Source organism: Pinus tabuliformis, chromosome 5_2 (assembly GCF_031772625.1).
Source record: "Pinus tabuliformis cultivar Carrire ecotype Pingquan chromosome 5_2, CPIR1, whole genome shotgun sequence".
In the NCBI taxonomy this organism is placed as follows: Eukaryota; Viridiplantae; Streptophyta; class Pinopsida; order Pinales; family Pinaceae; genus Pinus; species Pinus tabuliformis.
In genome coordinates, this window is record NC_142306.1 from 715,117,529 (window position 1) to 715,189,617 (window position 72,089).

Here is a 72,089-nt window from a genome sequence, read left to right on the forward strand (position 1 = left end):
GAATGATTGGTTATAAAAAAAATGTGTGCATTGCCTTTCTATATAATGTGGGAAAATATGGAAGTGTGGGAATAGATGCATTTTCAAACAACAAACTATGGACATCAATCAAACCAATATGTATATTGTTTCCCTCTAGAATGAGATTGGTCCATGGGTAGGTGAGGGCCCGAGGAGGTGCATCACAATGGTTGACATTTGGAGTTGATACTTGGTGGGGTTTTTCGACGGGGCCTCAAAAACAAATGTGGGAGTGGTGCAATTATTGTCATAAAACCCAGAAAATACTACCATTTCAATTGTTTCAGTGGGGTGGGAACCAACATGAGGGCGAAGATCATAGCACTCTGGCCATTTTATATTGTGTTAATTGGTTTGATTCCTTAATAAGGGTGATTGAAGCCCGTGCAAAGTGGTATGCGTCACGCCACCCGTTCTTTTGTAATTTAATACTTCACCATATGTCGGAATGGTAACAAGTAATTTCATGTTCTCTCACCATAGGGACTATGCACAATGGGAACAAGTTGAGGGGAACATGTCATTTCTATTAAGGTATTGGATGCTTATGGTGATTCAAAAGCGACCATTCAATGGGTTATAGATGAGGCAACATTAAATCCACACATGCTTTCTTTTTGGATGCTCAAGATTAAAAGTCTGATTGGTATTTTTGATAGGCTATCCTTTGCTCACATATTCCGGGAGCAAAATGGGATCTCAGATGCTTTATCAAAAACTAGGCTCCATCAACAACTTGGAGAGATCAACTAGGTGCATATATCAATGGCAGCTATCTGGAATCTGGGGAAATTTTCTACCATTGAGATAGTGTGGGCATTTCCTTTTATTTTGGTTTATTCTTAATAGATGTAACATGTATAATACAAAGTTGGGGTTTACATGTGGACGGTTTTATCTTTTTGCATATAGGTGATGTTTATGTAATAGAATTATATTTTTTAGGGGCCCTTTTTTGGATGTATGAACTAATCTGTTACAACATGGAAGATTGAAGGACGTCTTTCTCAAAAACATGTGAACAATTTTTTTATAATAGAAAATCTATTGTTTTTTTCCTATTGAAGGGAATATATATCTATATATATATATATATATATATATATATATATATATATATATGCACACCATGTAATATTATAAACAAATTCCAACTGGAAGGAGATGACATCTGTGGTGCGCTTGTTTATCCTATGGTCAAAAAACCACGGATACTTTTGTCTTTTCTCGCCTTAAAACTATCCTCGACAAACAGGTAAGGCATTCTGCCACAATTGGGTCTCGTTTTGGGTTTCTAGTGGACTATGAACCACACTCCTCAGATAGTGACTCCATCTGGAATGACTCGCCAGGTCAGATGGAAGGGATCTCAATTTGTCAACCAGCTGGTGTTATGTCTATGATCATGTCAATGCCAGAATTGGCGTGGAATTGTGGAGGTTTCCTTGGGCATTGGTTTTCTTACAGCAGTGGTTTCGTCTGTGGTTTTTCGGTCTTCGGCACCATGGTTCATGATCAATAGGTTTTGGACAAAACCCTTATCCTTTTGTCTCTTCGGTATCTACATCGACTTTGAGGCACAATTGTGAAGGACATTTGGAGGGTTTCAGGCATAGTTTTAAAATTCGGCCGAATCGAATCCGAAACGGCCGAGTTGATCCGAGTCATTGAAGAATTTTATGACTCGACAGAAAAACCAGTTCGGGAGGCCGAGTCAATCATGACTCGGTCAACCCGGCCGTTTCCACATCTACTCGGCCAAGTCATTAAATCTAGCCAGTCCCCACAAAAAACAACGATTTTTCTAATTTTTTTTAAACTTTTTAACATTTAGCTGATTGTTGGGGACTCCAAGGTGTTTTCTAAATTGGTTAAGTGCTATTTGGGGTCCATTCACCTCTCCTAGTATTGATATGTTACTCGAATTTCATGGTAATGTTAAATTCTTAAAGTAAAAGTGACATTCTCCTTAATCTTCATTTTCATCCTTTTACTTAAATTTTTAACATTACCATGAAATGACTAAGGATGTTTGAGAGTGGTTCCGACCTCATTGGATTTCATATGGAGAAAGTAGAATTTTAGATTTCATTCAAAATTCAGCAGACTTATCATATTTTCAGGATTTCAGGATTGGGGGATTGCAATGTTTCCATTGAATTTTGTCCTGTATTAGGGTATGGAACTCGTATTTAACCAAGAGCACCAATCCCTCTTTGTACCTTGATGTTAGTGACATTGGTTGTCGAACTTCTCCAGGATTCGCTCCCAAACCAGGAGCTTCTGAAAATGTCGCTCCAGCTCCCGTTTTCGCTCTTGCTCCCCACTTTCGCTCCCGCTCCCAAGTAACACTGAGCCAGATGATGTTGGCAACTCTAGCAGTAGCCAGTAGTACCGGTCATAGAGTTTTGTTGTAGAGGCCATTTATAGCCTCCTTGGTTATTTGTTTTTGTTTTGATCTCTATATCATCATCGTGTATGTATTGGACAATGCACTAGGTGCCATTTTGATATAATGGATATATTCATGAGCCTACTTTGATAATATGTTGTCTTCTATCTATATTCTAATGCTGTGTGTTTGGAAACATGAATGAAAATCTTTAAAATTATGTGTTTTTATAAATAAAAAAATATTTAATGTATTTTTTACAACGACCGAGTCATTGAAATCGAGCTGGCCGAGTCGATACCGAGTTGGAGTCGGAGTCGGAGTTTTAAAACATTGGTTTCAGGACACTGGATCAGACATATGTTGGGGTTTCAACACTCTATCAGTTTAAGAGACTAGAGGATTTGGTCCACAATTCTGGCATTTTCCAGCTGGAAACATGCAGACGGAAATAGATGAGGGTGTGGTGTCTGGTGCACAAGGGATAGAGTTGTCACAAATTGTATTTTTGCTCATTGGAGATAGCTTAATTGTATTTTTTTTCTCAATCGAGATAGCTTAATTGGTGATCACCATGTTATAAAGGTCTCAATTGATGATCACCATGTTACAAAGCATCACAATTTTGTGAGATTTTGATCCGAACTTAAACAAGAACGCAACAAATTACAGATATAACTATAAATACAAGAATGCAACAAAAATAACACTTCATTTCATTAATACTAGCAATTGCCCCAAAAGGTGCAAAGAGAGGCCGATAGAAATGTTAAATTGAAAGAATTATATTTTGGTTCAAAATAATAAATATTATAATAATTCAATCATTCAAACTAAAGGTAGTCAATAAATTGCCCAAAATAAAATAAATCCTTAATCAAAATTATACAAATTATTATTCTTTGTTTCTCTCAATTATTTATATAATAAAATCCAATCAATCATTCATAATAAATCAAATCAATAAATTTCCCAAATTAAATCCAAACTAATCAAAATTACTTGGGAATATATATGTATAACCCAAAAAACAAATTATATTTATATGTTACAAAAAAAAATAAGTAAAAAATTCTAATTGATTTAAATAAATCCGAAACCACCAAAATTGAAAATTATTGTTTATGATTAAGCGGTGGAAATTTTAACATAATAAGAACACATTTTTTTTCACTTACTTACCCTTGGAAATTAAAAAATTCACAACAACATTTTTTTATACAAACATGGATCTACGCTACCTTGTTTCCCTGTTTCCCTGAGTTGTGGACCAAACTGTGTAAAAGATTCTGCTAGGCATTTTGAATATCTTCGTAGCAATAAAATACAAAAAAACAGTGTCAGTCAACAAAATGTTTACCTCCGAGGGATGAATCCACATTGACAATCCCTTTTTCCTTGCCCTATGCACTCACTGTATACGAAGGTGTAATTACGCCGTTTACTCCATCTTTAACATCTCCACTTTACAGGAATTTCTCCTCCAGAAAAACGCTTCGATGCTAGCCATATTCAACAGTGACATTGGCAGGCCCGGTTTCTCTGGCTTTCTGTGCAACGAGGGATCTATGCTGCCGCCTCAGCATGGATGAAAAGGATCTAATTTAAAAAAACAAGAAACCACCTCTCAGCGTCGATGAAGAGGGTCTAATTCAGAGGAATTAATTTAAAAAGCCAAGAAACATGGATTGAGAGGATCTAATTTATTGTAAACCAAGAAACCGCCTCAGCATGGATGACCTTCCAGCATGAACACCACCTCTGTCATGGATGGCCTGGATGACCTTCAAGCATGAACACCACCTCTGTCATGGATGGCCTGTCCAGAGGATCAGGGGCTGTGCACAGAAGAGCCACTTTCACTGCCAGCAGAAACTCCTCCCACTCTGAAGATTCTGGATCCAGTTCCAGAAGGCTTGGATCAAACAGCTCTGAAATCTGCCCTGTTTGAAGCTGTCTCTTCACCCATTTCACTATATCTTCGTCCTGGGTGAACATGACCGGCCTCCTACCAGTAAGAAGTTCCAACAATACAATTCCAAAGCTGTAGACATCAGATTCTTTTGTCATCTGCCCTGTTAAATTTATTTCAGGAGAAACTTACCCCAGAGAGCCAGCAGGGGTGGGTGCAGATGAAGAGGGATCTGCTGGAATGGCTGCCAGTCTATCCAGGCCAAAATCTGAGAGATGGGCTTCAAAATCTGCGTCGAATATATATATGGCCCAAAGGAGTTTATCACCAAGAAAGGCAGACTTCCTGGTAATAGTGGTAGGGAGTAATTGCCCACACAGGATTGAAGTCCACTCCCAAGCTGAGCAAAAGGGTAAGACAAAAACAAAGGTTTAGCAATTTCTTCTTTATGACAAAAACGACACTTGGGTTAGGATACTCCCAAATATTGAGGTCATTGGGAAAAAGGAAGGCCAATCAATAACAAAGACCAAGAAAAAAAGCCTCTTATGCTGCTTTATATGCCTTCTAAATTGTTAGAAACCGAAACAGCAAGCTCATCTGCTTAAAGGTTATCTCCCAAACTTGGTTGAGCCGGACATTTAGAGAATATCTTCCAAACTTGGTTAAGCCGGACATTTAGAGGATATCTTCCAAACCTGGTTAAGCTCAACATTCAAAACAGGCTTTGTACTCAACCAGCGACAACCATCTGCTGGATGATATCCTTTGAAATCTTTGGAACAATTCCACCTACAACGCCACCACGATGCACTTGAGGTTCGCAAGCCAAGCTTATATCATATTTGATAGGAATAACAAATATCATGCATGTCTGTTGTTTATGAATAGCAATTTAATAAAAATAACAAAATAGACATAATTCCCTCAATCAAATGTTTTTTCCAGAAAGAAGATAGGCTTAGTGTATTTGGAAAACAATGTTTCTATTTTTGTGGTTTGAAAACATTTAGTAGCATGTCTCTCGAGATAACAGGAATGACAATTGAATGTTATTTCTAATTTAGACACAAAATTTCACACATTTACGAAAGGCGGACATGTTAGCAATTAATTACATCTATGTGTATCACAGGAAGCACACACACATACCTTGATGTTAAATAAAAGAAAGAAGAAATATTCCGAAAGCATAACTTAACACCAAAACTTTGAAACATTTCCACAACAACTAACAGTCAGCCTGAAATTTGAATAGCCATGTGTAAATACTAAATACAGAGCATTTTCATGCACAGGTGTACACAGATCCTAAGACCACAGGCACGTACACAGAGGATCAGAAATCTGTTTACCATCAACAAACTCAAGATGGTGACAGTACGAAAGAACCATCTAAAACCCAACAATGTCAAATGTGAAAATGTGTTCATAGATAAGATAAGGTACCTATATTAATATCCAAATGAATAACCAAAAAGATGGGTATATGGAACTGGAGGAAAAAGTACAATAAGCAATAAGCACCTGGAAGAGTACCTAAGAAAGCATAAACTAAGATAAACTAACAGATACATGAAAGGAACATGATCAAGTAATGTCTGAAGAACGAAAGAAGAGAAATAGGCGTTAGATATAACAGCGAGATCCTAGCTCAATATCACCATGATAGATGAAAATACAAGTAGGCAAGAAGGGAGGAGATGGGGGAACCCGTCACCATTAGTGGCCAAGAAGGGGCCGATTTTCCTGCAAAATATAGTTTTTTCAAGTTTGTTCCCTGTTAAGTTCAGACAATCCTTCTGACAAGTAACAGAAAACTCCAATCACCCACTATGGTTGGAATCCAAATGATATAACAAAGTTAGATATTTATGTCAGATTATTATCAGTATCCAACCAATGTCCCCGAGGGTATTTTCCTATAACTATTGCAACAACACAAATACAATGACCGAAAAAAAAAAAAAAAAAAAAAAAAAAAAAAAAAAAAAAAAAAAAAACAGCCATGAAACATGGGCTAGGAATGCCCATTATCATCCATATCCAGTGAACACTTGAAGCAGTTTTGTGACAGTTACCTAAAAACATGTCTTATATTAATCAATACTAAAAAAAATTAATTAAAATATCGAAAAGGAATAGTGAACGCCCTATGACACCCTTTGGGAAAGGAACTGCAGTGTGAAAACCCTATTATACCCTATATATATATATATATATATATATATATATATATATATAGCTTTTCTGATATACCCACTAACTATATATATATATATATAACAGAAAATGTATCATGAATCCCCTGAAAAACAAAAAACCAGAGAGACGTAGCACTGTAAGAGTAAGTAAACAAAATCAAACAGGATGGGAAAAAAAGCCATTTAGGAAGGGTTTCAGGTTTTCGTACCGCGGGAAGATGCTGACGCGATAATCTTCCTGTGGCTGGCTCTCCCCAGCCCTCCCATGTCACTTGAAAATTTTACCATTTTCAGGCCAAATAACTCCCCTGTTGTTGCCTTCTTGAACGAAATTAAACGATCTGAAACAAACGAAACTTGCATTGTAGTTGCCGCTGCCATGGCTCTGTATAGAACAACTGCGAGCCGAGATGAAGAAGTACTGATTATTCTGAAAGAAAGAAATAATGAAGTTGTCACAGTACTGAGAACAGCCGAAGAAGAGGAGAAGAAGATGAGGATGTCGATGTCATTAATTAGTCAATTCTAGTGGAAATACAAGTGAGCAGGATATCCTCTCAGGACTGTTAGATTCCTGTGCTTCACTTTTCCCAAAGCCTCTGCTTCTCGTCTGAAGACACTCTCCTCGATTGGTCCGTCTGCTAATCTCCTGATTGATAGCACTGTTCCATCCTGCAAACATGCCTTGAACATGATTCCATACCTGGTTCTGCTCAGTACATGTTCTTCATCAAAATGCCCTGTGGCTTCCAGAGCATTGGCGTAAGAAATTGGGTTGTAGAACATGATCAGTTTATTCTCTTGTTCACCACTGGTTTCTCTCAGTCGCCGTCTCTTGCGCTCCATTTTCACAAGACAAATCACCAGGCAGGCTGTGGCGCTGACAAGAAACAGTGCCCCGCATGCCACAGTTATGGCGATTAACAGTATAGCCCGCTTTCCATGCCGATGATGGTGATGCTCATAATGACGATGTTGGCAAGTGGTGTTGAGAGGCATGCCACAGAGCAAAGGATTGAAAGCAAATGAAGACGCATTGAAGAGTGTTGCGAGGGTTGCAACAGAAATCACAACAGATGCCCGCCGAATATGGAGGCCATGTGTCAACCTGAGAATGAAAAGGACGAAGAAAGTCTGTTTCAAAGGAAGGCCTATCGGCCTAATTAGAATATTGAAATATGCTTACAAACAAAATGGAAATAAACTAGCTCAGGCAATGATAACTTATCTCTGAGAAGAGGTGTGGCAGCTACATGCCTCTGAATTGTGTTACAATGTATTCTTTTGTAATATTGGTACATGTATTCTTTTTAATCACATTCTTTACTATTAATAGAAAGAGTTTTTTTTATTGGAAAAAAAACTTAGACTCCCAATCGCACGAAGGCTCGAGAGACGACAATTCTGATGAACAAGTTCACACCAATTTCTACTAACGGGACTTCAAAAAGGACATGGCTTTCTCAATTCTCCAGGTCAGAGCAGTTTCAGTTCTAGTAAGTTCGAACCCCAAATTCCACTATTAACAAAATTTACAACCTCAAAGCCTCCAACAAACTACACCAAGTACTCACTAAACCAGTGTATTTCGAACACACAACAACTCGTTGATCCAATTAGTTACCTTCTACTTCCACCTCCAATTCTAAATATTATGAATTGTGGACTTGTGGGTTCCAGCTAGAGCTATGGTCAAGGAAAAATCAATCTGGAATGTAGTAAAAAGGAAACAATAACACTTTAACACAATTTTGATCAAGCATCTAAGATACCAAAAACTTGGATGGTTGTTCCAATGACTTATGTCCTAGTGAGTTCAGTGCTGGTTCGAGGCGCAATAGCACCATCATGGAACAAAAAAGAGGTTGTGATGGATCTGAAGAGACGTATTGGGTAATCCACGTCGTGGGCTACGTTGTCACAAGAATCCAAATTCTTTTCACCTCACGCAACATTTATCGTTCTATCAAGATCAGATCCAGACAGGCAATGGTGGTTGGTATCCATCAGGCAACAGATTTGGAGTGAGGGACCTATAGCGATGGTATTATGTCCAGATCTAGCTTCCCTAATCTAAATGTGGGATCTAGTCTCTCGTATGGGTATTACTCATTGTCTTCACTACCAGATCTGGGCGTTGGATCTACAAAACAACAATTTTGCCTCCAAGTTTCGTTCCATTTTCGTGATATCCTGTTTTTTAAAGATGTCGGGCTTCTTGTTGAACTTTATTTTTTTTTTTTGGTTATGGGGATGCAGTATTCGTATGGTCGTGGGAGATGGGAGATGGGTATGATGCTTCCCTCAAACTCCAACACGAATTGCATGCAAGTGGAAAGAGCAGATCGGTTGAGACAAATAAACAGATGGATTTTGACGATCAATCCTCAAATCCGATTGAAGCAGGCCTGATTCAATGCATGATGTTCGAGAGTGCAGATGAGGTTTGTGGGTTTGTTGCGGATTTGTTATGCTATAGATCGACCATGGCTTCCATGCCTTCATTCAAGCAACGACTCAGGCCTGAGACAAAATTGATCTCTACAACAAACAAATATATGATCTACGAGGAAGTAGTAATGGATTCTTTCCTCACCAAGTTGCTCGATGCAACAAATTTACCCTCGAATCTTTCAGATGAGACCAATATGAGGACGGATTTGGGTTGCCAACCCCCAGATCTGATTGAAGGGGCTCCGATCCAAATTTTTATTAAAACACTGAGTGGTAAATTAGTGTGTATGAGGGTTTGGATCTAGGATCGGGTACAAGAACTGAAGCAAAAGATTCAAGAACAACTGGGTATTCCAGTAAGACTCCAGAATTTGATTTATGCAGGGAAATCTCTGCAAGAGGGATTCAAGTTGCAGGACTATGGAATTGTACCCGATTCAACCATCATCCTGAACATGTGACTTCTTGAGGTTGTGATAGATCTAGTTCTAAAGGCCCAACTTCCTTCAAGGATGCACTTAAAGGGAAGATAGATCCGAAAAAAATGCAGAACAATGTCCCAATCTTCCTAGTCCCTATATTATGGAGCAAATGAACCAGGTGTCGACATTAACAATCAACATGCCAGAGGTAAATGAACTATACTCTGATTTCCATGCAAGAGCAATTATCTATAGATTCAATGGATTCTGGCCCAAATCAAAGAGCTTACATCAATGGATTTTCTCTACGTGGGCAAAAAACTATGAAATTCACCTATGTTCTAAAGGTTTTTTTATTGTAAAGTTTAATACAACAACATTTATGGAATATGTATTAAACGAGGGACCATGGTTTTGGGCCAATGCGGGTCTCTTCTTGATACCTTGGTTCCCAGGATTTGATGCAAATACCATGGTGGTCTCCAAAATGCCAATATGGGTTCGATTACATAACCTCCCCCTGCATTTTTGGCATCACTTATTATTAGAAGGAATAGGGAATTCCTTGGGGAAGTTCCTAAAAGTGGATGCAGATAGAGTCTCAAAGGGAATTTTCACCTTTTCCAGAATCTGTGTAGAGGTAGACCTCAATAAAGGTTTACCTGATAGAATTATTTTGTTACACAACAATCTGCAATGGTCCCAGCCTCTTTATTATGAGAATACGACATTTCATTTTTGTACATGTTTACGAACTGGTCATCTTCAAAATGCGTGTCCACAAGCAAAAACAGATCCAAAAAGGAAAAAGTGATAAGCTCCAAAGCAAAAAGGTTGGTAGTTTTTAGGTTCCCATGAAGTGGAAGTAGAGGATGCAGAAATCCCAAAAAAAGCCTTAAACAACAATGTCCAGAAATGCCAGGAATCCATATAGAAGAGCGATGTTGAACATAATTCTTCAATAGTTCCAATGCCTTTCGTTTCGCAGCAACATATATAGAAAATCCCATCTAAAAAAGAAGTCAGTGGTACCAAAAGAATTCATGCATTAGAAAGTTCAGATTCTGATAAAGAAATTCATGTAAATGTAAAATAGATGCAAATGACTATTGTGTCTTCGACTCCCAACTCTAATGGTTGGAGGAAAGTCGAAAAAAAAGAAGGTTGAAGAGAGTATATTTGTATTAACTCTTTGATGAATTGTTATTGATCTTGGATACCAGGATCTGTTATTTTACGCATATGATTTCTAGCATTTGCAATATGTAATTTTGTTCATTATTAATCCAGATTTAAACAGGAACGCAACAAAGTACAGAAATAGCGATAAATACAGAGATGCAGTAGAAATAATACTTTCATTTAATTAATGTAAAATACAGAAATATGCTTACAAACAAAAATTGAAATAAACCAGCTAGGGCGATGGTAGCTTATTTCTAAGAAGAGATGTGGTTGCTACATGCCTCTGAACTATGTTACAATGAGGCTCGAAGGCCTATTTATTGTTGAAAAACAATGGAAAACCCTAAACCTCCAAAAACCTAACCCTAGGAGATGAAACGCAAAAACTGTGGGCCCCGTTAGGGTAAATTGGTACATCAACTTCCCAGGGTCGTAAATTTAGCATACGATCTTCGTTTGACGTGCACAATACCTCGTTAGAAAGATCTATCCGAGGACTACAATTTTTGAGTGAGCGACGTCATTTTATAAGCAATGTTGCTCTTAGTTTTCCCAAAAAACGTCATTTAGGGCCTCAAAACGGCTCTGGAAGTTTAGGACCCAAAAAACTGCTAAAAATAGTAAATTGTACTACAAATAAGGAAATTGAAAAAATGAAAGAAACAGTTGTGGGGGTCCAAGTGGGATAGGTGGGTGGCCACCAACATCCACTTGGATCAATTATGAATAAAATTACGATTTTTCCTTGGGAAAACAATTTAACACAAAATGATTTTGTGGGGTTCTATAAGAGATCCTTTTACCTCATTTTCCTTACTTGGTATATGTTAGACACACGATATTGGAAACCAAATACAAACATATATTAGTTGATCTCAATGAATGATGTACATTATGTACATATAAATACATAAAAGAAACCGTTGAATTAGTTTTCGGGTCTTCTTGGACTCGAATAACCAATCACCCTAACATCAACTTAATATTGAGGATTATTTGACTGACATTCCCCCCTTAATACGAAGGGATGTATCAAAGTCCAAGAATGAGAGCTCAAAATGAAAAAAATGCATCTCAACCAAGACTTAGTTGAATGTCTCTCAGAATGGTTTTTAAGGATAACCACAAACCGAACACGGTGGTTTTTAAGAGAAAACCAAAAATGATACCCACGTCTAGAACTTGCATAGAAGTTCTGAGATCAATCAAAATAACATGCCAAAAGCATGTAATCACACTCATTCTCATAGAGCATAATTCAAAATTTTGTCTACAACTTTGAATCTGAACTAGTAGCAACAAAATTACGATCTGTGTCTTAGGCTCGCTTGACAAATATTCGAACTTGTAGCAGACCATAACCAATTCCCCCCTTGTCGGATACAGGGCGAGAAGTTGTATTCATCACTGCAAGGCTGGTCAATACTCTCGAACATATCCTGCGGTATGACCTGTAAATCTTCTTGGTTATTTTTTACCAATCCCAAGAAGTGATCCATCCAAAATTTAGTTTCTCTCTTGCAGTAGTCTTCTTTCTAGAACATATGTTTGAATGGTGATTTCACTTTCCACAATGATCACATGGGAGAAGATCAAAATACTGATCTTTCACATGTCCAACTCTATTACACTATTAGCATCGATCAACTTGTTATGGAAAAACACCATCCAGAAATCCAGCGCTTCGAAATTGTATAGGTTTAGAAAAATCAGGCATGTGAAAAGATACATCCATGACATTATATCCCAAATTAGTTCTGTGTTTGTTGTGTACAAATTTCTCCCACGGTCTTCTAAAGGTTTGGGAACTGTAGGTTTCACATATGTATGCAAATGACTCTTGCATACACTTGTCTGAATATGACTTTCTGCAACATCCAAAGTTTCTCCTGAAATGGATTCATTACTTTTTGACTGTTATTGGGAATTAAGATCGTCACGATATACTTGAGACTCAATCTGGAGAAATTCAAATGTCTCCAACGCATCATGTAAACGGACTGTAATATCACCAAGACTTGCTTTGTTGATATTTACAGTTTCATCAGCAGTAGAATTGATGAAATTGTTTAAAATTTCTAATACATTCTTAATTTAAGTCATTTTACTCAATCTCAGGTGTCGGATTCGACTGAAAATGCACTCGTTTTACAAAATAATTTCAACTTTAACAACACAAATCATAACATGTAACAGACAACTGCAAAACTTCTTGGCCAAACTGTAACAATCTCTACTGAGTAACAAAACAATTGACGATCATACTTTAAGCAAAATCAAAAGATCATCGAAATTGGGATGTTATTTAATTAGTTCGTCGTCATCCAACAAAGGTTTTCTTGTAGCAAGGATTTATCGTCAATTGCAACTTCTTCATGGCACCTTAGACTTGTAGCATTAGAAACATTGACGACTTTCTATGACAGATTTCCGTAGTGAGAAAATTATTCAATTTCACTCCCCAGGTAGTAGTGACACTTCACAGTTCAATATGGGAGCAACAATACCAATGAGCCAACACAAATATCTGCACTATAATTTCTTTACTCCAACCCAAATCTTAATGCCAAATTTTTAATAATAAAAGTTTATAATTCCAACTCTGCCAAACATACTCGACCATAAAATTGCAATAAAATTAAAATTCCAATTTTATTGACCTTCATAACTTTTTGAAAATGCTAGCATACTCAAACTCACGTCATACCTTTTTCACTGTATATTTAATTTCATTGCGCCACGACGTTACTCTGTTCTTCATCATCCAAAACTGTCTCAGGGATCAATGCAGAGAATAGCTCTCACATCAATAATATGCACAACTTTATATCAAATATTATAAATGAAATTGTTGTTCGTCAATAGGTCAAAATCAAAGTCAGCACAATAGATCAAAGACGAGTAGGTACATAACAACATTGTGTGGTTCCATGTACTCGTAATGGTCAAACAAAATCGACAGTTCAGAGCAGTTCTCAATGTATCCAAAGGTTCCTGGCATCACGTTTCTTGCTGAACTTTAATGGGCGAGGTGGTCTCGGGAGGAGGTTTGTCAAAATTTCTCATCACTTAAATCAACGGTTCAAATTTCTTACGACATCACTTATTCCTTATGCTAGAAACCGCTCAAGTGCTCCCATGGAGTTGTTTATGGTTTTAAGGGAAACATGTGTTGTGTCAATGTGTGCTTGGAGACTGGCATTAACAAACTGAAGACATTTGACCATTTCATTCAGTACATAACTCATACATTTTCAACACACTGACAGTACCAGGAAATTCATGTTGTTAATAACACCATTCAATGGTAATACATTCTTTGCATCACAAAACTGAAATGTCGTACTAATTCATGAATGTAAAATTTTATTTAAATAATATGGCTCCCCAAAAATTTCAACCAGTGATTAGCTACCAAATCAAATAGCACATCACGGATATGAGATTTATTGAAATTCACATATACCTATTTTTGTTAAAAACAAATCAAACATGTGCAACACGATTCTAGTTTCATGGAACTATTTCCCATAATTGAAGATGAATCATGATCATTCAACACAACATTTTAACCAAACACAATCATGTTTCTATTGCGCGAACGATCCCATAAACTCAGATTATGTATCCAAGACTTCAAATAACAGTTCTCTGCTCTGAAAATGCTGGAGACACCTTTGCATTTCAAATTCCATCTTCGATGTTGTGCGAGACTAGGTACTGAAACGCAATACTCACTTTCTTTACTCTGTGTTGCTCGATCTCTGTCACAGAGAGGGTATATTACACCCAACTACCCAACTTCTTTCAACTGGTTCTTTGTTTCGCTTCCAATGCAGACGACTTTGACTGACAAAAAAAAAATTGAATTCCCAAAGTCATCCAGCGTCCGGGGATTGAATGGAGAATTACGACCGACCTTTAGCGGAACTGATCCACACGTAATTATACTTCCAACATTCACAGTCCACACCATATTTTAACTAGGCAGGATCCAAAATCATTGTGTGGCTTCACCTTTCTAGTCGTCAATGTTATCTGACCCATTCTTCCCTCAGACTCAACGCTTGGAGCGGTTCCGTCACAAATTTTTTGGACTTCCGATAGATGTACACTAGTGATATTTCTTCGATTTCTGCAACAACATATGCAATCAACAAACCACAGGTCATTTGACAGTGTGCAAAGTTCCAAACACAATATTTCAATAACGTGCAGGGAAAACACAGTCTTTCAATAAAGCGCAAACATCCATGGCCACAAAACTAGTGGCTCATCTCCTCAAACCAGTGCTCTAATACCATTGTAGTCTTTCAATAAAGCGCAAACATCCATGGCCACAAAACTAGTAGCTCATCTCCTCAAACCAGTGCTCTAATACCACTGTTAGAGACACGATATTGGAAACCAAATACAAACCTATATTAACTGATCTCAATGAATGATGTACGTGATGTACATATAAATACATGCAAGAAACCGTTGAATCAGTTTCTGGGTCTTCTTGGACTCTAATAACCAATCACCCTAACACCAACTTAATCCCGAGGATTAGTTGACTAACATTATAGACGAACCTATCCTATCAGATATGTTATGATTTTGTTCAAATGATATATGGAACAAGATCCAACAATATTTTGATTCTTATTTGTACAAAAAAAATTCTCATTCACCTCTTCTTCCTCTCTTAATACAAAAATTATGCTATTTTGTCTCTTCTGCCTCTAGTTACATCTCCATTTTCCACCCTTTCCTTGAAAATGTGTGTTAGAAATGTGTCAAAAATTCTGCTCTTTTGTCTCCTGCCTCTAGTTCCGTCTCCATTTCCTACCCTTTCCTTGAAAATGTGTGTTGAAAACATGTGTGGGTTGACAGAGAAAAAATTTACATATTTATAAAAAAATGAAAACACATGTTACTATCTTAAAGAGAACTGATACTACCTTTTGAACCCATTTTGAATCTCACCTTAAATAAAAATTGTATATTTCTTCCGCAACATAAACACAAGAATAGACATTCTTACATTCCAACACTTAAACCCCTTGGAATTCCTTACCAATAACCCATTCATACTGCTTGGAGTTGCAATTAACCTTTCATATAAATAAATAAATAAAAACAAAAAAAAAAAAAAACGTTTTACACAATCCGTTCTCCATGGAAACAGATTCAAACCCATTATAATATTCATAGAGACCAATAACCCTACAGGAAGAGACAAAGCTTTCTTCCACAACTCTTCAACTTTTTTATTAAGTTCCTTGAAAATGTGTTTGAGTCCTAAACATCCTTTAACAAAAAGGGCCAAGAGGCACATCCACCACATAGACTTTCTTAAAGCCCGATGAATAACAAACTTAGATCTCCCATCACCTGTAATTTTCTTTCTCAAGAAGGGTCCTCAAAGCAATAAATTCAACTCTATTGTTTTAGCCTCTACCAGGGAAATACCTGATACCAGCTTAGATCCATCTAACACTAGATCTATCATGTGCTGAGAGGGATCAAATCCCTCGATGTGCAAACCTTTCCTCAAGTTCTACACTCCAAAAAGAAGGTGTGCACCTCGAGGGATTTGATCCCTCTTAGTGCATGATAGATTCGGTGTTAGATGGATCTAAGCTAGTTCCAGTTGAGGGCAACAATGTCACAATTTTAGATCTTCATTATTATGTATATGTTTGTGATTAACTTCAAAATTCACATTGTGTTTTCTTTGCTTGGCATGACCATATCATTCTCTTCTTTAATTTAGTTTGTGTTGCTTTCCTTGAATGGTTTGTACATTTGTTTTTCGATGCTTTGAGTGGTTTGTGTGTTTACATGTTTGGATTTGGATGGTAGTGTTTGTGAATGTTACAATTGTTGTGTTATATTTTTATATGTGTATGTAATTATGTATTAATAATTAGTTGATGTTGAAGAAGAGAGATAATATTTTCAGTAGTTTGCAGGAAGATTGATACTACACATCTATTTCATTTAATTTTAGGTATCACAACTTCTAAAAAATAATTAATTCTTAATAGTGTCCCTCTAGGTATTACAACTTCTGACAAATAGTTAATTCTTAATAGTGTCCTGTTGATGCCTCGAAAATCGCTGCAACAACATTGGGGGATAACCACCCGGTCCGGACCTTAAAAGCAGCTCCTTTTCCGTTTGGTGTGGTGGCTCCGACTGTTCATCTAGGTCCAGTTACCTTCTCCCTATTGCTATTGGTTTATAATGTATCTTTAACTACCAATAGACAGGGACATCAGATCACTTCTCCTTGCTGATCAGGCAAGAGAATGACCCTTAAGCTGATTTGGGCTCAGCCAAGCCACAACTAAAATTTTGCATCTTTGAGGAGAGGACTTAAAAGAATGTAGAATTTATTCTAAATGCAAGATTATTCTATGATGCAAGCAAAAGAAACTAATCTAAATCCTATCTTAATTAGGCAGATATAGATCTAACCCAACTAAGAGCAAGATAATCAAAATATTGGGATTTAAACATGTCTTGCTTATAATGAATATCAAGTTAATGAAGTAGTTCAATTAACTGATATTATGGTTACTAAAACACGTCCTATTGAGACCTTAAAACTGAAATAATAAATCAACAACATTCAGGAAGTAGTTCTCAAAATGATATTGATTATCAAATCAATAAATCCAATAATTGAATAATGATATGTAGAAATAGTTCACACACATTATTATCCAATAAATCAGTTTCATAAGACAGATTTCAGAGTAAGTAGTTACTCTAAAATGAGAAATTAATCCATAAAAACAGAGATACATAATAACAAGATTGGGACAAATTACCCATATTGACAATAGTGCACAAACATGAATAAAATGACACATTCATATCACCATAAAAATAAAACTGATATTTGAAACAATAGTATTAGAAATACCAATTTATTGCATCCATTTCTCTGTTCTTGGTCTCCAACAGCCCTTTACATTGTTTGAACTTTTGCCTTCAAAACTAGAGCCACAATAGTGCAAGCTTTGTTCCTCATGCATAATTCAATATACAAAGGGAAAATCCTCAATAATCCCCAGATCTGAGATTTTTCACTCCTCCCTCCTACAACTCTAAATTCCAATTACAATAGTGCTTTTAGAAGTCTAAAATTGCAGAGGAGAGCAGCCCCTTTTACATTCTCTAATCTGTTATTTATAATCTTTGTAAAAGAATGTTTAGAGAGGAGAGTTTGTTCAAGAGAATTCTGCTAAATCCAATTTTACTTGCTCCTAATTCTGATCTTCAATTGCTGGAGCCTTCTCATTGATTGAGATTCTTTTTCCATATTTCTTCCACTGTTTTCCTGCAAAAGAAATCAAAATAAATTAAAATGCAATCAAAATATCATTTCTGGCAATTAAATCAAACCCAATCAAATTCTGTTTAAATAAATAATTAAAAACAAAATATAAGCTAAGTATTGATGCTTGGAATGATTTGATTGGAAAAGGATATCATTGGCCAATGGATCTGCAATTAGAAGAGGCTTTGGATAAATGAAATTTAAAACAATAACTCAGAAAATTGATTTTGTTTCCAAAATTCGGAGCCTGATCTTCTGCCTGATTTGTGGCCTAATAAATGATCAAATCTGTTGGTGAAACCTCCTTCAAAATGTTCTGCTTGATTTTCTCTTTCCAATGAGCTGTCCTGGGCCTCATTTGGCCAAGTAGAACTCAATTTATGAGCTTCCAAAGTTGATGGGTCAAATCTGATATAAACCTGGAAATTCTGTTGCTGGGCTAAAAATCAGAATTTGAATTAAAAATCTAATCCTAAATTAGTTTCTAATTTAATTGTTAATCATTAATCTAACTAACTAATATCTAATTAACTATTTATGAGCAAATTAAATCTAATTAAAAACTAATTAATATTAATCTAAATGATATTTAAATTTAAATTAATCAAATTAATTAACTGTTATAAATTAATTAATATGATTAGTTTAAAATTTATTAATTAAATAATACATATTAATTTAAATAATCTAATATATATTAGATATTATTAATTAATATAATATACTATATTTACATATTAATATATAAACTAACTTTTAATATATATTACCCTACCCTACTCATATATAAACTAATATATAAACTACACTAACCTACAGCATACGTTATTCCTTTATTAACTCCACTCATTTGAATATTTACTTTTTAAACTAAGGTTATAGTCCCCCTACGTTATTGCATAAGCCTTTTTCAAAACGAGGAATGGAGTTAAGGTAAGTATGGTATGCCTTTCGCGTCGGCAAATCGGGAGGAAGGGGATATCGGGGGTACACAAAAAATAATGCGAAATGCCGATATGTAAATGCTGCGAAATGCCGATGCGATATATCGCATCGGGGGGACTAATATGTTTTGTCGGGGTTCCTTAAAAATGGTTGCGAATGGAACTCCCGATGCGATCTTTTATTTATTTTTTTATATTTGTTTTTTGTTTGTTTTAAATTTTAATTTAATTAAATTAATTATATAATATATTAATTAATTTAATTAATTTAAAATTTAATTTTAAACTTAAATTTTTATTTTTTGTTTGTTTTGTTTTTATGAACATAAGTTTTTAAACTATGGCTAAAAATAAAACTACAGCCACTTGAATGTTTGGCTTTTCGAGATTAAGATTTGATTAGAAAATTGGAGTGGATTTCTTAAGTCCCGATGCTTTAATTATTTGGCTGCATGACTAAAAATAAAAATGTTAGTAAAAGCTTGCTACGGGTTAATATTTAAAATGAATGCCTTATTAAACTAATTTATTTACAAAATGCAATATTGTACATATTATACATTTTAACCCAGGCTAGCTAAATAATCAGATTTTCAAATGAGTGCCATTTTCAAACCAGTTGACCAAATGAGGCGAAACAAGCGTCAATGTGAAGCTTATAGAAAATCGATTCTAACAAAGCAATCAAAATAAGAATCCAAACAAAACTAAAAATTAATGAAAGCGTAGGGCAATTAACTAAAATAAAAATCCAAAAAGTCGCTTAGCCAAATTTTATAGAAAGGGTCCCCATTATTCGAAGCGGACGCATCAATAATGGGGGGTGTTGTATTTTTACCACAACAATTGGCGACACACGGGAGAAGAACCAGTTATCTCTGTTATGAATGAAATTTTCCTAAAATTAAAGCAAAAATAATTAAAGAAGAGAAGATTATGCTTGAAATGCTTGACTTAGTTCATTAGTCTGAATAAAAACCAGAATCATCTAACTGTAATTTTTCTTAAAATTCCTCATAAATTAAAATATTTCAAAACTCTATATCAGTCCTTAATTAGTTGTAGAGATAAAGCAGGGGTCACTTTACAGCTTAGCTTTTAAAATATACTCATTTGTCACAGGTAGAGCCACTGTTGCCAGCAAACATCTATAGTTTCGACAGGGTTACCTTTTAATCATAAATGATTCAGAATCCTATCTATTTAAGAATTATTGACCTAGAGATAAATCCATTTATATATGTATTTTTTTTTTATTTTTTTTTATTAAATCTTAAAAGCCATTGTCCTAGTATGGTAGCCAGATAGTTGACAATGCCATTCACTGGTTAAAATTGGACTGAACAAGCTGGCTCGTGATGAGACCCCTTGTCTTATAATAATTTGCAATCATAAGCCATTACCCTGGTTTGTTTAGCAGTGTTGGTAATGTCAGCCTATTTTTCCCCTATGATCATGGTAAGCAGGCTCACGATGAGACCTCTTATCTTCTAAGTTTAAATATATTTCAGGATTATCCTCTAGAAAAATAAGACTCTTTGGGACAGGGAGAATCATTGACTCCTTAAGAGTTAAGAATGACAATTTCAGAGTTAAATGTGCTTTGCTGTAAAGTGTCTTTACTTGGTTAAAAATAACTTTTCTTGACTGATAATAGAATTCTGAAAGATCCTAATGAAATTTTGAAATCTCAAAATGATTACAATTTGATGAAAAAGAAATTTTCAGATTTTATGATACTTTGCCAACTTCCCTTAATTGGTAATCTCTTCCTTAAGTATGTCTACCTTTATAATAAGAAAATCAAACTTTACTAAGAGATTTAAGAAAAAGCTAATAGGTGACTATTAACAATTTTCCTCCACGTATCCTGACCATTGTTAGGTAACAAATAGGCCTTCCATATAAATAATGACAAATTCACCAAAATCAAAATTGAAATCCAAAGGAAAAGAATTCTTATGCTAAAATGAGAAAAGAAATCAGCGAACAAAAATAAAAACAAAGAAATCTCTAAAAATGGAAAGGAAAATCCAAGTCTCGCAAGATAAACTCAAACAAGAATGTTTATACCAATGTCTCCAACAATATGAAGAAAAAGAAAATAAGCATGTAATCATTCCTTCTTATGTTGAGATTTAGAAAAAAAAAAAAAAAAACATACCTTGCAGAGTTGTGAATGCTTTAGGCTTTTAGATAACAGTGATCGTAAAATTCAGCCACAATGAATAATTTCTGTTTGATATGAATCTTCTTGTTCTCAAGCATCATCTTAATTGTTTTCCAATGAAAAGGAATGCTTAAAGAAACAGATTAAAGGTTCAGAAACTTCCTGGTGTAGCTGTTTCGATGAAGATTATCGCTGCTTCTTGAAATAAAGCCAGCAGAAGAGTATGGACTTTGAAAATCTGATTCGGCAGAAGATTGAAAATTTCAAATGGGGGAGCTGCAAAACAGAGTTTTATATCAGCATAATTTAAAAACAAAAATGAAACTAGAGTGATGAAATGGAAATTAATGAAAGTGGGCACATGAATCTTACCATTGGATCATTGCTTTTGATCTTACCTGAAAGGTATCAGTTTCTCCAAACCAGTTGACTTCTTATTTTAATTAACATTAAGAACATGAAGAAGTCACACTAACCAAAATCTTGTAACCCAAAATCATTATTTATTTTATTTACACTAAAGCAAGCCGTAAAACGTAAAAATGAAATGCCTGGTGTTCAAGGGAGTTGAAATTAAAGCAAATGCATCAAAAATGAGAATGAGAATTTGCAGCAATGACTGTTTCTCAAAATATCACAAGTTTCATATAAATTCCATGACTTTATAAATAGTTCGGAATCAAGACCAAATCTACGATAATAAAATTTAAATATGAAGATAGAGAGGTCTTGAATTCCATTTTTAATTATGGAATTATATATTTAAACTAAAATGTATGAGAAATTGAAATAATTTGGATATGCTGCAAATTGGTCATTAACTGCTTTCTTACCATAGTGGTTACCCAAGCTCGCTTTTAAAATAATACATTGCCGTATCGGATGATTCACATAACATGTTTCTTCACCATGCTTCAAATTTAATCTGCAGAACTTCACCTTTATTGCTATGCCATATATCGATTAAATGTTAATAGCTCAAAGGCATGCATTGGAAGCTATTGCATCGGAGATTGCAATGGCAAATTGCCGATAAGAACATGTGCAATGAAATGAAGCGATCGCATCATTAAAGAAATATTATATCGGGGATCAGAGAATAAATTGCATCGTGCTGAGGTGATGTGAGCGTAAGAATGTGATGAAATGATTGCAATATCGGCGATGCGATGGAAGTCGTAGCTAATCGGAAATCGGCAAATTTTGGTTACCCGATGTAACACAATATATTTTTTGCGATGCCGATATGCGATGAAGAGCGGACCCGATAACTTTTTATGATGGGATTTTAATAACATATCGGATCCGAGATATCGGCCATAAATAAAACTGCAAGGAAGCGCTTGCGATATCGGCGATGCGATGGATGACGTAAATCGGCGATCGGCAATCTTAAGCACCCGATGTAACACAATATGATTGTTGCGATGCCGATATGCGATGAATGACGTGGCTAATCGGCGATCGCGATCGACAATGTTATGCGCACGATTTAACAATTCTCAAAATGCCGATATGTGATGAAGAGTGGACCCGATAATTTTATGTTGAAAATTTGATAACATATCGGATCCGAAACATCGTCCTCCTTTAAAATTATACTCCTACCATTATTGCGATTGAACGGACGCGATATTTTATGAATTTGATTTGAATTTCATATCGGGTCCGGAATTATGTGTTTATCGCAATATCGGTAAAGTCGATTATCGGAGATCGGCGATTCATATTCATGGAAGTATACTTCACTTGGAAAGCTCCGATATGCGAAATGCAATATGGCATATGAGTATGATAATACATCGGAGGTCTTCGATGAACAATTTATCAAAAGAAATATTAAAAACTTCTTCCGATAGAATCTTATGATGTGAATGGTCTTATGATATTTCTTGAAATTTCAATTGGGTTTTCTAATGAATGAAAGCAAAACTAAAAAAATGCTTAAACTCTAATGAATCAGAATTGAATTTCCTTGAATCTTTTTGCAAATTTAAAATGAGTTTGTTGCTTACTTCAGATCTTGAAAAGAAATAAAAACCTGCAAATAAAACAGAACACAAATCAAAAATAAACTAAGGAAAAGAGAAACTAATAAGAGATGAGAACAAAGTTGTAAATGCGTACCTGGAAGGAATTTGTTTGTAAATCTTACCTGATAATCTTCAAATTCTTCCTTTGATTAAAATAATTTCATTATTTATTCTAAATCTAAGTGTGCAATCAGCCTAAATGAAATCAATCGTTCATGTTCATGGAATATAAAATTTACCAAAAATAAATATGAAACTATGCTTCCCTTTCGAAGTGAAGTAACAATTTATTACCTCTGCTCATTCCGAATTAATCTTGAGAAAAATCTGAATTGTTATAGTGACTTTTTAATAATGCCTTTAGTAAATAAACATGATGCATTTTACAGCATCAGATAATAAACTAAAGATTAGAATGAGATTAAGTCACTTAATTGTAGAAAAATATCAAAACAGATTTAAATGTGTGCACTTGGCAAAATGGGCATCCTTAAGATCAGCTTTTGGCAAATTCCGAGGAATATAATATGAACTTCATATGATTGCCGTGACAGGTTAGATTGACTGATAATGATTGAATTAGAATTAGGCTTATCATAGTCAATCATACATCTCATAGGATAATGGGATCATGAAGCTTTTATATCCTCAAATCCTTACCATATAAATTTCAAAAGAAAATCTTAGAAGGAAATCCCGAAATGAAGAAAAGTGGCTTTGAGGCAATCGATGCCAAGTGCAATTTTAATTGACTTTGATCAAGACATTATTCAAAATAGGCAGAGTAGAGAAATCACTATAAGAAATTTCAAAAAGGAAAGCAAGAATTAAAATTTTCTGATAAGGAGAAAATGTTTCAGTGAACATACATGAGAATGGCTGATTGCTTTGTTTTATTTTTAATCTACAGAGCTGTTGAAAATAAATTCACTACATAAAGCAAACTAACTAAATTAATTCTACTCCTATTCTAACCATATACATGAAAATGACTAGGTATAGTCATATTTCCAGTGTAGCCATTTTCTCATTTTTATTCCCGCATTTATGTACAGTTCAAATGTTAGTAATAAAAATACAAATCTAACTAAACTAAGAAAATTAAATATGAAATCAGAATGTACAATTAGTGTTAGCAAGTTGATTAAAATCTCCTTCTCTTGAAATTCCCTTTCCAATTGAATACCAATTGGATCATAGAAATGTGGATGGATTTCTATTAAAAATTGGGAAATATTCAAAGGAAGAGATAACAGGCCAGATTGTGAAGATGAACTTTTGGATTCTTTGACCTGAAAAAATTTGTTAGTGTTATGTACAAATGTTAAATCATTGACAATTTTACTTGAAGGAAAAATTTCCAAACAATTTTCAAATGAGTCAATGAAAAATGGATGGAATCCTTTCAAATAAAATGGCAATTTGTTAATTAAATTGGATTGCTGGCAGATTTCTAAAAATACATTTTCTTGTTGATATTTCCTTTGAGGAGATAGAAGCTTTTGATAAGTAATGAGCATCATTTGACATTGATATGTTAACAGCTCTTGATGTTCATGGTTATAATATGAAACTTCAATTTCCCAATAAGGCAATTCATCAATTGAGTGTTTGATAATAAAGTGTTTAATATGCCAGCGGAAAGTGTGAAAATTTTGCAAAATAAAATCAGAAAGTAAATCTAAATTTAAACAGAATAACTGTGAAAGAAAAACTAAAATGAAATCACTATCTGTACAACTAATGTTACAACACATTTGGGATTGTTTTGAAATGATTTCATTTTCACAAGGAATGGCCAGAATTATGGAATTTGAAAAATTTTGAATTCCAACTTGTGAATTAGAAAACGAATTATGATTATGAATGGGAATGGGAGTTTGATCCTCATATGAATCATAAATTGGAATGTTTTCTCGAATGGTGAAATCATGAAGATAATTTGCTGCTCTAAAATGAGGATTAGTTGAGATAATTCCTAAATTGAAGCGTTCTTCATCCTCAGATGTTATTTGAATTTTATTAAGAGGATTCTCTTGAGAAAAATTGAAATCAACATTCTCAATATCAGAGTAATCATCATAAATGACATCACAAGATTCTCTAGAATTCCCTTCAATCTCATCCAATATATCAAAACAAGGAGGGACAAGAATTTCATGTTCATCAGTGGCAAAAGAATGATCAATTATTGTTTCTTTATCTTGATAAAAACTTAATGGTAATTCATTTAGATCAGCCTCTTTAATTTCTGGAATATCATTAACATCAAGAGGAAAAATATTACCATTATTGAAAATATCAGGATAAAGGGAAAAGTGTGAACCTGAAACAATGCATTTAAAACTGTCTCTGTTTGAGAACTCTTGTGCATTATGCTCATTGTAGATTTCAGATCGCAGATCATTCCTTTGCATGCACATACTTTCTTGAAAAACGCTGCTTTGCTGCTCTGATTTTGGCATTTGCTCATTATGGAGAAATTCAGAAATTTGTACAGCAGTTTGCATTTTGATTGCTGCTTGTACTTGCTGATTTGCGATTTGATTTTCCGAATTTTCTTCACAGTAGCTTTCAGATTTCCAGGCTGTTTTTTCTCCAAGATTGTTGTTGTTGTCTTCTTGCATTTGAATGGAAATATTTTCCAAGCTTTGTGAAACCACTTTATCACAATTTATTTGCACATCCAAATTGGGATTCTCATTTGTATTGGAAGGGGATGGAACAAAGCTTGAATCAATTTCATATGGATTGGGAATGGTTGGAAGAGAACTAATATATTTAAACCAATCTAATGATTCTTCTTCCGTAGGTTTATCTTCGTCGCTAAATCTTAAACAATTCAAGTGAAATCGAATATGAAAATCATTAACAGATTCATGTTTAAACCTTCGTAGATATTCAATTTCTTGACATACCTGTTCATAATCGTAACCGTCAAATTTACAAATGAAAATTGAAACAAATTGATCCCAGCTATGGATTGAGGCAACTAGAAGAGTTTTGCACCAGTTTCTGGCTTTTGCCGCAAATGTGAGAATAAAAATTCTGCATAAAATGCCTTCATCAATTCCTTGAAAATCGTAATTTGAAACATTTTGAATAAATTGAAAGACATGGTTAAAAGCAGAAGAATTTCTCTTACCATTAAACTTTACCTGAGACAAGAGTCTTACCACTTTGGGTGGAGTATTGGAGGATGCTCGTCCATAGATACAACTCCAAATTGGAAGTTTGAGAGGAGCCATCACAATAAATAAAGAATTAAAATTGAAAAGACTCCAACAGACAAATTTCTCAGGCCCTCCTTCTAGCGCCAAAAATGTTGATGCCTCGAAAATCGCTGCAACAACATTGGGGGATAACCACCCGGTCCGGACCTTAAAAGCAGCTCCTTTTCCGTTTGGTGTGGTGGCTCCGACTGTTCATCTAGGTCCAGTTACCTTCTCCCTATTGCTATTGGTTTATAATGTATCTTTAACTACCAATAGACAGGGACATCAGATCACTTCTCCTTGCTGATCAGGCAAGAGAATGACCCTTAAGCTGATTTGGGCTCAGCCAAGCCACAACTAAAATTTTGCCTCTTTGAGGAGAGGACTTAAAAGAATGTAGAATTTATTCTAAATGCAAGATTATTCTATGATGCAAGCAAAAGAAACTAATCTAAATCCTATCTTAATTAGGCAGATATAGATCTAACCCAACTAAGAGCAAGATAATCAAAATATTGGGATTTAAACATGTCTTGCTTATAATGAATATCAAGTTAATGAAGTAGTTCAATTAACTGATATTATGGTTACTAAAACACGTCCTATTGAGACCTTAAAACTGAAATAATAAATCAACAACATTCAGGAAGTAGTTCTCAAAATGATATTGATTATCAAATCAATAAATCCAATAAATGAATAATGATATGTAGAAATAGTTCACACACATTATTATCCAATAAATCAGTTTCATAAGACAGATTTCAGAGTAAGTAGTTACTCTAAAATGAGAAATTAATCCATAAAAACAGAGATACATAATAACAAGATTGGGACAAATTACCCATATTGACAATAGTGCACAAACATGAATAAAATGACACATTCATATCACCATAAAAATAAAACTGATATTTGAAACAATAGTATTAGAAATACCAATTTATTGCATCCATTTCTCTGTTCTTAGTCTCCAACAGCCCTTTACATTGCTTGAACTTTTGCCTTCAAAACTAGAGCCACAATAGTGCAAGCTTTGTTCCTCATGCATAATTCAATATACAAAGGGAAAATCCTCAATAATCCCCAGATCTGAGATTTTTCACTCCTCCCTCCTACAACTCTAAATTCCAATTACAATAGTGCTTTTAGAAGTCTAGCATTGCAGAGGAGAGCAGCCCCTTTTACATTCTCTAATCTGTTATTTATAATCTTTGTAAAAGAATGTTTAGAGAGGAGAGTTTGTTCCAGAGAATTCTGCTAAATCCAATTTTACTTCTGCTAATTCTGCTCTTCAATTGCTGGAGCCTTCTCATTAATTGAGATTCTTTTTCCATATTTCTTCCACTGTTTTCTTGCAAAAGAAATCAAAATAAATTAAAATGCAATCAAAATATCATTTCTGGCAATTAAATCAAACCCAATCAAATTCTGTTTAAATAAATAATTAAAAACAAAATATAAGCTACGTATTGATGCTTGGAATGATTTGATTGGCAAAGGATATCATTGGCCAATGGATCTGCAATTAGAAGAGGCTTTGGATAAATGAAATTGAAAACAATAACTCAGAAAATTGATTTTGTTTCCAAAATTCGGAGCCTGATCTTCTGCCTGATTTGTGGCCTAATAAATGATCAAATCTGTTGGTGAAACCTCCTTCAAAATGTTCTGCTTGATTTTCTCTTTCCAATGAGCCGTCCTGGGCCTCATTTGGCCAAGTAGAACTCAATTTATGAGCTTCCAAAGTTGATGGGTCAAATCTGATATAAATCTGGAAATTCTGTTGCTGGGCTAAAAATCAGAATTTGAATTAAAAATCTAATCCTAAATTAGTTTCTAATTTAATTGTTAATCATTAATCTAACTAACTAATATCTAATTAACTATTTATGAGCAAATTAAATCTAATTAAAAACTAATTAATATTAATCTAAATGATATTTAAATTTAAATTAATCAAATTAATTAACTGTTATAAATTAATTAATATGATTAGTTTAAAATTTATTAATTAAATAATACATATTAATTTAAATAATCTAATATATATTAGATATTATTAATTAATATAATATATTATATTTACATATTAATATATAAACTAACTTTTAATATATATTACCCTACCCTACTCATATATAAACTAATATATAAACTACACTAACCTACAGCATACGTTATTCCTTTATTAACTCCACTCATTTGAATATTTACTTTTTAAACTAAGGTTATAGTCCCCCTACGTTATTGCATAAGCCTTTTTCAAAACGAGGAATGGAGTTAAGGTAAGTATGGTATGCCTTTCGCGTCGGCAAATCGGGAGGAAGGGGATATCGGGAGTACACAAAAAATAATGCGAAATGCCGATATGTAAATGGTACGAAATGCCGATGCGATATATCGCATCGGGGGGACTAATATGTTTTGTCGGGGTTCCTTAAAAATGGTTGCGAATGGAACTCCCGATGCGATCTTTTATTTATTTTTTTATATTTGTTTTTTGTTTGTTTTAAATTTTAATTTAATTAAATTAATTATATAATATATTAATTAATTTAAAATTTAATTTTAAACTTAAATTTTTATTTTTTGTTTGTTTTGTTTTTATGAACATAAGTTTTTAAACTATGGCTAAAAATAAAACTACAGCCACTTGAATGTTTGGTTTTTCGAGATTAAGATTTGATTAGAAAATTGGAGTGGATTTCTTAAGTCCCGATGCTTTAATTATTTCGCTGCATGACTAAAAATAAAAATGTTAGTAAAAGCTTGCTACGGGTTAATATTTAAAATGAATGCCTTATTAAACTAATTTATTTACAAAATGCAATATTGTACATTTTATACATTTTTAACCCAGGCTAGCTAAATAATCAGATTTTCAAATGAGTGCCATTTTCAAACCAGTTGACCAAATGAGGCGAAACAAGCGTCAATGTGAAGCTTATAGAAAATCGATTCTAACAAAGCAATCAAAATAAGAATCCAAACATAACTAAAAATTAATGAAAGCGTAGGGCAATTAACTAAAATAAAAATCCAAAAAGTCGCTTAGCCAAATTTTATAGAAAGGGTCCCCATTATTCGAAGCGGACGCATCAATAATGGGGGGTGTTGTATTTTTACCACAACATGTCCCTATAGAAATTACTAAATATATCGTGATGGGTAGTTTTAATAATTTACTACGTCAAGATAACTCTTGAAATAATTTATTTCTTTGCTAATGTTTGAAATAATTTATTTCTTTCAAGATTATTTTGATGATTTTTTTATCTATAATCTGTTTTGCAAAGTCAAGAAATAATGTATTTTTAAAATTTTTTAGTGAGTGGCCAGATTTATAAAATATTTACATCCAAACAATTATCATATCTCTTTCAAGAATATTTTGATTTGTTTTGAATGTTTATAAATATATCTTTTCCTCTTATAAATATTTTGAATACATTTTTGTACGCAATTATCTATTAGTAATTTTGAATATATGTAATTATCTATTAGTAATTAGTTGGCGATAGAAGAAGGGAGGCGATCTTGTCAACGATTAATTTTCACTTTGTAGGAGGATTGATTCTACACATCTATTTCATTTTAATTCTAGGTATCACAACTTTTGACAACTAATTAATTCTTAATAGTGTCCTTCTAGGTATTACTAAATATATCTTGAAAAATATATATTTTTAATAATATATAACCTCAAGATTAACATCTAATGCATCTAATGCAAGCAATCAAATAAGATTAGAAAACAACATCTACATTGAAATCAATGCATCTAATGCAAGAAATCAAATGAGATTAGAAATCAACATCTACACTGAAATCAATGCATCTAGTGCGGGCAATCAAATAGGATTAGAAATCCACATCTACACTGAAATCAATGCATCTAGTGCAAGCAATCAAATATGATTATAAATCAACATCTACACTGAAATCAATACATCTAGTGCAAGAAATCAAATATAATTAGAAATCAACATCTACATTAAAATCAATGCATCTAGTGCAAGCAATCAAATAGGATTAGAAATCACCATCTACACTGAAATAAATGCATCTAGTGCAAGAAATCTTCTTCCTTCTCCCCCCTCCATCTAATCTTGAAAGATATTTTTAATAATTTAAAGCCTCAAGATTAACAACATCTAATCCATCTAATGCAAGCAATCAAATAGGATTAAAAAACAACATCTACGCTGAAATCAAATAAGACTAGAAATCAACATCTACACTAAAATCCATGCATCTAGTGCAAGCAATCAAATATAATTAGAAATCAGCATCTATGTTGAAACTAATGCATCTAGTGCAAGCAATCTAATAGGATTATAAAACACCATCTATATTAAAATCAATGCATCTAGATACAGCAATCAAATAGGATTAGAAATCAACATATACACTGAAAATCAATGCATCTAGTGCAAGCAATCAAATATGATTAGAAATCATCATCTACAATGAAATCAATGCATCTAGTGCAAGATATCAAATAGAATTAGGAATCATCATCTATACTGAAATCAATGCATCTAGCGCAATAAATATTCTTTCCTCTCTCCCCCCTCCATCTATATATGTGTGTGTGTGTGTGTGTATATATATCTCCATCTCTCCTTCTTTGTCTATCTATCTCACCCCCCAAAACACACACACTCTCTCTCCATATCTATATATATCTGCCTCCCTCTCTCTCTTCTTCCCTCTCTTCACCTCTCATCTATATTTCTATCTCCCTCTATCTCTCCCTTGTCTCTCTATATCACCCCCAAAACATACACACTCTTTCACCATATCTATCTATCTCTCCCTCCTCTTTATCTCCCTCTCCCTCTCTCTTCCCATTCTCTACCTCTCTCCCCCTTCTATCTCTCTTCCCTCCCGCTCTCCTCTCTCCCTCTCTCTCTATCTCCCTTATCACTCCCTCTCTCTCTCTATGTCTTTCTTCTTACTGTAGGAATTTACAGGGTAAGTTCCTCAGAAATAATACCAAAAGGACACCGCTCACAACCAGATCACAGATCAATACACCAGTATTTTTGACATGGTTAAAACCCTCAAAGAGGGAAACATTCCACGGCCTGTCCCAACGTAGGTACTACAGGCAATTTATTAATCAAAGAATGAAAATTTACATAAGCTTCTCTCATGCACGGATTACCCGAACAATGACCCTCCATGCGCTTTAAATAGAACTCATGGACCAATCGGGTGTCAAGCCACGGATCAAGTGTCGGTAATACCGAGGAGAGAATGAACCGTCGGATCACTACATATCGTGACCGTCGGATTGTAAGTTACAAAATGTACAACGGTAAAGAAACACACTTTACCTAACTCTACCTAACTCTACACTAAACCAAGTTGAACTTAACTATATCCTATGTGTCGGAATATCCTAACATCCCCCCTTAAGAACAACTTGGGATAGGATTGAAGGATTTACAAATATGACACAATAGGAGAAGGAAGGAGGCACTAGAGCCTATCCCCCCTTAGTGACAACTTCCTGAACTCCAAGCATATATCGAAGTTTAGTGAACTTCGCCTCTGTGAGAGCCTTTATGAAGATGTCTGCAACCTGATCATCTGTTGGACAATATTGCACTTCAAGAACATGGTCATGAATGAGCTTTCTGATGAAGTGCATGTGTAGTTCAATGTGTTTGTTGCGCTGATGTTGGACTGGATCTTTGCATAGCTGAATGGCACTTTGATTATCACACCAAAGTGTGGTTGGATGCTGCTGCTCAAAGCCAAACTCTGATAGGATCTGACGAAGCCACAAGGCTTCCTTACTAGCTTCCACGGCACCACGATATTCTGCTTCTGCTGACGAAAGAGAAATGGCAGCCTGTTTCTTACAAGCCCATGTAATAGGTCCTAAACCAAGAGTGAAGACATAATCGGCAGTAGACTTCTGATCATCAGGGTCACCAGCCCAATCAGAATCAATGAAACCAACTAACAGAGGAGTTGCTTTGGCACTGTAATGAATCCCAAACTGTATTGTACCTCGAACATAACGAAGTATTCTTTTAGTTGCTTTCCAATGACTTTCACGGGGGTTTTGCATAAAACGAGCAACAAGGCCAACAGCAAAGGAAATATCAGGACGAGTATGGGTTAAATACAAGAGTTTTCCTACAAGTTGACGGTATAAGGTAGCATCAACTTCAGGAGAAGTACAAGAGACTGAAAGTTTGACTCCAGACTGAAAGGGAGAAGGGGCTGGCTTACAGTCTTCCATGTGAAAATGACGAAGAATATCACAAGCATACTTGGACTGGGAAAGGAAAATACCCTCCTTGGATTGCAAGACTTGAAGACCGAGAAAATAGTGTAAGTGTCCTAAGTCTGTCATTTCAAATTTCTTTTTAAGGCTGGACTTCACATGGTTTATAAGGTTGGGATCACTACCAGTAAGAATAAGATCATCAACATAAAGAACAAGGATGATAAGAGAGTTGCCCACTTTCTTGGTGTCGACAGTATTGTCAAAATGACACCTAGAAAAGCCAGATTCTAAAAGAAAGCTATCCATTTTGGCATACCAAGCCCGAGGAGCTTGCTTGAGGCCATAAAGGGATTTCTTAAGTCGACAAACAAGGCTGGAGTCTGTTTGTATGAAGCCAATGGGTTGTTCCATATAGATTTCTTCCTGCAAGTCCCCATGCAAGAAGGCAGATTTAACATCCATCTGATGGACTTCCCATTTTAAAGAGGCAGCAAGGGAAAGAACAAGGCGGATAGAGTTCATTTTGGCAACAGGGGAGAAGGTTTCAGTGTAGTCAATTCCTTCAACCTGTGAAAAGCCCTTAGCAACCAGACGAGCTTTATGTTTATCAACTTTCCCATCTGGTCCATACTTGGTTCTGTAAACCCATTTACATCTAACAAGTTTGCGTCCCTTTGGTAGAGGAACAAGATCCCATGTATCATTTGTCATTAATGAATGATATTCTTCATTCATAGCTGCTTCCCAATGTGGATGGCCTGAAGCTTCTGCAAAAGTGTCAGGATCATGATTTACTGGAGCTTGAGCCAGTAAAGAAGAGGCTCTTTCAAACTGAGAACGTGTACGTCGTTGATCTGTAGGATCACCGGCAAGATCACCTGCTGCATCCTGAGTAGCACGGACCCATCTTGGAAGTTGAGGATCCTGAGAAGGTGGGGGAGGATTATCATCCTCGCTTTCATCATCTGAAGAAGAAATGTTTTCAAAAGTAGAAGAGATAGGAAGAGGTGGCACATCCGCCGGACTAGGCTCGCAGGCCGATTTATTTTCATCAAATTTTATATCTCTTCTAAGGATAACATTTTTGGACTTAAATGGAACAAGTCTATAACCTTTTATATCTTCAGAATATCCAACAAAAGTACATTTCTCACTCTTAGGTTCTAAAGCTTTATGCTTTTCATCTGGAATATGGGCCCATGCTTCACTTCCAAACACACGAAAGTGACTTACATCTGGTTTAATGGAACTCCAAGCTTCTTCTGGAGTGATATTATCTAGAACCTTAGTAGGAGTGCGATTGATTATATAATTTGCACAATTAATTGCTTCGGCCCAAAAACTAAGACTGAGTCCTTTAGATTGCAGCATACAATTAGCCATTTCCTTTAAGGTGCGATTTTTCCTTTCAGCTACACCATTTTGTTGTGGAGTGTATGGAACAGTATGTTGCATTTGAATTCCATTTTCGGTGCAAAAGTTGATGAATGTGTTTTTAACATATTCTCCACCATTATCAGTTCTTAGCTTAAGAATTTGATGTCCAGATTTTTTTTCAACAAAGGCTTTGAAGGCCAAAAATGTGTTAAATACTTCGCTCTTGAGTTTTAAGAAGTATACCCAAGTGCGTCTGGAAAAATCATCAATGAAAGTTAAGAAGTACTTGCAGCCAGAGAATGAAGCAACAGGAAGAGGACCACATAAATCACTGTGCACAAGCTGTAAAGGGGCTGAGGCGTGCCAAGAGGCACGTTTGTCAAAACTGTCCCGATGATGTTTTCCGAGTACACATCCGGAACAAACACCATCTCTGCAAGATACCATAGGAAGACCTATCACCATATTTTCTTTACATAGATGCTGAAGGGAGCGATATTTTAAGTGACCAAATCGCTCATGCCAAAGTTTGCTCACTTCATCATTATGAGCAACAAATACTGAGGGAAGATTTGATGACCCAAAGTTGTGAAACTTATACAACCTTGTGGAATCATCAGCAAGACCAGTAGCTAGAATCTGTTTAGGATCTTTTAGATCCTTGATTACAACATCATGAGGTGAAAATTCAACAATTTTACCTTCACCTGAATGAGTTATCTGATAGACAGATAAAAGGTTGCAGGATAAGGTTGGAACACATAATACATCATTAAACTGACCATTGTCTAGATGAACAGTTCCGGTCCCTACAACATTAAGAGATCTATCATCACCAACATATATATTTTTGGTGTTACAATCATTTAAAGAAGAAAACATGGCTTGGTTTTTGGCCATGTGATAAGAGGCTCCAGAATCAATGAGCCACTCATGAGAATGAGAAGAAGAAGAAGATACATTTAATGCATAACCAGACTGAGATGATTGACAACGACATGCAGAAAGTGCCATTCCGGAAGTTGAAGTTGAAGTAGGCTCCATATGGATGTTATGTTTCTTCATTGCGGCTTCCAAGGCTTCCATCTTCTTGAAGCATTTAGATTCTAAGTGGCCATCTCGATTACAAAAGTTACAATGTCTATCAGTCTTCTTCCATTTTTTTTTATTGGTCTTATCATTTTGCTGAAATGATCTTTCATTTTGAGGCTGAGTTGGTTTAGGACCATTCTTTTGAGGATATGACTTCTTAGGATTCTTTGAATTTGGTTGTTGTTGGGCGGCTAACGCTTTCGTGGAAGAGTTTCCAAGATTAAGAAGACCAAGGTGTAAGAGTTTTTCTTGTTCTCTTATTAAGGAATCACAAAAGGAGTCAAAGGAAGGGGCCTTGTAGTCTTTTCCTTGACAAATGAAAGCTTCCCTTGTAGAATGGAAAGTGGAAACAAATACAGAGTAGGCTGGTCCCAACTTAGTAAGGATGGAATAAATAAGGTTACCATCTTCTTTCTTAACTTTAACACCTTCCAAGAGATATCTAAGGGTCTTGAATTTGGACAAGAAATCTTCAATGCAAGAAAAATTATTAGGATCCAAAGTAAGCAACTCATTTTCAAGTTGATGGGCTCTAATTTCATTTTTAATCCCAAAAACTTTAGCGAGTTTTTCTAATGCTTCATGAGGAGTCTCAAGTTCTGCAATGTGGAATCTAAGATCAGGAGAAATAGACATCCCTATCAAACCACGTGCTTGATCTTGTCTATTTTCCCATTTTGCAGCCTTGTCTTCATCTTTTGGTTTCTTCTCTTGGTCTGTGGCTATTCTGAAGAGACCTTTACTTCTAAGTAAATCTTCCATGTAGGCTACCCATTGGAAGTAGTTAGTGCTGTCAAAAATGACTCGGCATGGACTTTCCATTTTAAAAAAAAACTGAAGCTGAAGATGCTGAAAGTAAGTGTTCCAATGGATAGATCTCGAAAAAATAGGCGGTTTTAAAAAAAACGGCTCTGAAAAAGGCTTCCGGATGAAGAAGTTATGGCTTTTTGAAAAAATTGTTGACGTTGCCGGCAAAGTGCGCGAATGTGCGAGAATGAAAAAAATCCGCCCCCACAAAATGGAGACTTGAACCCAAGACCTCTACTCTCTTAAAATAGCTTTGAACCAATTGATCTATACAAAAAATTTGAGAGAAAGAGAGAGAGAGGGGGGGGCCTTGGTTTGCGTGCTTGCCTTGAGAAAGCTCTTTTTCCCTACAAAACACAAAACACAAAACCCAACACGAATATGCAAAGAAAAACGAACCTTGCGGCTCGAAGTTAGCTTTAGCCAAAAAACTAGAAATTTGGAAAAAAAAAAAAAAAAAAATCTCAAAGTTAGCTTTAGCCGAAAAACTAAATATTTTTCTCAATGTTTCTGATTTTCCGAGATCACACTAAGGTGCAGGGAAAAGAGCATACGCATGAGAAAAATCCTTCCTTTTTGTTTCTGATTTGCCCAGATCGCACAGAGTCGCAGGGCAAAGAGCATACGCAGAAATGAAAGGTATAGATCTGGTTAAAAAAAAGCTAAATAAACCGAAATCGAAATAAGCAGAGAGAAAATAACAGTAAACTGCAAAAAAAACTGTATACCTCCCGATCTGAAAAATGACGCAGCTAGGGCTACCGGAAACCTTTTCGCGTGAAACGAAAGGGGTTCCTCACTCGAACAGATGCTCCGAACGCAACAGAGCAGTCCTTTCGGCCCGAAAGCAGTCAGAAACAGCAGATCTAGGAAACGACAGCCGCATGCAGTTCTACCGGCTTCAGATTTGGATCACCAACGGATGCGGCCCTCAAATAGCTCTGATACCATGTAGGAATTTACAGGGTAAGTTCCTCAGAAAGAATACCAAAAGGACACCGCTCACAACCAGATCACAGATCAATACACCAGTATTTTTGACGTGGTTAAAACCCTCAAAGAGGGAAACAATCCACGGCCTGTCCCAATGTGGGTACTACAGGCAATTTATTAATCAAAGAATGAAAATTTACATAAGCTTCTCTCATGCACGGATTACCCAAACAATGACCCTCCATGCGCTTTAAATAGAACTCATGGACCAATCGGGTGTCAAGCCACGGATCAAGTGTCGGTAATACCGAGGAGAGAATGAACCGTCGGATCACTACATATCGTAACCATCGGATTGTAAGTTACAAAATGTACAACGGTAAAGAAACACACTTTACCTAACTCTATACCTAACTCTACACTAGACCAAGTTGAACTTAACTATATCCTATGTGTCGGAATATCCTAACACTTACCTCCCTCTCTCCTTCTCTCTCTCTTCCTTCATCTCTTTCCCTTTCTCTCCCACCTCCCTCTATCTCCCCCTCTCTCTCTCTCTCTCACTCTCTCTCTTCCCTCCAAATCAGTCACTATCTCCCTCCCTCTCTCCTTCTCTCCCCCGTTCCTTCCATCTCTCTTTCTTTGTCTTTCTATCTCACCCCAAAACATACACACTCTCTCTCCATCTCTCCCCTGTCACTCCCTTTCTCTCTCTCTCCACTTTTCTCTCTCTATGTATTTCTTCTTCACTCCCTCTCTCCCCCTCCAACTCCATTTTTTTGTCCCTCCCTCTAAAGTCCTCTCTCCCTTTCTCTCCTACCTCCTCCTCTCTCCCCCCATCTCTCTCTCTACCCTCCAACCTTGTCACTATCTCCCTCCCTCTCTCCTCTCTCTCCGCCTCCATATTTGTTTCTCTGTTTCTCTCTCTGACCCTTCTCCCTTGTCACTCACTCTATCTTCGCCTCTATCACTTTATGTATTTGTGCTTCCCTCTATATATATCTAGAGTTAATTATATATCGTGATATATTATTATATATTATAATATAACAAATTTAATATTGTATTAATCGAAAGATATTAATAATAATATTAATATTAATCTTTTAATATTATATTTAATGGTGTTTTTTACATAGCATGATAACAAAATTTATAATAAAACTACATCCAATTAATATATGTATATGAATGATTTTTCCTTTTAAAGATTCACTTTACAAATATTTAATTAAAAGATTATTTTTGTTAAATTAACCTTTTTCCTTTGATTTAATAAATTGTAGTGACTTGAATAAAGAATAAAGATGTTTAAAATTTTACTTAATTTGGAACTTTAATGTGGTAAATTTTTGTTAACCGTAAATTTATGATCCATTCAAATTCACTTATATGATAAATGAGCTATTAAACACATGAGATAAGTTATTATCCATTCAAAACATATATAATAATACATAGTTTTATTTTAATAATTATTTTTAGTCCATTAATAAAATTAAATATATAATCTAAATATTCAAGTTATATATAATTTAAAATTCTAATGAATGTTTTCGTTGACATTAGCAAAAGTTATTTTTATTATTTTTTGAGGACTTGACATACTTACACATCAAGGTTATACTGGGCTGTAGAATGAGCCTCTTTGCGCACTAATAAATTCAATTCCACTATTTTAACCTTTACCAAAAGATACTTGATATAAATATAATAATTCTAATTCAAAAAAATATGACTACCAAAAAAACCCTGATATGAATATGATGATTTTTATTTAAAAAAAATGCAACAAGAAAGTGGTTTCTTTTTTGGTGCCATCCAAAAAATCCGAAGGAATATCGAAGTCCAGACCAAAACCCTGGACTTTTCTTTGCCTTTTGATCAACCAAGAATTCTTTAGAAAAAATAATGATATGAATCTAAAACCCCGGTTTTTTTAAGCCTTTTGATCAACCAAAAATTCTTTAGAAAAATTAATGATATAAATCTAATGATTCTGATTTTAAAAAGTGCAGCTACCACCCCCAAATTGTGGGGTGGCTTTTTGTCATGTTATCAAAAAAAAACGTGTAGTCCAACGAGGCGGAGGAGTTGCCCGAAAAGTTATGGAAATTCTGGTTATATTTAGAGAAAATCCGGCAAAAATTTTTGTAAATCCAAATTATAGTTATGAAACTTCAAAATTTTACACTGCCTCTACAAGTTTTTTTGAAATTTTTTGACCCAGATTCTAGCCACTTTTGATGGTCCAGACCTCGTTAAACAATTCAAAAAAAAACCCGAAAAATATTGAAGTCCAAATTTTGGATAACCAAAACCGTTTTTGCCTTGATTTTAGCTTTTAATTAACCAAGAATTTTTTACAAACTTGATCATTTGACCCGCAATAATTTCGGGATATGGCAGCCCACCATAAAGACAAAAATGCCATAAAACCTTCAAATTACTTTACCAATTTTTCAAATTGATTTTCGAGAACTCCTCACGCAATCTTCAAACCTTAGTTACAAGGACGCCTTTTGATTGAACTCCAAATTCACCATCCCCAAAACTTGTACCGTACAGCATACTTGTATAAGAGCAGTAAGGTAAATAAGTGAGAAATGGATTCCGTATTAAGTTTGCACAAACATACACCTATTGGAGTAAGCCATCTCCTTTTCAAAGCGACACTCAAAACGACCTTTAAAGTAATTTTATTTTCAAAGTTCTATGAAACTTCGACCATAAAGCAATCTTACTTTTCAAAAGCCCATCCAAATTCAACCCTTCACTTTTCAAAACTAACCAAAAAAACAAAAAGGACTCGTCTATAATGCGATTTTTTTTCGAAAGATTTCAGTGACGGAATCCGGTGGAAGAAATTGAAGTTAAATCTTGATTTGTTGCAGTTAAAATGGTTTTTTAACTGCATATTTGGATTCAGCACCCTGAAAAACCCCTGGGACGCCTTGATTGTGCAGAAACAAGCTATCAAACTTGCGATTCCAATAAATTGCTGCCGGATTTTGACCGAAAAAACCCACCGAAAAACTTCCAAAAAATCTCATTATAAACAACTGCGAACAGAAATATCCACCATCCTTGTTTTACCACGACCAATGAAATAATTTTGATTTTCAAAGGCTCATGAAACTTCCAAAGGATGCTCCCACCAAGATTGTTTTACCCCAGAGAACTGCAACTCCATGCTAGAACCTATATTAGCCCAGTAAAAGTAACACATATGAGCCAACTCCATGCCAAGTAACACATATGAGCCAACTCTATGCCAAGTAAAAGTAACCCATATTAGACAAGTAAAAGTAAACGCATATTAGCCAACTAACCCAATTTTGCTGTGTAATCCTCTGATGATGCTGGGTCAATTTTGCTGTGTACTCCATTGATCCTGGGTTTTTCCACCAACAAAGGGCATCCTCCTCCAGTCTGTAGATAATTTCAGACTGACTTACAAAGCTTGAAGACATGCACTTTGCCCCCACACACAACTGTTCATTAATATAGCAAACTTTCCATTTTCCAGAACAGTGTATTAATATAGAAAAGCTTATCCTTTTGTATAAATGTTTATATAGAAATTCCATCACTTATATTTTAAAACAATGCCACCGCAACTAAAAAAATTTACATAGATAAATATTTTAAGTTAGATTCTTAAATTTAGGTAGACTCCTACTCCTACAACAAGTAGGACAGAGATGCAAACTATCAGTAGCAAACAACAGGTAATAGATGGGAGAACAAATATAATAGAAAAACAACAAATAACCAGTCTGCTCATGCAATATAAATAACTAGTCTGCTCATGGACTATAAATGCAAAACAACAAATAACGAGTCTGCTCATGGACTATAAATGCAGGCCAGTTGCCAAAATTCAACGGTCCACAATGCAAGACGGTGTAGAGGCCAATGGCAAATTACCTAAATCCAACTCCGCATATACAGCTCCGTGCATTTATGATCTCGGCCCATCCAAAAGTACAGTATCAGAAAGTAAAACCCAACCCAAAAAATATATACCACAAAATTTGTTTACAAGGTGCCTCTGTTTGATTATTCCATCAATCATATGACCATAGAATCGAAAGGAGAGCTTTCTTTGTGAATCATCTGCGTCCACAACCACTTTGTTGCATCTTTGAAGGTAGATTTGCCAGCAAAAGATCCTCCTTGCACAAACCATTGGAACCTGTTTTCCTCACACTACCAATCAACCATGATCTTAAAAGAAATACTAGCTACTTATCAGTGGAGACTGGACCAAATGAGAAAAAGATCAGAGTCATGGTACGAAGAAGCAAAAAACAACTCTGCAAAACTAATGAACCATGATCTTAATAACAAACACTAATTATTTATGAGTGGAAACCGGACCAAATGAGAAAAAGTTCAGGGTCATGGTACGAAGAACCGAACAAAGACAATTATTCATGAGTAGAAACTGGACCAAATGAGAAAAAGTTGAGGGTCATGGAACGAACAAGACAACAAAGACTCCAAACAAACAATCATCCAGCAACAGTAGTCACTCAGGATCTTACTTTTGGGGCTAACGAAAATTCATTCTTCAATGCATCTTCTTCCCAATCCAATTGCAGAATAAGAAGGATTCCAATGGTTTGTGTATGGAAGATCTTTTCTTTTACACCTTCATTCCCCAATTTGTTCATATTCTGGATCTGCCACTTCAGGACGCGTACTAATCCTCCCATGGAAAGTCTTGTGTGGCCATTGTGGGCAAATTGTTTCCAACCACGGCCACAGAGTTAATTCAACAAACATGAGGGAACTCTTCATAGTAACCAATAAATCATTTTTCACTTATTCATTCATACTTGGAAAGTATTGGCCATGGTCTTCATTTGCGCTTTCACGGCTGGCCTGCAATAACAAAAAGATCATGCATATCCTTCATAACGACTTATGAGTATCATACGCTTAGTGGGAAATGGTCAGTGGATTTCAGGAATTAATGAAAAGCACGTTGGCACCACTTGTCTTTTGTGCAATTTTGCCAACACCTCCGTCAGTAATGACAGGGCACATACACCCTTCTTTTCTCCGAAGGACATTGGGTGCCCTACATTGCGCCCAAATATACGGCGGCGTACAATATGATAACTCTTTGTTCACACTATTAAATTGTGGCCTGCACTATGATAACTCTTTATACAAGTAGTCACAATGGGTAGTTATTGGAAAATATAATTCTTGCTTGTCACGTTTATATGGATAGTGGGTATATTTTTTTTTTAATCTTGTTTGTAAACATGACTGTTAGATTTCGTTGATTCCAATGAAGACAAATAGTCATTAAAAAGGGATTTGGAAAATATAATTTATACTTGTCTTTGGTTCGCTAATCAATTTTAGAATGAGTTTGTTCCTATTAGTTAAGAGTTTGTTGAGGTCTACTTGATTGAGAGATTTTCTCCAAATAGTTAGCTTACTAGATGGTGTAGGTGAAATATTCACTCAATCAAGAGATTGTATGTCTAAGATAGAGTCTATCTCTAAACATAACTTGATGTATTTATATTGTATTATTATTTTCATGTGATGATAATTTTGACTACATTTAAAAAAACCTTTGTGTTAAAGCTTTTAATAAATCATTTGACCTTCTATCTTTAAAAAAAATTATTTTTTCTTGAATCCACCCTAATTTGGCCCTATATCAGTTTGTTATCTACCCTCTATCATCAAGCACAAGTTCAATTCTCATTGAGTCCTTAATAAAGTCTATTGGTGGGCCTCTTGGGATTGGCCCACCACCAATGCTTCCGACCTTGAAAAAAAACAAATAATACATGGGTTATTAAACCGTCCGGCAAAGGTGTCACCTTGGAGATTTGTGATGAGCAAAGTTTTGGGGACGCAGTTTAACTTGTCATATCAATTAGATGGTGGGATTTCTGAGAGCGAACTTCATAAGGCTCACTTCTAATGAACGCCGCATATCTTAAGGGAGTCGTCTAACGAGGCGGAGGAATCACCCGGACTGCTAAAAGTGGTCGAAATCCGGGTAAAAAAAATTCAAAAAACCTTGTAGAGACAGTGTTTGAATCGTATTTTTGATGGTGGGAATGGATTCAGCACCATCAAAAACGTCTAGGACACCTAAAATTTTGAAGTTTAACAACTATAACTTGGATTTACAAAAATCCTTGCTGGATTTTTTCTAAATATGACCAGGATTTCCATAACTTTTCGGGAAATTCCTCGGGCTAGGGTTCCTATAAAGTAATCTCCGAAGAAATTAGAAAGTTTGTAACCATGCCATGCTTTCATTTAATTAATGTGTCATTTTCATTTTCATTTTGTAAAAAATACTTTGGCATTTTTTTATATTTTCATCTTCCTTGATTTATGGCTAAGTAAGATGGTCGAGAAATTTATATTTTTATTAAAACTAAAAATAATTTATTTTAAGGAGAATATAGTTTTGAATTATTAAAGAAAAAAATTTCAATGTGCTTGATTTGTTTTATTATTATAAGTATAGATTTATTTTAAGTACGAATCTAATATGAACTAGGGATTGGAATCAATTTTTTTCAATGCGAGCCAATTAAAATGGTTTGTTTATTATTAGTATATTTTTTAGTATATGTCAATATTAATTTCTATTAAAATATTTTATTTATAATCCACATTGGATATTTTATTATATACAACATTAAAATATTTTATTTTACATTTTTCTCTATAAATATATACATATATATGAAGTTGACATCGATATAAATTAGTTAACATGGATCTTCAAAATACAAGGTTTAAAAATCTAAATCACACATTTTTTTTTACTTCTAATTATTTTAGTCTTGGACCATGCAGGTAGAGAGCGGAGCGGGAGCCGGAACGCGTCGGGACGAGGATGCCATGCTCACAACCAACCAGCGATCGACATCCTCTGTATGCACACCAATCAGTTCTAGCCAGGCTTTGAACCTACGAAGGCCCGGGTCTACTACACAGGAAGATGCATGGCCACCTTCTTTTATGCTGAACACGTTCACAGGCGCTCTGACATGCAGAGAGACATTTGTAACCCTCACTTCTCCTTCATCTATATTAGCTAACTCTTTATATATAGTTCTCCGTGGAACGGTTATCGTTTTTCTTCCCGGGCCGCTCTGGCCAGATGGAGGAGAACTGATCTCTGGTTTTCATTTGCCTTCCCTGCTATTTCTATGCTGGTTTTTTTTGTCTATACTGGATATTCTGACATGGCTCTGCAGTCCCTGGATGCGCTTCCGGTTCTCTCTCTCGGGTTAGTATTTCTTCCTTAGTTTACTTCTTTTTTAGTCTTATCATTATTATGTCAAGGATATGAGATAGATATTTACAGAGACTGGGTTATGTAGAAATGTCTGTATTAATCTCTGTCAAAATGTCATTGATATGTCTCTGTAAATTTACTCTTTAAAGATGCTGAAAGCTATAATAAACAAGATAAAGGCGTCTATTTTTATTTACAGTCCTTGTTCAGACATAAGATTTCGCATAGGGAGGTGGTGGTGTATTATTCACGTCTATTGCTGCTGTATTGACTGTCAAAACGAGCCTATAGAATAGGTTCAAAATTCCTTTGTTTCTGCCTGTGTCGATTCCTGTTAGGCTCTCAGGTTTTTAGGAAGGTAGGTTCGCCGGATTTTTTTGCCGGTTTTCCATTATGCTCCTATTTTCAAATGCTTTCTCCGGCGACTGAGCAGTTCATAAATTCTAATAGACGCCAATTGCAGATTTCACATCATTTTCTGCTCAGAAGGTTCTCGATCCCATGCAATATGACATTTTGACGGTGGTTCTTCTGCCATCACTCTTAATTCTAGCTGATCCTAGAACTGCTTTTCTCTCTGTCCTGATGTTTCTTTATCGGGTCTTCGGTACTTTTTACCAGGATAATCATAAAGTCCATATCTAGCTCTCCTGACAAAATCCAACTGAACCTCCATGCTGTACTTTCTCCAATAGGTTTTCCTTCTGGGCATCTTGTCATCCAGGCTCTTATTGCAGAACGTTCTCTTTTGTCTATCATATCATCTTATCCGTATCGTCCCTCTTCTCCAGTTCCATCTGAGCATTCCATCTGTTCCATTAAATGTCGGCCGACAGTGACTCCCCTGCCACGCTGGCTCTTTTCAGGGCTGCCATCGAGGCGGAAAAAGCACGTGAATCTGCCTCCCTTGACCCGAGCTGGCATGCCTCGGTGGAAGAGATGATTCATCCTTCTTGTCAGGCCTTTTCCCTCCATGCTGGACCGATGCTGGCATCGGACAAAAAAAAACCTGACTCCCCCAAATATAATATAGAACTAGAAAAAGGGGACCGCTCTAAGAAATCTTGGAACCCGGTCAAAACAACTCCACCTCCTAAGGCGGTTTCTGTCACGAGCGCGACTTTGTCTGAACGTATTGATAGCCTTCAAAAGCTAGCTCTTATTGGGAAGTGGCATTTTCCGGAGATGACAGAGGATGAAATGAGAACATGGCTATCATCTAAGTGGATTCCTCTGATTGGATATACTCCAGTCATCTCTCGACTGATGAAAGACTGGTTTTCTTTTCACTTCTTGAAATCATCAGATCTTGAAATGATTCTCAATAAACCTTGGGTTTTTGGCAGGAGCTTCTTGTCTTTATCTCGATGGTATATGGGTTTCGACCCTCTTAAAAACACTCCATCGAATTGTATGATCTGGGTCAAGTTACCCAATCTTCCGTTGGAATTATGGTCTGTCGAAACCCTCATGGATATTGGTAACTCAGTTGGTAAATTTATTTATGTTGATCCATGGGTCAGAGGGGAGAAAGATAAAAGGATAGCATGGATATTGATTGAAAAACCCTTCAAAGGTGGTTATCCGGAGCACATTGAGATATCATGGGAAGGGACCACGATATGTCAAAGACTTGACTTTTGGGGCATCCCTTTTCGATGCTCTCTCTGTCATCGAACAGGCCATCTCATTAATAATTGCAGGCTTCGTTTTAATCGGAAAATAAAGCGTCGCCCTCTCCATAGGGGAAGAACCTCTGCCGCGGAATCTCTGTCTGAAGACGCAGGTATCATTCACAAACATGTTCCTTCTCAGGTAAAGGCCTCCTGCCATTCTCAATTCTTTTCTCATGATCAATCGGATGAACCACTCTCTCCGGTCATAGAATGCCCTCTCATTCCTGAGCCACTAGATGATAATCCGGTGCCCTCTCCATCTCCCATGAAAAAAGGGGATTTTGTGGTGGGGTCACACCCCATTTTGCTAAGCTCATCGACACCTTCATCGGTTACTCCCCCCGCTGGCCACTCTAGAGGTAAGGAGCCCATGCCATCTCCTACACCTTTTAACTCACCGACGGAATCCCCGGTGAACAAATCTGATAGCGATATCGATAATCTTCTCCAGAGGAATCCCCCAGTCCTTGAACCATTAACCATCCATAAACCCTCCTTCCCCTCCATCAGCCCCAATTCTGCAAAGAATATCACCGTCCGGAAAAAGCAGAGAGGAGGATCTCGCCATTTTAGAGGCAGAACAATTGTTTCAGATTATGGTATCACGAACCTCTCCCTCGTTGAAGTTCCAATCGCTGATTCCTCTGCCCCCCAGCCTCTTAGAGCATGTATGGCTGGTCAGCCTTCAACATGACTTTCTTGACTTCACTGAATATCAGGGGGTTGGGCGCCTCCCCAAAATTTTTGGCGCTAAAAGAGATATTCGTATCAGCTCATTCACATATCATCTTTATACAGGAAACAATGCACTCTAGTAAGGCTACTTTAGCCTTCTTCAGAAGAATGTTTCCGTCCTGGTATATGGTTGCTTCGGATGCTGACGGTATGTCGGGTGGTCTGGCAGTCTTGTGGGATCCGACATGGGTCAAAGCAAAAGCCTATAAATGTTGTGCAGGCATCCTAATCTCAGCTTCGGTCAGAGGTCGGCCCAAGATTTTACACATTCTGAACATCTATGCGCCTTACAGGAACAAATCCTCCTTTTGGGATTTGTTGTTTGCATCGGAAATCCTTGACATTGAATCTTTATTGATTGCAGGGGATTTTAATGTCACTCTAAATTCTAATGAATGTTGGGGCAACTGCAGGAACTATGACCCTATTGCTGATAGACTTCGCCTGGAATTTCTAAATAGAAATCTGGTTGATGTTATTCCCCTAAAGATGTCTCCAACATGGGATAACAGCAGAACTGGTCTGGCTTTCATTGCTAAAAGACTCGATCGTTTTATCATCAATGCCAGTATTATAGAGGAATGGGGAATGCCAGTCGCTAGCACCGGAAGTGATTATACATCTGATCATCGTCCCATCTATCTTGACTGGAGGGAATCGGAATCTAGGTTGGGATATTCCTTCAAATTCAACAGAATCTATCTGTCTGACAAGTCTTTCAACGAGCTCATATCAAAAAAATGGGAGGAATTAAAGCAATCGGAGAGGGCTCCCTTCACGACCTTTCGTGAAAAAATCCAATCTTTGAGGGAGGCGGCAAAGGATTGGATAATCAAAAAGAGGAAGCAGGACAAACAGGAGCTTGATGATATAAAAAAGGAGTTAAGTTTTTTATCTGCTACAGTCAATTTTGACTGTATGTCTTTTGATCAAAAAAATCATCTCAGAACCTTGGAGAGAAAGAAACAAGCGTTGCTGCAAAAGGAAGAATCATCATGGAGGCTTAAAAGCAGAGCGATTTGGCTCAAGGAGGGCGATCGAAATACAAAGTTCTTCCATAATTTTGCAAATGCAAGGAGGCGTATAAATTCGATCTGGAAGATCGAAGATGGTAAAGGGGGCTTCTTATATTCTCAACATGATATTTCGTCGGAGGCCACAAGGTTTTTTCAGGAGCAATACAAGCGGCGGACAATTGAGATAAATGATGTCTTCTGGATGATTGATCAAGTTCCTGTTATGTTTGATGAAGCTGCTAATACGGAATTCTTTAAGCCCATCTCGGAAGTGGAACTTCATGAAGCCATCAAGAAATTTAAAAAGGACAAAAGTCCTGGGCCGGATGGTTGGCCGATTGAATTCTTCTCTCACTTCTATGATTTATTCAAAGATGAAATGCTGGGGATGGTCGATGCTACTCGTATGTCAGGGAATGTAAACAGCGCTCTTACAGCCACATTTATAGCGCTTATCCCCAAAAAGGAACAGTCTGAATCGTTTGCGGATTTCAGGCCAATTGCTTTATGTAACATTCTCTTCAAAATCATATCAAAAATCATTGCGGAGAGAATGAAATCGGTCCTCAACTCTTTCATTTCCAGGGATCAGCATGCGTTTTTAAAAGATAGGAACATCCTCGATGCAGTTGCCTCGACTCAGGAATGCTTATTCTCAGTCTTATCAAAAAACATAGATGCTGCTATTCTAAAGATAGATCTGGAAAAGGCATATGACTGTGTGGATTGGGGGTTCCTTCGTATCCTCCTTGCAAAAATTGGTCTGAGATCTCAAGGAATTAACTGGGTGATGGCATGTGTTGAGAATGTCAAATATTCTGTTATCATTAATGGATCCCCCTCATCTTTCTTTCAGGCGGAGAGAGGACTTCGCCAAGGTTGTCCGCTCTCCCCACTTCTCTTTATCCTGGTCATGAATGCTCTCAGTACTCAGATAAACAAAGCAGTTGCTGACAAGCGATGCGCTCCTATCAAGATTTGTAAGAATATTTTTCTGTCTCATAATCTGTTTGTTGATGATATTCTTATATTTGCTATGCTTTGCAAATCTAGCTGGACATGCCTCAATGGAATATTTCAAAAGTTTCAATCGGCATCAGGCCTAGCCATCAACAGGGCCAAATCTATGTTATACCATAACGACTCAAATGAGGAGTTAGCACAATGGATTGCGGCATTATTTGGTATCAATCTGGCTCTAATTAAAGACGGCTTTAAATATTTGGGCTTTCTCCTCAAGCCTAAGGGGAATCGCAAACAGGATTGGATTTGGTTGATTGACCGTTTTTACAAAAAAAATTCAAGATGGGAGATGCGTTTCCTATCTCTAGGTGGCAGATTTATCCTGGTTCAGTCTGTCCTATCTCAGCTTGCAGTATACTGGGCTCACCTTTATTATCTTCCTTCTTCTATTGTTAGCAAAATGGTTTCTTTATCTGCTAATTTTCTATGGGGTGGCAGATCTCATCTTTCTAAGATTCACTTAGTAAAGATGGATTCCATCTCTAGATCAAAGAGGTCTGGCGGATGGGGTCTTTTACATATGAGATCTTTCGGCAAGGCCCTCCTCTGTAATTCTCTTCATCGTGGCATCTTCGGTGTTGGCAAATGGAGTTCCATTATCAATCAAAAATATCTGAAAGGAAGGTCTGTGGTATACTGGTACAGGAGGAAGTCTCTGGGCTCTACAAGGGGTTCTGCTATATGGCTCGGCTTCAGAAAGATTCAGGATCTCTTCTTCGATTTCCTTAGATGGCGCATCAATACTGGCTCGAGTATCCTTATCGGTCTGGAATCAACCGTTCTTGGTTTGGAAGATTCTCTCACTCCCGAACTAATTTCATTCCTGCACACACGGGGTCTCTTCACATGGAATAAACTGATTCAGTCATGGTCCTCAACGACGCCAACCTGGAAGGATGCAGAGGATCTCGGTATGCCTCCCTCTCTGCGACATATATGGGTGTCCGCGGTAAAGAGTTTCGCTGATAAAGGTATTAAACAGTCAGGTATCAACGATGAATTGGTATGGTCGAAGCCGAACTCCTCTCAGCCTGTTACTGTAAAAGATTTGTATGCAGCTGCATCGACTATTCTTCCGCCGCTTCCCACGCCCATCTTTCCTTCCAAGCTCTGGAAAGCATCATGCCCGCTCAAGGCAATTTTATTCTCTTGGTTGGTTTTTTCCAATAGGAATCTCACATGGGAGGTCCTTCAAAGAAAAGGATGGATGGGTCCAGGTAGATGTGTCATGTGTTGTCAGGCGTCCGAATCAAATGTCCACATGTTTTTTCAATGTCCGGCATCGGCCCAAATCTGGTATGATCTCTCCTTATCTCATGGTTTTCCTCACCAAGTTTTCTCCTCTGTTCAGGACGGCTTCAAGTGGTGGAGTGACCAACGTCCAGCATGGAGATCTTTATTTATCTTCACGTGTTGGTTTCTCTGGAAATGGAGAAATGCCCGCATCTTCCAGGAGTCCAAGGCTCCAATTGCCTCTGTGCTGGTTTATATATCTGCTTTGGTTGTTACGGATTGATAGTTTTTCTTCTCTCTCCGGTTTTTCTTATGGTCTATGTGGATCTTCTCTCATAGGAATCATCTCTTCTTTTTTGGATGGTTATCATGAACATGTTTTGATCTATGTTATGGTCTTTTGGACCTCTTTTGTATCAGCTCAAATCTTATTTATCTGCTCAGAACAACCACATCTATATGTCCCCATCTGCTATCATCATCAGCATTATCATCAGGATCAGTCGGCCAGATTTATGGCCTTTTATGTAACAGCTCATTATATTTTCTTAATATAATATACATGATGATTTTCTCTCTGAAAAAAACGTTATTTTTATTTTAAACTAGAGTGATTTTATTTTAAACTAGAGTGATGGACCGACGGAAAAGTACAAGATTTAAACATCTAAATTACACATTTTTTTTTACTTCTAATTATTTTAGAACATATTCATTTTTTTTTATTACAGTTAACATTATTTTTATTTTTATTTTAAACTAAAGCGATGGACTTTATTTTAAACTAAAGTGGTGGACCAACCAAAAAGTACAATATTTAATCATCTAAATCACACATTTTTTTTACTTCTAATTATATTAAAACATATTCATTTTTTTATTATAGTTGATATTATTTTTAGACCGAGTTACACATCCCCTCATTCGGACTATAAACTAAACTCAACTCAACACGGCACAATTTTATTTATTTACTAAATATATATAATACATAATTTTGTTTATTAACTTAATATATATGTTTTTTTTAATAAATTTAAAATTAAATATTATTTATATTAATTATTTAAAGTTAAAATTTAAAATAAATTAAATTCTAAAAGTTAAAATTAAATAAGAAATTTAAAATTTAAAACGGTATTTGGCATGTAGTTGCAATAATAACACATTAAAGTTAAAAATATTAAACCATAAATTTGAAATGCAAATCTTTTTTAAGTTGGACTTCATACATTAGAGTAAACAATAAAAATTAAGCCATTTATTAGCAAAATTAATTTCAAATCAAATTAAAATTGAAATTTGAAAATATTCTCTCTCAAATCCGGGTTAGGTGGATTACACTAAAATAAGCATTACGTCAATTTAAAATTGAAAGTACTCTTAGTTGGAAGTTTATATCATCTCGTAGAATATGTGAATTGGAAAATATTTGTACACATACAAATATATTTTTCATATATATGTGTAAAATATATTATTCTAGTCTCACACATATATTCACTCAAAGAATATCTCAATTAAACAGTAAATTAAGAATAGTTTAAGTAAAGTAAATTTTTCAAATCCAATTAATTAATAATATTTTAAATAATATATTTTATCATAACAAATATATAATATTAGGCAAAAGAAAAAGAGTTAATATTCCAACACTATGATCTAGGAAATAAACTATAAATTTATTTAATAGAACTTATATGATAAGGTTTATTGAATACCGTGAGTTTAAGGAATAGCCCTTAAATTTTAGTATTTTGTGTTTGGTTAAACATATATGGTAAGGGAAGAAGATGCACTATGGGTAGTCTAATGTAACACTTAGAAATAATGATCTAAGGTGTTCCTACTTCTTGTGTACTTCCTCAAGAATGGTATATTGTTTGAAACTAGGAAAACGTTAAGAGTGGGAGGGGGGAGAAAGGGATGAAATAGTGTTTTATCACTTTTAACAATATTTAGCCAATTTGTTGAACAATGAACAAAGTTATTTAAATATTTAACAATTAACTTTGAAATCAATACACAACAGTGCTATCAACATCACACGCATATAAGCATCACATAGAGACACCATATGTGCATGGAAACCCATAAAGGAAGAAAACCATAAATCATTTTGTTTTGATATAAATGCAAACACCAACTTTTTTTTTACATCATAATATGTAGACGCCAACCTATATGAGGCTCCAACGACTCTTTTTTTGCTAGCACCAACTTGCTAGAAGCACCAACTCCCATTATTCACAAGGATCAACATGTTGATCTTTTTTAAGAACCTACTTGAATGAGACACCAATCCCCTAATAAATGAAGTAAATATTTGTTCTAAAAAGATTTTATGATGTTGTTTCCACAACACTCTTTGTTTTTTATCCTTTGCATTTTTCTTTAGATGGCTTCAACTTTCACCCAATCTCCTCCTACAAACTTTTTTTGTCCCTCTGTTCTTTTCATGTTTCAAACTTTTGGCATTTAACAACTTTTCACCAACTTCTCTTGTCAACTCTCTCCATCTCCCACGTTTATTTAATCAGAACAAAAGCAAAAATCTTAATTAGAATTCCAAAAGACTAGTTTATATTAATCTCCTCTCATCAGTTGTGTCTTTTTGCATTCATAATTTTTCAAGAATTAAATTGCTTCGTGTTCATGTTGTTTGAAATTCATTGATCTCTTCATTTTAGATTCATGTTGTTTTTTAATTTGTTGGTCTTTGAATCAACATCTTTGGTTCCCTGTCTTCACGAAGGCATAATAGTTCACTTTTGACATTTTTAACTATCTTCACCTTAATTGTCTCTTAACTGAAGTTTGGCTTCTATAACATCAATTTTATGTGTCGCGCCCTTACACTGCCCTTAACATCACATGAAACCATGCCTCAAGTGTGGGAGGTGCTTATCTGCTCCATTGTTCAAATTGTCACACCCTTAAACCTTTAGCTCCTAAGTTTAATATGCCCATAGGCTAGAACCATTTGATCCACCTAATGTGTTTAAACACACTACTTGGAGACTCGAATGGCCCAAAACACCAAAAATCAATAACACAGAAAATGGCCAACAAACACGACCCCCTAGCGCAAAACCCAATGTTTTGCTACATCGATTGCTAATGTCGTGATTTTCCACATGGTAATCTCTAAGTGGTGTCGCATGTCACTCAAATTCAGTCCACTTGTCCACCTAATAAGGCCATTTCCATCTGCCATGTGTCACTATGTCGATGCACCACATCATCACTCTGCCACATTGCTACCACTTGTTTGTAACTTGTCACTTTCCTAATGGTCCATGTTATCTAATTGTTGTGTCACGGCAACCACCTGTCTCAGTACAAAAGAGGGGTCCAATTTTTGTGTTTTGCATTAATTTTCTTTGTTAATTAAAAAGTGGGCTAGGCACAAAATCACATTACATGCCATACTACTTGTGTTGGGGAATTTTTTCGTCTAGTAGATTATGTCAACTACGTCACGTTCAATCAATTCACCACACCAAAACTCATATAAAACCTCCACGTCGGGACATGAATAATTTTGTCGAATGACGGACATGTTTTCGTTTCTCAAAGTCTATCTACCATGCCAACGTGCCAACCTTGATAACCTATTCAACTTGAACTTGGTGTGGCGTGTTGATGTATCCTACTAGTTTTCATCCTACATCATCATGTTGTCATGTGTCACCTAGCAAAGAGCCACTTCGGCACCCAAAAGTTCCAAATCTACATGTGATGTGTCCTTGCCATGTCATCCTCACGCTGATATGTCAAGCTCGTTGGTTGCCACATCATCTGAGTCCTTTAATAATATATCACCACGTGTCTTTGTCACCGCCTCATATATATGGAGAAAGGGTCCAAGATCTTGTGGTTTTGTCACAAAATCCTTCATCAATTCAAAATGGAATGGATGTGCGATCCATGTTAATTGCCATATTTTGCATAATCTGTCACCACGGAGTTTGTCAACCACAAGACGAGGCCATTGGAGAGACCTTTGACCAAAACCTCCACTTTGGGTTATGAAATCATACAATAACTAATGGAATCATTTGTCATCCTATGCCTTATGTCTGTTGGAGGAGCCATGCCCTTGGAACCTTGTTGAACTTCAAACTTGAATAATTCATGATTCCTTAAAAGTTTTTCAAGGTGTCATATGTCGTTGGAAAATTCCCTCGAGCATGGGCCATTAGACGTCAATAACAACCATGACAATCTTCAACAAGATCCCCTTGAACTTTACACTAATTGACATCAACGACAACACTTTGCTCAACAATCTCCCCATTTGGCTTAATGGAAACACTACCAAATAGTGTTGATCATTGATGGCAATACTACTTAGCAACACCCTTCGTCTTCTTCAACATCTCTATTTTCTCATTGTGTTATTTGATGCCAATGTTTGCTCACTCTCTCCCTTTGACATCAATGGCAAAGGGCCTGGAAAATCTATATCTTGCTATTCTCCCCCTAAAATTTTAAGAGGACAATTCATCTCTGATGTTTCAATGTTTGCTCATTCTCAATCTTTGTACAATTTTAAGAGTCAATTTAAAAGAAATATCCAACTTTGATCATCCTCCCTCTAACAATATTGTTCAACATACATGGGTTTCTCACTTTTTCCAGCTGCAGATGACTACTCAATTTAATAACTACTCACACACTGCTCTGCCTATGAATGTTTCCATTTATGTTTGTTGTAACCATAGTCTGTTATTAGTGTTTGATCACTCTACTGCTTTGTTGTCTACTTTGCTTCCAAGAAATCATAGGCTAATCACTCTCCCTATGGACATAGCCATCTACTACTATCACTAACCTTGGACGACTACTGCTAGTCTTGAAATTCTGGATTTGTTTTCCCTACTTATCTTTGGCATTTTAATCATATAGTTATCCTTAACTAATTTATACCAATTGTCCTCTTTAGAAAGAAATTAATGAAGATACGAGGAAAACATCACTCCCAACTTTTGTCTTAAGCATTCAAAGGGTTCTCTGACAAGGGGCTTGGTGAATATATGAAGTATTTGTTCACTTGTTGATATATATATACTCAAACTTTATAGTTTGACTCTAAGAAAATGTTATTTGATGGGCATATGTTTAGCTTTTTTAGTGAGGAACAAGATTCTTTGATATATGTATTGCACTTGTCATATAACATTTGATGGAAATAGGTTCATCAAAAATTACCTTCATGTCTTTAAGTGTCTACTTCATCCAAAATACTTTAGTGCAAGATGTTGTTGCTACTATGTGCTTAACTTCAACAGTAGAAAATGAGACAAAGGTATGCTTGTTACTCAATCATACCACCAATGAGTTTCCTAGAAAAAAGGCACCACCACTTGTGTTCTTTCAATCATCTATACAACGAGCCCAATCTGCATCTGTGTATGTTGTCAATAAAAAGTTATTTCCCTTTGGATATTATAGTCCATAGAGAATTGTGTCTTCTAGATCTCGTTGCTCAATCATGCCACCAATGAGTTTCCTAGAAAAAAGGCACCACCACTTGTGTTATTTCATTTGTCTATACAGCAAGCCCAATCTGCGTCTGTGTATGTTGTTAGTAAAAAGTTATTTCCCTTGGGATATTATAGTCCATAAACAATTGTGCCTTCTAGATATCTGAAAATTCTTTTTACGGCGAACAAGTGGCTTTGCTTGGGTGCTTATTGGTATCTTGTTACCAAACCAATAGCTTGCATTATGTCTGGTCATCAGGCTATTAGATGCGACAAATTGTCAATCATTGCTTTGTATAGTATTTTATTAATTTTTAGTGACTCGTCATCTTTACTTATTAGCTTACACATAGTGACCATAGTAGTGGTAACATGTGAACACTATTCCATTATGAATTTCTTCAATATTTCTTTTAAATATTTTCCTTGGGAGGTGAACATGTCTTTTGAAGTTTGTGTAATTTGTAAACCAAAGAAAATGAGAGCTCTCTAAGCATAGACTTCTCAAACTCAAACTTCATTTCGACTACAAACTCTTATCTTAGTGAATTTGTATTACTATTAAAAATTATATTGCCAACATAAACAACAACCCCAAGATCTTCATTATCAAAATTGATATATAAATCATTGTTAGTTATCCTTCTTTTGAACCTTTCCTTTTGTAGATTTTTAGCTAACCAAGGGTACCATGCTCTTGGTGTTTGCTTGAGTCCATAGTGTCATTTTCAACATGCATACATCATCAAGATTGTCTGATAGCTAAAAACCTATAAATTGTTCTATATACACCTCTTCAAGTCTTCCATTCAAAAACGCTAATTTAAACTCCATTTGATATACTTTGAAATTCTTATGACAAGAAAATGCTAGGAACATTATTATTGCTTCTAATCTTACTAGAAGAGAAAAATTCTTCAAAATCCAATCATTCAACTTGAGCATAACCTTTGCACACTAATCTAACTTTGTTTCTGAAAATTTGCCCATCTTCGTTTAACTTGTACTTATGACATTATTATCTATTGGTCTTAGAGTCGATTCCTCATTTTGGTCTAATTCCTCATTCATTGCACATATCTTCACGTGCCTGAAGGAAGTTAGTTTTTAAGTCTGATTATTAACAACATGTCACTTTGTGCTTAACCAGAAGTGAGCACTAGTTTTTTACTTGTTTGAACTCCTACACTTCCTTATTACCAAGAATTTGACTTTCAGGTTGGTTCTTTTGTACATACCTTGAGGGAGGTTTTGAATGAGTGTATTATGTCTCTTTATCTTCTTTTTTTTCTAGTTCTTCAAGTTGTTGGTTCTTTTGTACATACCTTGAGGGAGGTTTTGAATGAGTGTATTATGTCTCTTTATCTTCCTTTTTTTCTAGTTCTTCAAGTTCTTCTTCTTCCTCTTCATTGATGGTCTAATCAAGTGGGTTAATGAATCTTCCCTACTTGGTTTTGAAAGGTAATTCCTCATCAATTTTTACATCAATATAGTCAACTATTTTGTGTAATATTTATTTTATTGTAGCACTTGTAGCCCTTGCGCTTTGTTGAATATATTAAGAATATTCCTTCATTCACTATAGCATCAAACTTACCCAACCTCTCATCATTATTTTTTATGTAACATTAGCTGCCAAAACCTTTTAAGTGTTTTATTGATGTTGGTTTTCCATGCGACAATTTCTAACGTATCCTGTCATTGTTTAGCCTAAGATGTGCTTGGTTTGAAATATGGATTGTTGTATGAATAACTTGATCCTGATATGTCTATGGCAAATTTCTTTCATTCATCACTACTTTCATCATTTTGTTGCATTATTTTGTTTTGCCTTCCAACTACTCCATTTTGTTGAGGGGTGTCTAAAATTGTAAATCATCTTTTCATGCCATTTTCTTCGCAAACATCATCAAACTCATTTGAAGTAAATTCCCCACCTCTACTCGACCTTACACATTTCAATTGGCAATGAATTTTATTCTCATCCAAGGACATGAAAAAAATCGACTTCTCAAATGCTTGTGATTTCTCCCTTAAGAATGTAACCCAAACAAATCTAGTGTAGTCATCAATAACCAACATGAAATATCACTCACCACTTGGAGCCTCAATTATTGAAGACCCCCATAAAGATGAATAGACTAGTTGTAAAGATCTACTAGTCGATGAATGTTCTTTTGTTTTAAAAAGCACTCGAGCTTTCCTTCCCCATTTGACATGATTTGCAAATTGTATTGTTTAACTTTGTAAATTGTCCCTGCTTTTTTCTCATTGAACTTCAAAATTCTTTTGTATTACAACCAACTTTCATCAAATTTCCCCAAATAACACGCATCACTTTCTCGCATCACTTTCTTACTTGAGAATGTATACATTATTTGAGGTTCTCATAACCTTTGTTATTATTTTATCTGGATTTCCCCAAATAACACGCATCACTTTCTCGCATCACTTTCTTACTTGAGAATGTATACATTATTTGAGGTTCTCATAACCTTTGTTATTATTTTATCTGGATTTGTTGACTTTATTTCACAATCTTGGTAGCGAAAAGTAACACCATACCCTTTGTCACACATTTGGTTTATACTCAAATAGTGTGTTTGAGTCCATCTACAAAAAGAACATGCTTTACCATTTCCATTGCCTAGGCTCATTGTGCTTTTACCCATGTTCTTGCCTGGAGCTCAATACTAGAAGTGACATTTTCTAATTTATTTTTGTTCACTGGCCACTTATTTTTATCACCAATCATATGCGTAAAGCATCCACTATCGACATACGACCAATAGTTGTTTTAGTATTGGGTATATAGAACATTGTAAAGATTATTTCTTTGGCATTTTTCAGTAAAGATTATAAAAAATGATTTTCCTTATTACGAGATGTATGGTTATATAAATTAGTATTTTTACATTAAATTAGTATTTTTATATTAAACTTTAGTACAGGTTGGAATTAGTAGATTGGTTAATATTATTTCATTGTGTTGTGGAATTAGTAGATTGGTTAATATTATTTCATTGTGTTTTAGATTAAAATAAGTATGTGGAATTAGTAGATTGGTTAATATTATTTCATTGTGTTTTAGATTAAAATAAGTATGTGGAATTAGTAGATTGGTTAATATTATTTCAATGTGTTTTAGATTAAAATAAGTATGTGGAATTAGTAGATTGGTTAATATTATTTCATTGTGTTTTAGATTAAAATAAGTATGTGGAATTAGTAGATTGGTTAATATTATTTCAATGTGTTTTAGATTAAAATAAGTATGTGGAATTAGTAGATTGGTTAATATTATTTCATTGTGTTTTAGATTACAATAAATAAATAGATTAAAATAACTAAATTTTCAATTTTAAGGATATTTTTTTACGAGTTACTGAGTTTAAAATGAAAAATTAATAAATATTTTTGTATTAATTTTTCAATTTGTTTTATGTTAAATTTTCTTTCATTTTATAGAAAACCGAGCAAGATTAGTAAAATTAAAAAAATAGGAAATAATGGACTAAGACTAATGTCTTTCTTATTTGGATAATTAAGTCATGTAACAATTTAAAAAGGCAAATCAAGAACTCTATGCATCTAATTGGTGTCGCATATAACTTTGTTAACTTGTTTCAACAATTAGGTTGAGGGAAAGACGACAATTCAATGATATGAACTAAACTCTTTATTTTATTTTTGCTTCAATTGAAATGGTAGTGAGACTGAATTAGTTTCAAAACGAGTTTCAGAGAAAGCCATATCAAAGATCAGTAAAATAGATATAATTAAAAGGGACATAAGATGTAAGATTACCTAGCCCTTTCCAATGAGATAGCTCTACCTTTCCTCGAAGAACTTCAATACATTGGAGAAATAGAAATTCGACCCACTCCCCCAATAATTTATACACGAGCTAAATGCCAACATTCAGATTACGCATGACATGAAAATAACAAGATTAACTTTTTGTCCAACTCTTAAAAGCAGTGTGCCTACCAGGAGAAGAAAGTATAGTTGACATTTCTCACTGATGGTAAGGGGAAAATACGATATAAAATAAGCTGTGTCCCACAAGTTCTAAAACCGCATAACTGGAACACACTTCCGGTATGGTTAGAAACTTGATACATAAAACAAATTTGCAGAAAAGGTGAAAAGAAAACAATTTTATGCTAATTAATTATTGAAAAAAAAACACACCCTCAAAAATTGAAATAGAATATAATTTCATAATCCTTAATCATGGGCTGTGTTTCGTTTCCTGAGAGGAAGATGTGGCGACTGTGCTCAACAGGACTGTGTTCCATTTGCCCTTCACAACGCCTTCCCTCTCTTTCCTGGTGAGCGCATTTCACCTCCGATACCCACAGGAACCAGGATAACTTTTTCTAGATTTTTGTCAAAAACATCAAAGGAAAGACTTCAATATTTTGGGCAATAAGCTCTGACTATGTCTTATTTCTGAAGCAGTCTATTGAGGATAAATGGGTTTCCTGCAAATCTTCAATATCGGCAACATGAAGAGAAAGTTCTTCAAGATCCCTATCAGCTCAAAGACCACAGCATCATAAAAAACTACTACACCATAATCCTGAACTTTTGTGTGGGGTGTGTTCTTCAAGATCCCTATCAGCTCAAAGACCACAGCATCATAAAAAACTACTACACCATAATCCTGAACTTTTGTGTGGGGTGTTAAAGGTGCTAGGATCAAATCTTATTATATGATCATCCCATAGTTTATTAGTGAAATAAAATGAAGCTTTTGTAATTTATGCTTATTTGTGAACAGAAAACATGAAATTTCTTAGTTAGGATAGTGGATGACTCCATGGGTATAGACGCTCACGCGGAGTGAAGAAATGTCCAATTTCAAACAATCATGTAATGGAAACAAAAAGGGAGGTTTCTTTCAAATAACCCGTGCAAGGGAAGACTTCAGCCACAGAAGATCTGCGGCAAAACAACCTGGGCCCCTACACAGTATACCAAATAGAGCAGATATAATAGTTCTTGACCAAAACCTGAAGCTTTATTCCAGTTTCCAGTGGGTTCTGTCCTTTTATACACCCAACTGTGACACACTTGTGCTACAAAGGTTTCTTCATAATCCAATTTGAAACTCGGGCTGAATTTTTCTTCTAAATGAGGGGCTTTGGTTTTGACGAAGAAGAGCTGGGCTATTTATCACTACATAGTTCCCAGAATTTGGTGCCACAACTATGGTGGTTTCAACTATACCAGTCTGAGTGAAGATTTCAAACCTCCCTCTTCCGAGTGAAGCTTTCAAACCTCCGTCTCCTTTTCTGGCATCACAAAGTCAATGAATATATTCCTTTTCTGGCATCACAGTCATTGAGGATATTGGAAATACTCCAAGCAAATTTTAAAAAATGGATTTGCAAATACCAGAGATAGATTTTAGCAAATGGCTACCAAAGAACATAATATTGAAACACAAAAATTTCAGTGGTCTCATTTTTTAGACTATGAAAACATGGCATTTCTATGTCAAATTTATTTCAAACAAGACCCCTGCAGATACATGCCTAGAAGCGAAGGGGAATCCAAAAAAAAGAGGCAAGCCAACAGGCCAAAAGGCTGGCAGTTTTCAAAACACCACCTTTCAGATGACGAAGAAGAAGACATCAAGGAGAGCCATCCTGTCCAATTTGATGAGGAATCCAAAAAAAAAGAGGCAATACAACAGGCCAAAAGGCTGGCAGTTTTCAAAACACCACCTTTCAGCTGACGAAGAAAACATCAAGGAGAGCCATCCTGTCCAATTTGATACGGATGCTCAAGCTCAAGTTGGAATCAAACTTGATGGGGACAACAGAGCACAGTCGGGAACCATCACCCTTCTTCAGAAGGGTTCTGAACCTGAAGGTCTTCAGGTATCGGATGGGAATGGGAGCACAATAGGAACCCATGTTTCAGAGAGTTCAGATTCAGGCAAAAAAGTCTCTCGTATGGAAGCAAGTCAAGAATTGGCATTGATTTTCTTTGAACCAAATTCAGATGTGTTTGGCAAAATGTGCGCAAAAGGAGAAGGCAAAATGAAAAAGATAAGCACAAATTGTCAGACTTGATATCCATCTTTTTGTTGTATGTTTTTCCAAGTTGTTAGTTTCTTCTTTCTAACTCAAGTCTAGAGGCATTTTTCTTATGGAATGCTGACAGAATATGCAAAATGTAGCTTTATTTTTCCTATGATGAATAAAATTATCTCTTTTTCTACAGAAAAGTTCAACACTACGACAGGTTATGACTTCAATAGTAGATTTGGCTCTTACAACGTATACAAAGTTCACAACACAATTGAAATTTCACTCTGAAGTTTATAGCACAGCAAAGAAACTTATTGGCTTCTGTAAGATATAGCAAGCCACCTCCTGGCTATATGTTGTATATTATACAACAATTACAGCAGGCTTACTGCAGGCCGCATATAGGGGTGGTCTCAACACTAGATACTTGTAGCCAGAAGGGTACTTCCTCGTGTTCCGGAACACGAAATGTTGAATACAAAGTTTCTAGACCACCCTATTACAATTTTTCAAGGTTAAACCGCTCCACTTGGCTTTTCCGCTTTTCCAAAGCCATTTCCATTGACTATAAAACAATTAATACAAGTCATGAAACTCCCAGAAATGCCAAAGCATTGGAATTGAAATGGAAGCAGATCCTGTGTAATAGAAAATAAATTATGTAAATTTGCTACGATATCAATTGCATGGACAGAGCTGAATTTAGTATGTAACTCTAAAAACTAGGCCATGACGGCAGAAAATAGAACATAGATGCATCATCCAAAAACTGAAAGGGAGAAATAGCAATCATAAAATTTGTGAGATAAAGTGAAAATCACTTTGAAATATAGTATTGCATGACAGACGTTGCCAAAGAAGGTCCCAACAAAGGTGACCATTGCACTTGAAAGCAGCAAAGGAAAAAGGGACAACACTTCAGCCCTCTTCAATGTGTATTATTACATCCGTAATTTCTATTGAAATATCAAGACATTGCAACATTAAATGACGGAAAGGGCATACAGTCTAATTCTAGCTAAAACGCCTCATTTCCCAATGGTTTTTCTCAAGTTTCCAATGAATTTTCATCAAACAATTTGCTGGAAATTTGAAACAGCTGTATCAAGCAATTTATACATCTCAGCAATTGATCACTGCATCCTCAGAGATTTAGTATTTAACTCTAAAAACTAGGCCATGACTGCAGAAAATAGAACATAGACTCATCATCCAAAAACTGATAAGGAGGGATAGCAATCATAAAGTTTGTGAGATAACGAAAGTGAAAATCACTTTGAAATGTAGTATTGCATGACAGGCGTTGCCAAAGAAAAAGGTCCTAACAAAGATGACCATTGCACTTGAAAGCAGCAAGGAAAAAGGGACAACACTTCAGCCCTCTTCAATGTGTATTATTACATCCATAATTTCTATTGAAATACCAAGACATTGCAACACTAAATGACGGAAAGGGCATAAGTCTAATTCTAGCTAAAACAACTCATTCCCCAATGGTTTTCTTAGTTTCCAATGAATTTTCGTCAAACAATTTGCTGGAAATTTGAAACAGCAGTATCAAGCAATTTATACATCTCATCAATTGATCACTGCATCCTCGGAGATCTGGTAGTGTTTTTGAACTAGCCCAAATGCTTGAAAATTACCATACGAACAATTTATTATTCAGAACTTCAGTTCTACAAATCACCAAATGCCAGCAAAGCAGCAGCAATTTGGTTGGTCTTTAGATTATGCCAACAAAAAGGGCCTACAGTAAAATATCCAGCTCTAGAGGTACATGTCCCCTGCTGAATGCTCCGACACCAAGCAGCCCCATCTACCATCCCAGCCAGTATCCCATACAAACGATAAAATAACCTTCAACATGCAAGAGAATCACCATCCCACATAAGAGATAGAATAACCTTTAAAGTGAAAAAATTGCATATCATGCCTAGAATTTCTGGGATAAGCAACTAGGTTGGCCTTAACTATTCATGATACACGCTGATATGATGCAAAGCGTACATCAAACCCCTGCAGATTCCTATCACCACCAGAACAAAGACGCAAACCACAATCATAACCAAGCGGAACACAACAGGCTCTGAAATTCACATAAGAATAGTTACACAGCAATTTTCTCAACAGACCTTTATAACATTTTTATGAAACCTTACATTACAGACCACTATGAGCTTTCCCCCTCCAGAATTTACAAAGGGCCCTAAATTCCTTCAATTTTGCAGATATCAGGATGACTGCTGATTGCAGTCTCAGTCAGGCATACAAATTTGAACCACAATTTCTGAAAACGCAAACTTTTTTACCTACTTGCAAGCGCATCAATATATTTTACCAGACATCACAATATATCGTGATGTGTGTAAGTTGGCAATAATATAACCTTAAAAATAGCAAAAATTTTCCTGCCAAAGAAACACCGTAATAATTTTGAACCGATGGAAAATATCCCAACACCATATCAGGAAATTGACTTTTTTAAACTCTTTTTCAGAACTGACCGACGGGGTTTGAGACCGAAAGACCAAAATAAAATGCTTTCACTTTCCATCAACAGTTTATGAAACAGTGAGGGATTGATTCCCATCAATGATTTTTATACTACCAGATATGTGTAACAAGTTCAAACATCATTCCTTTTTGGTTCTTTGATAGATTTTGAAATGTACATCAGTTTTCTCTCTTTTGCCTTATTTTTAATATAATATCTACCATTAATTTAGATTTCTTTTCTTTTACCTGCAGGACTTTTAAATTTTGAATCCTGCTTTCCAATTTTTCCATGGGTTTAACCATTACTATCTGAAAATGCCAAAAGCTTTGGACCCTATATGGAAATATGATGACCACACTGATGAACATAATGAACAAAAATTGAAAAGTTGAAAGGAAATGACCAAGGAGAATCACCAGTTAGCATACCACCTTGCACAAATCTTAACTGTGACCCCTGAAATCATTCATATTGCCATTAAATCACTTGAATATGCAATAAAATTACCATCTCTTTCAGCACTTTATGCATATTCTCTGTATAAGTTGTAGATTTCTCGTCTTGAAAAATTATCTGGAATATGTATTGTGTCTTTATTTGGCATGCAGAGTCATGCTGTGAATCCAATCAAATGATGGTGATGAATTTTCTAACTAGGTTCAGAATTATCATACTGAGGATATTATTCCTCCTGATGATGATGAAAAGGCTTCTACAGCGAATAATGAAATGATGGAGACACTGCAAGTAAATATTGTATCTAGGAGTAGGGGTAGCCCTTTTCATATCAATCCATAATATTACAGTTATACAAGGTTTAGGTCAAAATATCTCACAAATAGAAGTTCTATCGGTGATCTGATTTCAAGTGAATGTTGTCGAAAGGATTGCTTGAAACATATGGATTTCAAGTTTGCTTTGGAGCAAATGAAAAGATATTTGTCAATGAATAAAGGCATGCAAAATTCATATTTTGTGGGTTGCATGCAACCTACACTAGCATGTTATGATTATAATATTTGGAATGTATTGCTACATAGAAAGGCTTTCAAAATGTTACATTCAATTAGTAATTTTCGTTTGTCAAGAATCCATGAAAGACTGAAAAAAGATCCTACCTTTTATTCAAAAGTAGGTTATAAAAGAGCAATTGGGCCATCAACAATTAATGCAATGTCATGGATGAAAGACTTCTTTTCAAAAGATGGAGAGTGTATGCCAAATAAAGACAATACATATTCCAGATAATTTCTCAAGAAGAGAAATCTACAACTTATACAGAGAATATGCATAAGGTGCTGAAAGAGATCGTAATTTTATTGCATATTCATAATAAATCGCTTGCAAGATTCGACATGGACTACTACAACAAACACATCCAATTCCTCAAACATGAGACAATCATGCGTGTGTACTTGATGGATATCCTTCATTAATCATATCACACCATACTAAATTTCCTTAACTGTATATGGTTTAGAATATTGAAATTTCCCATCAATATAGTCTAATAACAGCTAGGATAGTTGGATTTTCAGTTATATAGTAAGCAGAAACTTGTTACATAAAATTCATTTTTCATAATGTTCATAATTCCCACAGAGAAGCAAGGTAAAATCTGAATCTGGTGTTCCATCTTAATTAAAAACTATGAAAATTGAATGATAACAAAATGTAAACAAACTTATCAGGGCCGAATAAAGTATAAGAAATCCTATCATCGCAATATTAAGTATAATAAACCAGTTTGACTTCAATCAATCAAACACTAAGACAAACCAATAAAGAATCAAGAGAAATCAGATCCTTAAGGTCTAAATATTTTTAATAATATGTAAGGATTCACACTCAGTGGTAAACTCACTCACTCATTAACAATCCAAAGCTGTAGATGCAGCTCTTGCAAATCACCACATATTTCATAGAGGTAAAAGCTTCCAAACCCGTCTACATGGTAAAAACGAAGCAATCTTCCAACTTTCATTACTGATAACCAAAACTAGCTGCTGCATCCACATCAAATTATTCCTAAAATTGCCAAAGCCTACATCAAACAAAATCTATCAAAATCCATTTTATCGTTCAACAGTAAAAATGTCCCAAATCGAGTAACCTTCCCATGCCCACTACAGTTTTGACCATCTTATCATTTATATAACATTAGGGAAATGGCATAATGATGACCATACTTTGGGGGCTATGACAAAATCCACCAATACTGCTAATTAGCGCATAATAAACCAATGCTCTGAGCAACTTTCTTTGTTCTCATTTTAAAATTAAGAAAAATTACTAAATTAGAGCCAATCATTTAAGCCTTCATGCCCAAAAAAACCTTAAAACTTACGAAACCCAAAAAATACTTAAACTTAGGAAACCCCCTCAGTTTTGCAAAATACATAAAAATCAACCTAACCTCGGTTATTGTCAACATAATTCAGTAATATTTTATTCATTCGAAGAGGGAGAGGACTTTGGACATTTGCTGAAAGATACCAACCTTCAATGAGCTTCGTAACATAGCAAATGTCCTACTCCATATCACGGAATACTCACTGAAATTGCTCTTTACTTTCAACATCCAAAGACACCTGTTCTCTAGACTCATAATGCATTTTCTAGAGAACAAGAGTCTCCTGGAAGTGGAGAGTAATTGTAAGGTCTTCTTGACATATACGCTACTGTAGAACTCGCGTCCTAACCCAAAAAGCACTAAAGGAAAAACACAAAAGAAACAAATGCATACCATCCACTCCAAAGAATGGCATGGGAGATACATTTAAAAGGGCATCATCATTCATGAGGGAATGAAAAGGCCGCCATAACAAAGACGGTTACGGAAGCATAGGGATGGTAATATCAAAGCCCGGGGACTTTTTTAAATCTTACACGATCGCAGGAAAGCTCCATAGCAGAAGCCATAAAAAAGGCAATCACATTAATCAACCAGCAGAGAAACAAAACAATAATAATCAGAAAACCAGAGAGCCGTCATAGTTTGGTCTGATAGGAGTAAATTCAATCCTATAAAGTCGATGAAAGTGAAGCACCGGCCGATTAAGAAAGGGTATAACATGAGAACATCCAAAACCCTGATAATAAGCAGGGTAATATCTTACACGATCGCAGGAAAACTCAATAGTAGAAGCCATAAAAATGGTAATCACATTAATTATCCAGCAAGTAAACAAAACAACAATAAAGAGAAGACTTTATGCAACCAGTTACCAAGAGAGCCATAGCTTGGTCAGATGTCAGGAGTAAATTTAATCCTGTAAGGGAAGGTCGATGAAGTGAAGCACTAGCCGATCAAGAAAGGGGATAACATAACATCAAAAACCCTGAAATAACCCCGGTGAATATTAACCATTGATATAGAAAACACCGCCAAAATTGCTATCAATCAAAATAACCACAGATAATGAGAACAAATTATGGGATTCTAAAACGTGTAATCAGCGAGTTAAGCTCCCTGATACAACCCTAGTAAATATCAACCATCGATATAGAAAATACCACCAAATTTACTATCAATCAAAAATCAACAGCTAATGGGAATAAATAACGGCATTATAAAACGTGTAATCAGCGTGTGACGAGCATAGCATTCTATTTGTATTCTTATTTTAAAATAAAGAAAACTTCTTACCTTAAATAGAAAACCAGTCAATTTTAGAACATAAAGCCCAAAAATACTAACCTATCTTAAGAAAACCCTTCAGCTTGGCAAAACTTACATTGTACTTTAAATCAAGCCAACTTTGATGAATGTCTACATACCTCGGGACTCATTCGCTCATTCGATGGGAGAGCTTGATCATTGGATAAGAGATTAAAACATTAAAGAAGCTTCATAACTTAGCAAGTGGCTTCCTTTATTCTCTGGAATTATTACAGAAAATGCTCTTTACTCTCCGCATCAACGAGACACCTCTTCTCTCGATTCGGAATCCATATTCGAGAGAACAGGTGCCTTGTAGAGGTGGAGAGTAATCGCAAGGCCTTTCTGACCTATGTGCTGTTGAAGAATTCGCGTGTTTGAGCCTAAACTAAAACTAAAAGAAGAAAACAAATGAAAAAAATACAGGCCATCCACTGCCAAGAACGGGAACGGCATCGAATATGTATTCAAAAGAACGTTGTTATTCGTGACCGAAAGAAACGGCCCCCGTAAGAAAAAAAAAAATGGTTAGGGAATCATAGACATGGTCATATCGATATCCGAAAGCTGCCATCAAAATGGGGCGAGCAATCAGTGGCCCGTTTACAAGACCATTGATGTTCTGTATGTCAAGGTGAAATCCCTTCGTATTTAATGTTACTTGAACATCAAATGTCATTTAACCTGGTGGTTATTATTCTCATTTCATTGACAGCACCGAATTTTACAGGAATGTAGAAAACTCTATGGGAGAACGCATAAAAAAAGGCATTCCTGCTAATAAACCAGAGGAAAGACGACACAAAACTAAAGAAAAACTCAATGCAATCAGAAAACATGTAATAATGCCAGGGCTAGAACAGATCCATGTCCAGGCCACAGAAGAGTTTGTTAAGTGAAATCCATAAATCCCGAGCTACGGCGGAACAATATCCAGGAAGCAGGAGAGTTCCATGAACTGGAATAACCATAGATAGAAAACGGGGATAAAACATAGACAACCGTCAAAACCCTAATACACGTGTGCGAATCTTAACCATCTATTTAGATCCAACGGCTGGAATTGAAAATCAAGGCATGTGCGTCGAAAATTCTCAACCCTTCATTAATTATCCATCAACGGTGAAGATTAAAAACCTCGTTAAAGTAGCACTCACTTTAAAAAAAATAAAAATTAGGCCACAAGACATTAAAATAAAGCCAGTACACATATGTAATAGCAAAGAATTACACCGAATCAATCACCTATTGAATTAATAGAAAGCATTGTTTTAGTTCTTCACTTCTTCAGCAAGCATCTTGTAGGGTATATGTAAGTGAATGCGGTTTTAAATATTTTGTCTTCATACTTAAGCCAAATAAATATGACATTAAAATTTGGGAGTGGATGTTAGGTAAGTTTGAGTGCAAACTCTCTCATGGGTCATCTAAGTGGTTATCATTAGGAGGCAGGTTGATTATGGTCCAGTATGTTCTTTTTTAGAGTAGGGTGGTTTATTGCATGCATTTATATATGTTGTTGGGTTGTGCATTTCATAAAGAGAATTAAATCTATCATCTTCATCTTTATATGGAATGGATCTCGAAGTGGTAAGAAGATCCATATGGCTTGTTTAGATGATATCTCCCTGGAAAAGGAATACGATGGTTGGGGCATTTTCCATATCGAAAAATTTAATTGGGCTCTAAGGGTTAAGAGTCTTTGGCGTGCTCTTTGTGGTTATGGCATATGGCAATCCATTGTAAAGGAAAAATACCTCAAAAATTCATCGATGACTACGTGGATAATGGTAGGGGTAGGGGTCCCTAGTATAATGTCCTACATTTAGCGCGGATTGATGAAGATCAAGCATTGGATGATAGGCAATATCAGATGGGATATTGGAATGGGTTCACATGTAGAGATCAGGTTGGATCTGATTAACGGTTTCAAGGGGGATCACACATTGCCTATCATGCTCATCATAAATCTTCATAATTTACACATTTATTATTTCAATCAATATTGGTGGTACAGGATATGATTCTGCAATGTCCTACTTGGCTCTACTCGTGGGATTTGGGCATTTACAGTCACTTGGCAGTGTGTTGGGATAGTTGTGTAGAGAATCATGCATTGGCAGGAATTTTCCTTAGGGATAAGGAGGACAGATTTACTTGGGATGGTATGTTAACACAAGGCATGGTGACTGTAAATAATCTGATTGGAATAATTATTTTGCTATACTAAATTCATTTTCAAATTATGTTAAATATGCTTAAGGATTCATGAGGTTAATTGCAAGTTTAAACATGAGTTTTTTAGTGTTTTTATGTAAATTTTATGTCCAGATCAACATAAACAAATGACTGAATAACAACATATAACAAACATAAACATCACCATAAGAAATATTGCAGCAACACATGATGAAGGAGTTCACCCCTCCTAGGCCACGTCTCCTTAGTCCAACTTCCAATGGCTTGACCCTATTTATTATGCTCAAAAGTGTGAGTACGTTAGTTTACAATGCTCATAAAGCTCTAAAACATGTTCCAATGGCTCCAGAATGCCCAAAAATGCATGTGTAGTCGCTTTATGTTCCTAATTTGGTCAAAAACTGAAGAAGTTATGGCTTTTCCAAGTTTTTTGCTAATCACACCGCAAATTCCCCAAACTTCGGCACCATCCTACAAATTTGCCCCAAAACACGCTAACAGAGCGACAATTTCGCCGATTTTCGGCAAAATTGTCAAACAAAAATGTCCTCTAATGCCTTAATTTTGCAAATTGTGGCCATATGGGAGCCACGTTCCCGGGGCTAAGGCCAACGACCCGCCCCTGCTGCATTATTGGTGGACGTATGGTGGCATGTGCCCACAGGCTAGCCCTTTCCCCAAATGGCGCACATATAATGTTTAAATAGGAGTTGTGTCCATAGTTTATTAAGACTCATGGTATGGTGCATTGGTGGAAGGCTTTGCTCGTTCACTTGGTGGTCGTGGGTTTGACCCCCATTGTTGTTGCCTTGACCTTAACCCAAAATTTTGGTGGCCCCCAAGCTGCCACATGGCGGCCTCTCGTTGGGCCACGTATCAGCGTATGGTTGGCCACCAACCAACCAATAAAAATACGCCAAATTGCACCCAATCTAGAACCACCACTTGGCATCATACGATTCGCCAAAGGTCGTTGACTAATCAAACTACCACATACGGAATGTTGACTGGGTTGTCAAATTTTTGCAAAAATTCGCCTATTTGGGAAAGTGAACAGAACATGATTCTGGGAGCATACAGTGTTTGTTTCACACGAAACGAGTTGGGTCGGATTCAGGATGACGAGCACTACGCAGTCGTTTAGGTTCCACACTGATCCGATAACTTTGAATTTTGAGTTAAAATTTGAGCACTTGATCATTCCTCCACACTAGAAGCCTTTTGGACTGCAAAAGATCTAGGAGGTGAGGGTACAGTTCCCTCACCTTTCCAATCTTGACCCATTTGGCCTTTGAAGGATTTATTCCTTTGAGCCCCACTCGAAGGTAATCCACACTCCCTCGTTTTGAAGACCTTGTTCTTCTATCAAGAATGGTGTCTTGTTGTATTTCATCAAGGTATTCAAGAGAAAAATCTTCAATGGAAGGAATTTGGACATTTTCTCCTTGATCTTTTATCAAAGGAGGCTCATACAACCTTAAGTTCTCAACATTAACAACAACATAAATTTGCATATATGAAGGCAAATCCAACCTAAAGGCATTGTTACCAATCTTTTCCAAAATTCTGAATGGACCATATCTAATTGGTTTTAGCTTTTTACCTTCTCCTTGGAGCCTCTCTTTGCTAATGTGAAGCCAAACTTCATCATCGACTTGGAAATTTTGATCTACATGATGCTTGTCATGTCTTGATTTGTACTTGCCTTGGCTTTTTTCCAATTGTTCTTGAACTCTTTGGTGTACCAATTGGATTTGTTCAATGAACCTTCTTGCTTTGTCTATGTCACTATGACCATCAATAGCAACATCCTTTCCAAAAATGAAATCCAAAGGAGACTTAGGCAAGTATCCCAAACATGCTTCAAATGGCGATGTTTGAGTTGAAGAGTGCTTGGCCTAATTGTAAGCATGTTGAATGTAGTGCAAATGTTCATCCCACAACTTAGGATGCTTGCTGCAATACCCACAAAGAAGATGTATCATTTTCCTATTCACCACCTCTGTTTGACCATATGTTTGTGGATGAAATGATGTACTCTTTTTCAATTTGGTGTCCGTGAATCCCCACAAGCTTGACCAAAAATTCCCAACAAAGAGATAATCTCGATCACTGACAATGGATGTGGGCAAATCCAAAATGCACACATACATTCTTAAAGAATAACTGAGCAATTTGTTCAGCTATAATTTGCTTTTTAATTGGCATCAAAATACACATTTTGTTGAACCTATCCACAACTTCATACAAATAATCATGACCTCTTTTTGACAATGGAAGACCTCCTACAAAATCCATAGAAACACTCTCCCACGATCGTGAAGGAATCGGAAGTGGTGTGTACAATCCTAACTTCATTTTGCTAGGCTTGGCTTACTAACTGCACATAATGAACATCCTTTAATAAAACGTGACACACTTTCAAGCATATGAGGCCAATAACAATACCTCTATAGATGTGCCACCGTCTTA

At 35.7% G+C, this 72,089-nt stretch overlaps 1 protein-coding gene and 1 long non-coding RNA gene across 2 annotated transcripts; both read right to left on the reverse strand.

The window, feature by feature from the left end:
* Nucleotides 1–4,177: 4,177 nt before the first annotated feature.
* On the reverse strand, nucleotides 4,178–44,717 carry LOC149161182 (putative LRR receptor-like serine/threonine-protein kinase At4g36180). The gene is made up of 5 exons (XM_089434800.1): nucleotides 44,653–44,717; nucleotides 7,068–7,637; nucleotides 6,739–6,959; nucleotides 4,518–4,725; nucleotides 4,178–4,421 (listed from the first exon to the last, which is right to left on the reverse strand). Exons 1-5 carry the CDS (start codon nucleotides 44,715–44,717, stop codon nucleotides 4,178–4,180), a joined length of 1,308 nt encoding a protein of 435 aa, XP_089290926.1.
* Nucleotides 44,718–62,092: 17,375 nt separating this feature from the next.
* On the reverse strand, nucleotides 62,093–67,529 carry LOC149161183 (uncharacterized). Its single transcript, XR_016261871.1, has 2 exons — nucleotides 66,258–67,529; nucleotides 62,093–65,801 (listed from the first exon to the last, which is right to left on the reverse strand). It is a non-coding gene; the product is annotated as an uncharacterized LOC149161183 (long non-coding RNA).
* Between the last annotated feature and the right edge of the window lie 4,560 nt (nucleotides 67,530–72,089).

What these genes read in the sequence shown, in the direction of transcription:
- LOC149161182 (XM_089434800.1), bottom strand. Translation starts at nt 44,717, where the DNA reads ATGGAGGTTCAGTTGGATTTTGTCAGGAGAGCTAGATATGGACTTTAT. An exon ending in TATGATTATCCTGGTAAAAA is followed by an intron (nt 7,638 to 44,652) that starts GTACCGAAGACC and finishes TTTCATTCTCAG; the next exon opens with GTTGACACATGGCCTCCATA. An exon ending in AGAGGATATCCTGCTCACTT is followed by an intron (nt 6,960 to 7,067) that starts GTATTTCCACTA and finishes TCTTTCTTTCAG; the next exon opens with AATAATCAGTACTTCTTCAT.